Source organism: Phragmites australis, chromosome 5, assembly GCF_958298935.1.
Source record: "Phragmites australis chromosome 5, lpPhrAust1.1, whole genome shotgun sequence".
Taxonomy (NCBI): domain Eukaryota; kingdom Viridiplantae; phylum Streptophyta; class Magnoliopsida; order Poales; family Poaceae; genus Phragmites; species Phragmites australis.
Window position 1 is genome coordinate 9,988,481 of NC_084925.1, and position 72,089 is coordinate 10,060,569.

At 41.9% G+C, this 72,089-nt stretch overlaps 1 protein-coding gene and 1 pseudogene across 2 annotated transcripts; both read right to left on the reverse strand.

The window, feature by feature from the left end:
• Nucleotides 1-15,184: 15,184 nt before the first annotated feature.
• Nucleotides 15,185-23,697, reverse strand: LOC133917808 (uncharacterized; annotated as a pseudogene).
• Nucleotides 23,698-35,932: 12,235 nt separating this feature from the next.
• LOC133918727 (potassium channel KAT1-like) lies at nt 35,933-40,299 on the reverse strand. Of its 2 annotated transcripts, XM_062362749.1 has the most exons (13): nt 40,059-40,299; nt 39,737-39,978; nt 39,421-39,636; nt 39,158-39,313; nt 39,021-39,078; nt 38,537-38,854; nt 37,619-37,858; nt 37,437-37,535; nt 37,311-37,343; nt 37,036-37,221; nt 36,362-36,938; nt 36,224-36,258; nt 35,933-36,151 (listed from the first exon to the last, which is right to left on the reverse strand). In XM_062362749.1, exons 1-13 carry the CDS (start codon nt 40,080-40,082, stop codon nt 36,146-36,148), a joined length of 2,190 nt encoding a protein of 729 aa, XP_062218733.1. In that variant the 5' UTR covers nt 40,083-40,299; the 3' UTR covers nt 35,933-36,145. The 2 variants fall into 2 exon arrangements, with proteins under 2 accessions (XP_062218733.1, XP_062218732.1); XM_062362748.1 differs by having other exon boundaries at nt 35,933-36,258; nt 40,059-40,298.
• Nucleotides 40,300-72,089: the final 31,790 nt, after the last annotated feature.

Below are 72,089 nucleotides of genomic sequence, written 5' to 3' on the forward strand. Positions count from 1 at the left end.
TTGCAAATACTAACTTTAAGCAGTTTGAGTAAAGCACAGTTGAGTTGAGATAGTGGGGTTGTTGGTCTTGGGGGAGATAAATCTATACCTCCAGTTCCTAAGTTTTAATAGCTGGTAGACATCTAGTCCATGCCAACTCAAGGCATACAACCTGCTGTTCCAAAACACATGCACACAACCCACCCACACACTAAGGAGATACTCACACTGCTGAGCTAATCATTGTGACCGAACCATAGTATTTTCCTGACCGTTGACACAGTTTTCCGGATAGGTTTACACTTTTCAGAGGTTGTACACGTTTACCCATAAGATATGCATAGATTCTAACCTTAGCAACTAGTAGAACTGGTGTAAAAAGGCGCAACACTCTCCCGACTTCGCCATGATATTTGCCCATGTGACACACAATTACCAGGGGCCTAAAGATTCAATGGGAAGATCACTTAGCAATCCCTAAGGCTCCTCAGAGCATCACAAGCCATATCATGGGACTCCACATAGATTAATCGAGTCTTCTTCTGGCTTCCACTGCTACTACTAGCTTACGAGCGGGTATCGAGCTAAATTTAAGGGGTTTGGTCAAGTCCTACCACATACGGAACTAGGTAGTGTCATAATGAACCGGTCCTTATATGACTAAGGCAAGTGTCTCGTAGCTAGAACATCACAAAGGCGAACATGCTCTAAGGCCATCCCACCATTGTGGTGTACCTTACTCACCCTTATCAAATCAATCTTTTGAGGCTTCATTAACACTTTTTTACAAGACATGATTAGCAAGTAATTGTCATGATTCTTTCATTTGAGCAGAGCAATCATACGAATGCTACTAGGCAAGCAAACAATCATCCAATCAATCATTATAGTTGATGTTGGGGACCTTCTAGGGTTTCAACAGAATTTAGATAAGCAATATCAAGGAATGGCATACACAAGCTAGGTTATAACTATCTCAGCATTTTAAATTAGGGTTTATAACCTAAGCATACATATTACTATAGTTTAAACTCAACCCTACTGGATGTGTTTGAAATCATAGGTGCACCATGGTCAAGGTGGAGGACTTGCCTTTGTAGTAGTCTTCGTTCGCTTCCTGTTCGTATTCTAGGTCCTCCGAAATTTTTTCGAACGTTCCTTCCTCTAACATATGCAAACGAACATCGATAAGCACTCAAACAATAATCAAACTACTCTAATAAGGAACTAACACTAAGGAAGGTGGACCTTGTAAACTAGAGGAATAGATTCTACTGCTAACTATTACTAACTACTGCTATGTGAATATAACATATGAGATCTCACTAGTAATTGTACTAGGTGCAGTTATGTGGTGAAAACCAGATCAAGTAATTATTGTAATCTATTTCTTAAGTTGAAGAGAAAGCCTAATCAAATATAACTGTACTAATAAACTAGTTATGAGGTGATTGTTAGATTTTCTTAATGAGTCTAATTGTGAGTGTGCATCATCTCCCTAAATCATCATTATCTGAAATTTTTACCTAATTAACAAGTATTAATTATTAATTATTATAATTAAGTCACTATTAATACTCATGAAAGTTACCTTTAATTATTATCTACAAACTTTAAACTAGTATAATCTAGTCACAAAGATTTCTTCGATAGCCCAAAACTTGGCTATAAAAATTGTCTAACTTAAACTACCCTTAAACTAGCTAAAAGGAGCTAAATCTAAATTGACAGTAAAGCATAAAGAATATAAATTAATTACACTAAGAACTAATTAAATTGGAAAAATATATAATTTACATGGTTGGATAGATTTTGAATTTAGATTAATGTCGGTGGAAGAATCATTGAAAAAGGAGTTAGAATGGAGGAGAAACATGCTTCGAAAGATTTATCAGGAGGTTAATTTGAGAAAATGAAAAGGGGAGAATATTCCTACAATATGCTCTGAAAAGGATTTTTGGATAATTATTTTTAGAATTTCAGAAATGGCACTGTGACCGGGTCTACGGGAATAGTGGTGGCTCGACTTGTCTTTGACATTGTTGGGGGGAAAATAAACTAGCCTGAGGATAATAGTTGAAGATTACTATCCAGGTCCCTCCGGAGCCTTAATCTCTGGACCCTCAGTTAAAGGCTCAACCTCCGAAGTCATCAGATCTCTTTACGGTACCTCTTCGTACCTGCGAAGCCTTTCCTTGGCTTAGCCGGCTCGGCCTCCCGAAGGCTCAGCCTACTGAAAACCCAACCTCCCGAAGGCTCGGTCCCCCGAAGCTTTGGCCTCCTGAAGCCCTGGGCCGCCTTCCTGAAGGCTACAAGGTGAGTCAGCAGGCCTCAGGAAAGATCTGCCGGAAGGGGAGCATCGGTCATGCTTTACCTGCAAGGAAGTGACCGGCATTAAAAGCCTGGGCTGATGAAAGCCGCTCTGACACTCCGGCGTAATGGAGGCTATCCTGACACCCCTAATAGTGCAGCGCCGAGCCACAATTGACTAACGGCTCATCGCACTCCAGAGGGCAGGCACCACGATAGTTACCAGGGGGCAGACACCACTCCAGGGGGTAGAAAGTAGTCATCCAGGATAAGACCCAGTAATTCGGTCAGATCCCAAATATTCGTACATTATGATAACTTGTATGCTAAGCTACATACGGCCCTATAAATAGGGGGCCATGGTCATCTGGGCAGAAAAGATGAGCAAGACAGCAAAAAGACACAGAGGTGAAAATACACCCAGTCACGCTGTGGTACTCCTCCCAGAGCGATCTATTTTTTCTACCATCAATACATTCGTGGTGTTCCTTCCTCTTAAACTTCATCTCCAAGCTTGAGTCTCTTCCTTAGAAGAAACTCTCGCCGTACTTGCTGGGGCAAGATGAACTCTTGCTCTAATAGCGTGTTGTTCGTGGGGATCGAACACAGAAATGCATGGCTGTCTCAGCCATATGCACTGTATGCATGCTCCAGCCCCACTGCCATGTGGGACGGCGTTCCTCTGACCTTGGCCAACTCAGAACCCTGGGTTGGTACAGGAACTCCAGACGCCACGGAGGCCTCCCAGCCTTTGCACAATGAAGACCTCACCGTCTCAGGAGAGGATGCGGCCAAAGCCACAGCCAAGCAGGCTGCCTTCCAATGGTTCTAGGTGGTCCAACCCAAGAGTGCTCCCACCTGGGCTTGGTCCCCAGGTATCCCCTTCGACCACACCTGGGATACCCAGCGCCCTCCTTGGGCCCCTCAGGCGAAAGAGGGTTCCAGGGAGACGGAGGGCTCCGGGGTGCGCGAACCCTGCCAGCGCCTCGGACACCGCCCTCGCAACACCAACCGCGTGTAGGGAACCCCAAGCCCGCCTCGTTCGGGGAGGCATAGTCAGAACCACTTCGGCCCCAAAAGCCGGTTCACCGGGCAGCCTTGATGGTCTCCCAAAGGGGAAGGAGACTCGGGGAAAACCACAGGCTTCGGGATCCGTCGCCTTTGGCAGCGACCCCAACGACAACTCCAAGCTCCGGTGCCCCCGGAGGCACACTGGTGCATCCTGTATGGACCAGGGCGTGGCCACAACACCAACGACTGCCGCATCCTCATGACCTTCTGGGAGGAATACATCGGAAGGCAAGCAGAATACCTGGCTGCAGAAGGAGCGGGCGAAGGACGACGGAGGGTTCAGAGGCCTGGGGAAAACTCCCGGGCAAACCCCCGGCCCCTCAACCTTGCACCATCACTATCGACCCTACTACCAACGGTACCACACCCAGCAAAGAGAATTGAGTTGGGGACACGCCATCGCCAGGCTCCGGACGGGGTACCTCCGGAGCCGGGCAGCAGCTAAGGGCCGAGGCGGTCAAGGACCGCCTCTCCCGACCAGTTTTTGACTACGCCTCGAACATGCCATCGCAAGGCTCCGGACGGATTACCTTCGAGGCTGGGCAACGGCTAAAGGCTGAGGGGGTCAAGCACCGCCTCTCCCAGCCTAGCCACAGGCTTCGAGGCCACAAAGCCTCGCAATAGAGGCCTTATTCCTACAAAGGTACACCCACTATTAACTACCAAGTAGTTTACCTAGTGATCCGTCTTTCATACGACAAGGTTAGAGTCTGTTGGAGGCCTCCAACCTTACTGCTAGAAGTCTTTTTGCAATAGATAGCCACTAGGTAGAAGCAGTAGAACTCAAGTTACATTCTCATTTAGCATGCATAGTTATATAACCTAGATATGTTTTACACTACAACTAGCTTCTTATTGCCAATAGTAGATTGCAAAACTTAGCTAGTATAACCATGCAAAATCCCTACACTCCCGCAGACGCATCGTGCCTAGGTCGCCTGGGGGGCAGGTCTGCCCAGGTTTCCTGGAAGGCATTGTGCGGCTTCGGAAGTGTAGTTACCACGTATCAAGGGATTTTCTTGATAGACTGTGTTGCGGCGCCACCCATAGGACATCTTCGGGTGGTGTGACAAGCCCATGTACCGCGGACGTAGCATGCCTAGGTCACCTGGAAGGCAGGACTGCCTAGATTTCCTAGAAGGCATTGCGTAGTCTCGGTAGACAGTGAGGCCCACACCCCACGGGCGCCACTTATGCCTAGGTCACTTGCAAGGCAGATTATGCCCAGGGTGCCTGGAAGGCATTTGCATAGCCCCAGGGGATGTCCTCGGTGGCGGAGTTACGGTGCTTCGAGGAATGTTATCGCAAGGAATCATTGTTGCACGACATGCCTACACACCGCGGGCGTAGCATGCCTAGGTCACCTGGAAGGCAAGACTGCCTAGGTTTCCTGGAGGTATTGTGTAGCCTCGATAGTGTGTAGATGCCGGTTATCAAGGGACTTCCTTGGTAATGTAGTTGCGGCACCCTCGGGGGATTTCTCCGGAAGTGTGACAAGCCCACGCACTAGTAAGCATTGCTTGCCTAAACCCAAGGTCACCTGAAAAGGTTTCACGGAGGGTAGGCTTTGCTCTGGTAGGAAGTGGAGCCCACACACCGCGGGCGTAGCATACCTAGGTTACCTGAAAGGCAAGACTGCCTAGGTTTCCTGGAAGGTATTGCATAGCTCCGATAGTATATAGGGCCTTTAGCATTAATACATGCCAAGGAGTCTTACCAAACCTCCGGTAAAAATGGAAAACTTTACAAAACCTCTGACAAAAATGGAGAGTCTTACAAAACCTTCGGCAAAAGCAGAGAACCTTACAAAACCTCTGACAAAAATGGAGAGTCTTACAAACCTCCGGCTAAAATGGAGAACTTTACAAAACCTTTGACAAAAACAGAGAGTCTTACAAAACCTCTGGCAAAAATGAAGAACTTTACAAAACCTCCGACAAAAACGGAGAGTCTTACAAACCTCTGGCAAAAATGGAGAACTTTACAAAACCTCCGACAAAAACGGAGAGTCTTACAACACAATGGAGAGCTTCACCAAACCTCCAGTTAAAACAAAGAGTTTTACCAAACCTCCAGCAAAAATGGAGAGCTTTTACCAAACCTCCGCACAACAGAGAGCTTTACAAAACCTCAGGCAAAACAGAAAGCCTTACCAAACCTTCGCCAAAATGGAGAGACTTCCAAAACCCCCGCAATGGGGATGTTTTCCGAAAACTCCGCCGGGCATAAAGGTTTTGAAAGGACCTAACGAGAAGAGTACCCCAACATCTTGAAGGCAAATGCCTCCGTGCCAAAGGGATACAAAACCCGCTGGCCTCCAAAGAGCACAGCACACAGATCAAAGGGGTATAAAAATCCCCCTCCCTACAGGGAAAGGTATGACCCGCGTGACTCAAACACATATGGTAAAAGGTAAAATCATTACCCTACCATCTCTCTTAAAGACACATTTTTATACATCATTTTATGAGTGTTATACTAACATTTATTAAAAGCCCACGCTTAGTGGCACGAGAAACATAGTGGAACCCTCGACTGTCCATTGCAGAGACCGTAATTCACGACAGCGGCTAAGGGTCGAGGGGGTCGCGGACCACCTCTCCCGCCTAGCCTTCAGCAGTGCCTCCGACGCACCGTCGTCAGGCTCCGGATGGAGTACCTCCGGAGCCAGGTAGCAGCTAAGGGCCGAGGGGGTTGCGGACCACCTCTCCTGCCTAGCCTTCAGCTTCACCTCTGACACGCCATCGCTAGGCTCCGGACGTAGTACCTTCGGAGCCGGGTAGTGGCTAAGGGCCGAGGGGTTTGCGGACCACTTCTCCCGCCTAGCCTTCAGCTTCGCCTCCGACATGCCTTCGCCAGGCTCCGGACGGAGCACCTGTGGAGCCGGGCAGCGCCTAAGGGCTGAGGGGGTCGCGGACCACCTCTCCTGCCTAGCCTTCAGCTTCGCCTCCAACACGCTGTCGCCAGGCTCTAGATGGAGCACCTCTGGAGCTGAGCAACGGCTAAGGGCTGAGGGGGTCGCAGACCACCCCTCCCGCCTAGCCTTCGGCTTCGCCTCTAACACGTAGTCGCCAAGATCCGGATGGAACACCTCTGGAGCCGGGCAACAGCTAAGTGCTGAGGGGGTCACGGACCACCTTTCCCGCCTAGCCTTCGACGTCACCTCTGACATGCCGTTGATAGGCTCCGAATGGAGTACCTCCGGAGCCGGGCAGCGGCTAAGGGCCGAGGGGATTGTGGATCACCTTTCCAGCCTAGCCTTCGGCTTCGCCTCCGACACGCCGTCGCCAGGCTCCGAACGGAGTACCTCCAGAGCCATGCGGCGGCTAAGGGCCGAGGGGGTCGCGGACCACCTCCCCTGCCCAACCTTTAGCTTCACCTCTAACACGCCATCGTCAGGCTCCGAACGGAGTACCTCTGGAAGCGGGCAGCAGCTAAGGGCCAAGGGCGTTGCGGACCACCTCCCCCACCTAGCCTTCGTCTTCACCTCCAACACGCCATCGCCAGGCTCCAGACGGAGTACCTCCAGAGCCGGGCAGTGGCTAAGGGCTGAGGGGGTCGCGGACCACCTCCCCCGCCTAGCCTTCGGCTTCACCTCTGACGCGCCATCACCAAGCTCTGGACAGAGTACCTCCGGAGCCGGGCAGCGGCTAAGGGCTAAGGGGGTCGCGAACCACCTTTCCTGCCTAGCCTTCGGCTTCGCCTCCGATACATTATCGCCTTCAACCTGGGCAGTCGCTAAGGAACCCGAAGGGTCAAGGACCACCTCTGGAGCTTGTCTCCAAAGGTTCCAAATGGACTTCACTGAGTCAGAAACCTGGAACAAATTGAGAAGAAGGCCCTACCAATGCGAAGCCCGAGGAGTATGCAATAATCAGGAACGACGAGGTCACCACTGCTCCACTCGGTTCTTCTTAGTTACTCTACGTATCTACCACCACCAGATTCCCAAAGCCATCTCTCCCCAGAAGGAGCAAAATTAGCGATGATCTATGCGAAGGCTCGGTACCTTGGTCGTCAAAAAAACTAGCCATCGCTTTTGAAGGGGACGAAGAAGCATGGTTTGAAGGCAAGAAAGCATGCACGCATGCGGTCACCCATTCGAAAGATCCCCTTGCACTCCGAAATGGTTTGGCACCAGAAGAAGCCATCGAGATCATCGACATCTCCAAAGAGGATAAAGAGGAAGACGATGCCATACTAAAGTCAAGGTTAACTGCTCACTCGTGGGGCTGTGGAGACTCCAGCAGGGTAACCCCAGCTTTTATACCTGGGCCAAGCAGCCACGTAGGTCCAGAAGATGAAGTGGAATCAACACCGCAGTGTCCCCCATTGAATACTTAGGGGGAGTGGCCATACCCCGGTTGTTCCTCCAACACGTGGTAGCGCTCCACGATGAATGCCTTGTTTTCTCACATGGACGTCCCATCACATTAATAACCCAAGCTCCTTTCGGTTCATGATAGGGGCATGGGCACAAGACCCTAAACGACCCCCCGCATTGTCCAGTAAGAACACGGCAGTGGTACATCTTATCCTACCAGGCAAACATGTGGGATCCTCCAATCCTACACGTAACCTCTACTCTAGCGACCTCAAAGGGCAGGAAGAACCATGCCAAAGGAATCTGGATAACCTGTATCGGTCTCAACACGGACCCTGGAAGTACACCATATCCATCGACGACCCTCTGACCTGGGGTCCCAACACCACACATGATAGCTCCAACAAACTCCATGGCCGATCGCCACCACCAGTATGCCATTAGCCTTGGGCTCGCCATCGACGTCCATAGTTTCTAAACAAAAAATTTTCTTAAAGGACAGGGAATTGTCATCAGGCATCCTTGATACTATACCAGGCTAGGGTTGGTTTTTTCTCTACATCCTCCCCCCCCCTCCGAAACATCAGGGCACGAGAATGAGGGGTACTGTTGGGGGGAAATAAACCAGCCTAAGGATAATGGTTGAAGATTACCGTCCAGTTCCCTCTGAAGCCTTGATCTCCAAACCCTCAGTTAAAGGCTCGACCTCTGAAGTCATCTGATCTCTTCATGATACCTCTTCATACCTGCGAATCCTTCCCTTAGCTTAGCTGGCTTGGCCTCCTGAAGGCTTAGCCTCCCGAAAACCCGACCTCCCGAAGCCTCGGTCCTCCGAAGCTTTGGCCTCCTAAAGCCCTGGCCTTCCAGAGTCCTGCTTCCCGAAGCTTTCACCTCCTAGTTCCATGCCTCCCGAGGCCTCCGCCTCGGGCTACTCGGGCCACCTTCAAGAAGGCTACAAGGTGAGTCAGCAGGCCTTAGGAAAGATCTTTCGGAAGGGGAGCACCGGTCGTGCTTTGCCTACAAGGAAGTGACCGGCATTAAAAGCCTGGGCTGATGGACGCCTCTCTGACACTCTGGTGTAATGGAGGCTATCCTGACACCCCTGACAATGCGGCGTTGGGCTGCATTTGACTACTGGATCGCCGTACTCCAGGGGGCAGGCACCAGGATAGTTACCATGGTGGATATTTATCTCCACCAATAGGGTAGAAAGTAGTTATCCGGGGTAAGGCCCAGTTATTCGATCAGATCCCAGATATTCGTACATTATGATAACTTGTACGCTAAGCTACGTACAGCCCTATAAATAGGGGGCCATGGTCATCTGGGCAGAAAAAGACAGGCAAGACAGCGAAAAAGACACAGAGGTGAAAATACACCAAGTCACGCTGTGGCACTCCTCCCAGAGCGATCTATTTTTTCTACCATCAATACATTCGTGGTGTTCCTTCCTCTTAAACTTCGTCTCCAAGCTTGAGTCTCCTCCTTAGAAGAAACTCTCATCGTACTTGCTGGGGCAAGATGAACTCTTGCTCCAAAAGACATCAACTCAGCTTTGGCAGCGGCTTGGCTTAGCTAGGTCTACAGCTCGACTCGGTTCAATGGGCCCACGTGTCATGTCACCTAGGGGATAAGGGAGAGGGGTGACTTAGGCAGTGGCGGCAGCTGATTCAAAGTGAGGACTCTATATAGAAAGAGAGAAGGGAGAGGGATGCGACGTGATCTGGAGTTGGGGCAGCTGTCCGGATCTGCAGCAGCGGCTAGAGGTAATGGGGGGACATGGCGATAAGATAGGAGCTCGGGGACAGTGAGGCTCAGGTACATGGGTTAATCGGTCTAGGGTTAAGTTTTGGTGCCAATCTCACCAATGACTTGACGGCGGTGGTACTTGGGTGCGGTGGCGCAATGGGGTATGAGGAGGAGGGAGCAGTGAGGTGGAGTGTGTGGAGGAGGAGGGGTGCTCGATCTTCTTTTATAGGCAGTCGAGGAGAGGAGGGAGGCGATGGAGCATTGTGGCACACATAGTGAGGGGTACAATGAATCAATTATGCGAGCATATGCGTGAAAACAAGAAAATAAGGTGAATATGTTCCTAAAGTTTTTAAATTATATTCTTTATGAGAATAGTATATTATCTAATGTCTTTACTTTGCTTATACTCAGATTCTAAAGAATAGCACAATTGGAGGACGAAGAACTTTTGGATAACCTAAATCTTGCTTTGAGGTTGTGCATAACAAGAATAATTGAAGATGAGCTATCATTCTCTAGAGAATGACTTCAATTCAAGAAGAGGAGGATGGCAAGTTCATCACTCATTCAGATACAACCACAACAAGTGATCATCTAGTTGTTACACTTACGCAATGTTCCATTATAAGAGGGCGTGTATTTCGATTAAATCATGAGGTGAGCTCATTCCTCTCTATTCGTATCCGTAGTTACGAGGATGGGGTACTACTAAATAGATCTTGTGATATTTTGTTACTTAGAAATATGAGAGAAGACATCTTAGCATGTTAGCACATTTCAAATGGATACCAAAATTCAATCGACCACCTCTACATCAACTCGTGCATATTCCAAAAGGACACGATCATCTTTTTCCAAGGCAACAACACCACCTGGACGCCACATTTCCACATCCAAGACAAGTTGGACTCCAATTCAGATACAACTCGATCTCCAAATTTGATTCATATTCCGTAGATAGTTCTGTAAGAAAAGGATCATATCTCTCACATACGAAATCCAATGGAAGTGTTTAGCCACAACTTTGAAACATTACGTCATGATCTTTCCAACCTATATCGCCCTATCAATAGATTCCTCGTGAGCGACTCAGAAACCTCAAAACAAGTTTATTGTAATAGATAGAGTTAGAGTCAGATTTTATTTCCTTAGTGTGTTTTGTAGCATTTAGGGGCTAGCATGCCCCTAAAAAGAGTCAATGTGCAACTATAATACTAGAATGTTGTTGAGGCATAGTTTCGCCTAGGACCAAATAGCAATGTCTCAAGTTGTGCCTTGTGACCACCTAGTTGACCGCATTGTAGAACTCCACCATATCAATACATCATTCTTCATCTAGATTCGCAATTTCAGATTGCATTCAATTATTATTGCTTATTATTTGGTTGCTTGCAGGGATAAGAACTTCCTATTTAGGTTGATCGTGCTCCTAACAAGATCAGTTACCTCCAGGAGTTGGTTTAGCGATTGCCCATGCACTCTATCATCGTACGAGTGTAGCCGGATTGTCAAAATTGTCTCCACCAAACTAACTAGTGTTTCTCATTGAAAGATCGAGACACCCATACCAATATCACCCAAGCAACAATCCTTCATATTCTGTCATGTTATTCATAGTAGAAAAATCAATCTGAAGTGCATACCTTATGGGTGATGTTTTATCGAAACCCAAAATCAAAATGGCATTTCTTTGAAACCAGTGCTTACAAGTGGCACATCATCAATTCCACCTCCTTTCTTTCCACGATGGTCACACAGTTCAACCAGGTGCGGTGGAGCGACAGGTGGTGGCTTTGAAGGCAAGTGGCGGTGATTACTTCATCCATGGGTGATCATGAGACCAACTTGGATGGATTGATCAAGGACCTGAAATTGTCTGAGGCATGGATGTCATGCATCAAGAGGAAGGAGAAGACGACAGGGTACTCGAATGGAATCGTATGGCACACTGTGGGTAAGGTGCTAGTAGACAAACATATCCACCTTGATGCGATCACATAGCATTTAGGGCGTGTCTGGTGTCCGGACAAAGGATTGATTTGTAATGATATGGGTCACAGCATATTTCTTCTTCATTTCATAAAGCCATAAGGAAAGAAATGTGCACTGGAAGAAGGTCCTTGGTCAGTTGGCCACAAACATTATCTAATGGTTTTGATAGAGTTTGATGGGAGTATGGTGGTTGAGGATATAGAATTTCACTTCATCCCTATCTGGATTCGTGTTACCACGCTACCCATGGACTTCATGGATAGGGAGATGGGTGAGGAGATTGGGAACAAGGTTGGTAAATTCCTGGATGTGGAAGTAGATGAAAACGGATCAGCGGTAGGAAGCTATCTCAGTATCAAGGTTCACTTAGATATTCATGTGTTAATTCTCAGAGGTGTCATGGTGGAGATTGGTTATGATGGAGAAGTCGATGGTGCCCAATTGAGTACATATTTCTCCCTGAATTTTGTCATATATGTGGCATCATTGGGCGTATTGATAAAAATTGCAAAGTTGTTGATCTGAGAACAGTGGAGAGATTGTATAGGGCTGATCTTCCTATTGTCCTAGCTAAGAAAAAGCCTATGGTGGAAAATAAATCATGTACAAGGGACAGGTCGGGGACTGAAAGCTTCCGTTCTAGTGGACGAAGTGATGAGAAGGATTGAAGGAGGAACAAATATACTAGTAACACGTTGCTGATCCAGGGGAATATGACAGAGAAAGTTGAAGGGGATGTGAATACTAGCCTGTAGCATGTGCATGAGAAGGAGAAATCTCATATAGCGAGTGTGGTGGCAGAGCCTCAGTTTGCTGCTGTAAATGATATACAAAATATGGAGAAAGTACAGGATGCGATGGGTATAGGAAAACATGGTGATGCAAGAGATGGTCTTCCATTAAATGAAAAAGGAGCTTGATCCTAATGCCATGCAAGTCGAGAAAACTGAGAACAAAGAGAAAGAAGAGCATGATATAGGCAAGAAGAGAGCTAGTACATACAAGAAGAGGGGTAGTAGAGAGGTGAGTTTTGTTGCTTCACATACAGGCCTCAGTGCAAAGAAGAGAGGATTAGATGAGATAGACAGTGGAGATGAGGATCAGTGCTTGAAGAAACAATGTGTGTTTGGAGCTGAGGGGAGTGGACATGAAGATGCGCATGAACACAACCAACATATGGTGGGGCTGCCGGGACAGCCTTGACCGACCCAATGAAGTTTATTGCTTGGGACTGCTGGGGATTGAGGAATTGGCCGACAGTTCGAGGTCTTTTGGATATCCAAAAGGAGGACCCTGATATCCTTTTCTTGTCTGAGACAAAAATGGATAAGAGAAGGGTAGAGAGATTTAGGTGGATTCTTGGACTGACAAATATGGTGGTAAAGGAGTGTGAAGGGTATAGTGGAGGGCTTGTGTTCTTTTCTAGGTGTGCCCTGCAATTATATTGATGTGGAGGTCAAGGATGGTGGAGGTGCATTGTGGAGGATGACTGGGATATATGGTGAACCACTGGAGGGAAATAAAGAGTTAACGTGGGAAGCTTTACAAACTCTACATAAATGAGTTCAATGTCTGTGGATTTTCCTTGGGGATTTCAATGAAATCCTAGTGAGTCATGAAAAAGAGGGGGGAGTGCCTAGACCACATATATGTATGGATCGTTTTCTTGTGGCTTTGGAGAACTGTGCATTGAGTGATCTTGGTGATGAAGGGGATATCTTTACATGGAGAAACCGCAATCATAGGGGAGAGAGGTATATTAGAGAACGACTGGATAGAGCGGTTGCAAATCTACAATGGTGTATGAAGTTCCTAGCTTATAGAGTTATTCATGGAGATCCACACCACTTTGATCACTGACCTATCATTGTGTGCTGAGAGGAAGCGGTGGATATAAACAAGTCAGGTTCAGGTGGGAATTCTTTTCGGTTTGAAGCTAAATGGTTACAGGAGGATGCATGTGTTGGTTTAGTGCAAGAGGCCTAGAATCGAGCTTTTCTTTCAGGTGCTTCCTTTGTTGTTGTGGGGTTACATGAAGTTGCAGTTTCTCTTTCTGATTAGAATAGAAATGTGTTGGGCAATCTTGAGAAACGAATAAAGAGAGTTAAGCAAGAACTGAATATGTGTATGAGGCAACCAATCTCAGATGCGTAGATACACAATGAATAAGAGCTTAGGTACCAGTTAGAAAAATTGGAGGATCAACTTGATATGTACTGGAGACAACTATCACATATCACTATTGGAACACAATGGTTTCCCTATGGTGTAAATTCCTAGGGAAAGATAGAAAAACACTAGGGACCATCTTCTCCTACGAATTTTCCTAGGGAAATATCACTAGGGGACATTTTGACGGGAAAGTCCCAGTGCCCTGCGGTTTTGCGGGAGGTTCAAAGGGAAAGACTTTGGTTTCCCTAGGAATTAGAGCTGTATGGAACTCTACGACATGGTGAGGCTAGCTGATGTGGACGCATTTTCCCTTGGGTTCATGTTCCGTAGGGAACATAACTCAACTTCCCTAGCATCTCATTTCGTAGGGAATATTTAAATTGTATTTTTAATCCCACCTCGAAAATTAGTTTCCCTACGGATCCAAATGAATTCCTAGGGATATTTTAATTCTTTTGCATATAATTATAGATAGAATTAGACCGACCTACATGAACAGAACTACAAGCAATAATAAACTTGCAAATATTTATATTCAAACTTAGATTCCAAATTGCATTATTAAAGGACTACAGAATATCTCATACAATTTGTAGTCATTGTCACAAAAGAACATGCAGCTCCAAATCTAAGTCCATGCTAATCTTGTCATGTCCCAGCACTCAAACCATGACATCAACAATAGCTCCAAAAGTTTTGCTAAATATATGCCAAAAAGAAGCCAACAACTGCTCCAACTCTAAGGGCATGCAAATATTATGAGGTCCCAGGACATACCAACAAACAGATCCAAAAGGTTGGCTAAATGCATGCCAATGTTACAGCCAAAAGCTCCAAGAGACAAGATGGTCATGCAAGAGTTTACAACATCGGAAAATCGCCATCTTGAGGGGATTAGTTGGCACCACCACTAGTAGTTGTATTCATAGAGCCACCAAATACTCCATGAGCAATCATGTGTATTGTGTCTTCTGGAGTTTCTACCCCGACAGCTGAGCTAGATGTATTAACCTATACAAAAAGTAAAGTAAGGGTTTAGCAAAACAAACTCATACGGTAAGAAATTAATCCTTAGTAAGCGCCATATATAACCAGTAATTTTATACTTCCAGAAACTAGATGCATCTAGTTTGGAAAAGAAATGGGAGTTGGACAAATTAGGTACTAGCAACTCAAAGCATTGACTATTGGTGTACATACAACTTCTAATCATCTATAACATGGGCACAAAAGTTTGCAACAATTATACTCACAGCACATACTCCACAGTCACAAAATACTAGTCTTAATGAGAATAGTCTATAAAGTGCTAGGCTTGCTCAACAAAGAAACAAATGAAACTTGATGCACATTGTTGGTAACAGGTGGGCTACGCTAGCATAAAACAAACTTTCTCTACCACGTTCAACCAAGGAACCATGCGAGTAGGGGATCATAGATCATTACCACTAGACGTGCAGCGCAACGGAACAAGAGTTGGAGTAGTCTGGTCCAACGTCGTGCACGTCCTCGACCAGCTCCGACCATGTGCACCACATCCTTGACCAACTTCAAGGAGTACATCACGTCCTCGACCAGCTCCGATCATGTGGACCGCATCCTCGACCAGCTCTGAGCAGGTACGTCATGTCCTCGACCAGCTCTGAGCAGCGTTGTCAGGACTAGCGACCACGAAGAGGAAGCCTCGACCATGTCCTCGATCAGGAAGAGGAAGTAGTCGACCACCTCGTCGACCATGTACTCGCACTCCTCAAACACCTCCAAGCAGGCGTATCGTGCTCCTTGACCACAGAGCATGGCCACCACTACAATCTTCACGCCAAGGAGATCAACACCACAATAGTAGCAACACCTCAACGATATCCACACGTACAGAGATGGAATGTCGTGCACCAATGTGTTAGCACCGCACGCCCAACTAGGTTTTCATAGGGAGTTCAGGAAGAGGTGGCAGCCAGGATTTTTGGTGGAGAAAACTTGTGCGCCCACAGCTTTTCCCTCCTCTTATATAGAGTACGCTAATAGGCCTTTAATCACATTAAAGCCCATCATTACTCTAAACCCTAATGAACATTCAATCATATTAAATCCCATTAGCACAACCAATCTACCTACGAGATTGCCTCTAGGGCATATCACCAACAATTTCCCACTTGCACTAGAGTCAATTCATGCAAGTTTTAAATTCCATCCCTTTAAGTGTGTGACCCGTTAAGTTCATGTGTAAACGGCCGCGACCCGGAAACCCTTTCCATATTGCAAGTCAATAGCAGTACCTAGCAGCACATATTGAATCCCAAGCACACATAAAGATCACATCGGTTTAACCTTGATATACACATGCACCAATCCCATTGCCACACAATACTAGTCAAGCTCAAGGTGAGATACGTGCCACCCTTGTGATAGCTCAACCATTCACTCGATCAAGTAGTGGATTCATCATGATTAACTCCTTAATCATATTGGCATGGTCCTATACTTTCTTAATCCAACTACTTTGAGAGGCCTAAAGATATCTCTCCCATTTAGTAGGATGGGCAAATTCCATCTTGACCACTCACACCCCACGACATGCTTCATAACATACAAAAAAGCAACATTTATAACTACCCAGGTACGGAATAGTGTTTGGAAGCCCTTAAGTGTGTTACTACACATTATGGGAATCAATGACGATCTCATGTCAAAGTATTCTGCAGGTACACCATTCGAGACTACAACTGATGGCACTCCGCTTAACTATCCTAGTAGTGTCTTAAGGTGGGTATGTCCAATACTATATTCACTAACATGTGCTCACATTATTGATTTGATATCCCCATATCTATGATCCATGAAACATGATCATCAATCAATACATGTGCTACTTTGTGAATCATCATTATTCCACTTGATGATATGAAATCAGGAACCATTTTAGAATGACATCAAACAATGAGTCTTATGAGCAAGTCACGTACTTGCTGATCAATGTCTATAATGATCATTTAAGGAACAGAGTAATAAAATTACTCGAGACAACACAAACATAGAAGTGATACAATCATCTCCATGATTGCCTTTACGGCATATCACCAAAACTTTCCTATTTACACTGAGCCAGCCACATAGGTATCCAATACCTATTGCTCGATAGTGCACCTTCTTTCAGGTTGTAGGATAAGACAGGCTAACGAATTCAGTCTGATAGGTATCCAATATCATTTGCATATATTTACATCACTTCTCCATTTAATTCAAATGATGTATTCGTGCCAAAGTACATACTCAAAATTATGGTGGTATCAATGCACCCAGTGCTCGAGCAATAGGTCAACTATCGACAATAGAGATTCATTGGACCGAACACATTACAAACCACACATAACTCAAAAACTAATTTTCTGATCCAAGCAATTTCCAATGTGACTTCAAAAGCGGTGGTGTACTTCTAGCTCACCGTTCCATCATTTACATAAAACCAGATTCCACCATGATTCCTTTGTTGGTTTGAAATCTAGCATCGATGTAACCATTTCCAATGACATTTTCTTCCCTCCAAAAACCATGATCACATCATCGTTCTTATCCAGTACTAGACTATCAACATGATGATTTTTCTTGATGACTTGTGATTGATATCAAGATTTCCCTGCTCATCAGGTGTCACAACATGCTGAGTCTTGCAAAGATTGACGCTACATGGCATTGGCAAGAAACCTTATTTGGAATCCTGCATATTGAACTATTTCAATACCTTGTCAATGTGCGTTCTTCGGCTTAATATCATTGGCTTTTTTCTAGGTATTTTATTCAGGATATCATGCTCATCATGTGTCATCACACACTGATTCTCACAAGTTCCAACACTTTGGCCTCCTTTTATCTATCTCTATAGGTCTTTATGCCCTATATTTTCTTTCCCACAACTTCATCTTGCAACCATTTCTCAATGTAGATTTGATAAACTTAATGCATTGGATTGTCACCCCAATCAATAATATGTCATACATATTTATGAGATCATAAACACAGATGTGCTCCCACCTGCCTTGTTTTAAACACAAGGTTCTTACTCACTCTTGATGGAGTCAAACTCCTTTGACCACCTCATCAAAGTGAAAATTATAATTCTGATATACTTGACTCAATCCATAGATGGACTATCAAAGCTTGCATAGCTTCCTAGAATATTTTAGGATCATCAAAACTATTAGGCTCTATCACATACATGCCTTAACTTAGGTTTCCATAAAGAAAAGTTGTTTTGACATCCATTTTCCATATCACAATATGCAACAATCACTAGGATAATCCCACTAGACTTTTAGCATAGCGATGGACAATATGTTTCATCATGATCAACACTTTGAATTACCATGAAACTTGTCACCACCAATCATGCTATACATACGCGAACATTTTCATCATTGTCTACCCCTTTTCCTTCAAACCCATTTACACTTAATATTTTTTACACCATTGGGTGGATTGATCAAATTCCAAACTTGATTTTCTCGCATGGATTGTAATTCGGATTTCAAGCCATCCCTCATAGTCTAGTCCCATCATTGCTTCTATATAGTACTTGGGCTCATTATTATCCAACAATAATATATCGCGTTGCTCCGTGGTTACGAACATAAACCTCTTAGATACACGACTGACCCTTTCTGACCGACGTGGGGCTAGTGTCTCCACAACATATTCTGCAACATCTAGTTGTGATTCAGTAGGAGCTGAAACATTTTCTGATGATTCCTGAATCTCTTCGAGTTGCACCGTGCTCCCACTAACTTTCTTTGAGAGAAACTCTTTCTCCAGAAAAACACCATTCCAGGCGATAAACACTTTGCCTTCTTCCCATTTATAGAAATAGTATCCTTTTGTTTCCCTAGGATACTCCACAAAGAAGCACTTATCTGATTTGGGAGTGAGTTTATCATACGTCAAATATTTTACATAGGCTTCACAACTCCAGATATTAACGAAAGATAACACGGGACACTTCTGGCCTATATCTCATATGGTGTCTCCTCCGTATAGACATCCAATTCGTGGAGGCATATCGTGCGGAGTCAACTATGAAACAATTCCACATTGCTTTAGATGACCATCAAATCATGGCTCAAATATTCATCTCCATGATCCAATTGCTGGAATGTAATTATCTTGCCTGTATATTTTGTACATTCTAAAACTCCTTGAACTTTTCGAAAGATTCAGATTTGTACTGAGAACCACTTTTAGCTATAAAGCTCCTCAACCTGCATACATCTATATGTGTAAGAGCTAATAACTCACTCGCCCTTCCTCCTAGATCAGTTAAAAACAACTTAGTCATCTTGCCAAGTAAACAAGATTCACACATATCAAATGATTCAAAATCAAATGAATCTTGAAGAACATCTCTATGGAGCTTCTCCATACGTCTCTTATTCAGAAGACATAAGTAACAATGCCAAATACAAGTGGGGCCAAATAATGTTATAGACTCACATATCCTTAAAATCTATTCATCAATGGATCATGACTGGACCAAGTTGCTAGAAAGCTAAACAACATTTTCCACAATCCTCGACTTCTAAAGCAGATTTTATGGTCATAGTCAAGTTAAGATCAGAATTAAAATTATTCCATTCAAAACTCTAAGGGTAATAATGAAGCTATAGTGCCAATCGGCCAACACAACAATCATTTTCTATATTGCTGATGCATATATCAACTTCACATTTTGCCAAAAACTCTAGTTTGATTCTAGTATCAACTACCCAAGAGTTACAAGAGAAAATGGCAAGATCCAAGTCTATATCATTGGTATCTTGGTCTAGAAGTCATACTTCCTTTTCTTTTCTCAAGAACTTCCAAGTATTCCCGGTTTCCCATTGAACTATCATCGTATGACTACAACTCTTTAAGTGTTATGCCCCACTTTCTAAACATGTACACAAGCGAGGCTTTCATGATCAAGTATCGTTTAACCAAGCTTGGTTATCCACGAAGCAAATATACCCTTCAATCATATTGAAGTCATATTAAATGTGAGGCAATGGACATAAAGTAAGTAATCATGGCGTTTTTCGTAAACTTCATGAGTTACAAGATAGCATCTTTGAGCTAGTTCATCAGGACAAGAACCTCTAGAACACATCCTTTGCATCATTGAATGAGAACAATTTCCAATTCAATTTCATGTCAATTGTTACAATTTAATCCAGAATTGTAAGGGGGACTACTTCCAAAATCTACAACAAAAATATATGCAACGCTTCAACACCATGTTTGTGTGTATCTTCGAATAAAGAATTTATTAGAAGATACTTCCACTATATGTTTTGAAATTGTTTCCCTCTAACGCCATACAATGGGACAAGATCCATATTCAACTGGGTTCTAATGAGCTTTGGCATCACTGCTAGAAACCTAGGTGATATAGGTAAGCAACACATTGCTAATCACATCTCTATGTGACTCATATTTGTTGGGTGGCATCCAATGCCACGGCACCCAACACCACACCCCAAGCCAAAAACTGTTTTGATAGCTTGTTAAGTAAACTAACACTATGCGTGTAGATGTCCAACATCCACCTAACTGGTAAGATAAATAATAGCATCCTGCTTTGGCAGACCTACCAAACAATGATCAAAACCTATATAGGTGCAGCTATTGGAAGGGCATCAATTACTCTTAATTTTTCTAAGGGAAGCTATTGTACCGTGGTAATCATATCAATCGCATATAAAACATGAAGGAATAGTATGGCAGGAACATAGATAAACATCACAGGCGATCATATTAACTGTGACATAGTATGAGCCCTTCACATGGTGATCTCCATTGCCACGATCCATGTCCTCTAGGTCATCATACTTCAAGTCTCTATGATCATGTACTAGACTACTACACTTAATAGCTAGCAACAAATCACTTGAGAATATGAAGCATCACAAGTCGGCACATAGGCCGTTATATAATAACATGACAACCTTTGGCTACAATTAATCATGACACATAGGCCACAAAAATCACGATAACAGTCACAACATTCTCTGCAAAAATGAGTTAAGCATAGAATTAAATTCTAATGTTGCGATGTGAACATGTTATTATAACAATCTATGTGTGTACTCTACGCAACGGTGGTCCCCCCGTGGGTTTCAGGGCAGTGCCCTGAAAACCTCTCGGAAATACATAGATCGTATCTATGAAATCAATATGGAAATCTCATCGAATTGATCATATCAAGCCGATTTTGAGTCATTCTCAATGTCTCAATTCCCATTGGATCAATCACATTGATCATCACATGAGGTTTTCTAGAAACAACGACAATACACAGAACCTCGATCTGCTATTCTACCAACCATGCAGTAGCGTGCCTGTTAGCCCCGATGGTGATTCTAACCGGTAGGGGCAAATCGCACACGCGGCCAGTGGAAGATCAAGTTAATCTTTTTGGTCATGTGGTTCCATTGACTTGCACCTCATCCAATCCCAATTACACCAAACTGTGCATCGACCAATCCATCACATGAACCAATCATAAGAACAAAAATAGATCCTATCTATTACTACAACATATCATCTATATGTGACTAATCTAGATCAAAAACTATGCATGTAGCCTCTGATAACACTATTGGGTAACGGTTAGGCCATGCTAGCATAAAACAATTTTTCTCTACCGTGTTCAACCAAGGAACCATGCGAGTAGGGGTTCATAGATCGTTACTACTAGACGCGCAGTGTAACAAAAGAAGATTTGGAGTAGTCTGATCCAACATCGTTTGCGTCCTCGACCAGCTTTGACCACATGCGCTGCATCCTCGACCAGCTTCAAGCAGGTATGTCATGTCCTTAACCAGCTCCAACCATGTGCACCATATCCTTGATCAGCTCTAAGCAGGTACATCACATCCTCAACTAGCTCTGAGCAGCGTTGTCATGATCTGTGACCATGAAGAGGAAGCCTCAACCACGTCCTCGATTAGGAAGAGGAAGTAGTCTATCTCATCGACCATCTCGTCGACTAGGTACTCGCACTCCTCAACCACCCCCAAGCAGGTGCATCATGCTCCTTGACCACAGAGCATGACCAACACCGCAATCTCCACGCTAAGGAGATCAGCACCTCAATAGCAGCAGCACCTCTACGGTATCCACATGTACAGGGATGGAACACTGTGCACCGATATGCTAGCACCGCACACCGACTAGGGTTTGACAGGGAGTTCAGGAAGAGGTGGCGGCCAGGATTTTTGGAGGTGAAAACTTGTGCGCCCATGAATCCCGTCTCCTCTTATATAGAGTACACTAATGGGTCTTTAATCATATTAAAGTCTATCATGACTCTAAACCCTAATGAGCTTTCAACATATTAAATCCTATTCACAGATTCAATCTGCATACACGATCACCTCTAGGGCATATCACCAACACATATAATTAGAAATGAATTCCTTGTTCTAATTTGAGAGAAGCACTGATATCACTACGCTCAATTGATCAAAGGTCTGCTAATAAATTCTAGCTGTAACCACCCATTTTAGCACAATATAGAAGGTTGTGCAATAGGAAACCATACACGGCAACATATACACAGAAAGCCACCTCCATCCATGCAATCGAGTTGATCAAACAAAGCAAATTTAAGCCTAAAAAAAAACACTTCTAGCAAACAGGCTGAAACTTTCTATGGTTAACTTTGGCCAAAATTGATATATCTATAGCTAAAGTATATGTTATGGTCATTTGAGCCAACCAATCATGTCATTTTGGCTCCTTTAGTTGGGAGAATAGCAAATTGATGCTGCAAAATAGAGAAAAGAGCACCTCAACTTTGGCCAGCAGCCAACATGACTTGCATAAAAATAGTCCCAGTAGGCAGCAATAGATGAAGCAGTATACATACATTTTCTAGAGAGGGATAGAGAGGGATTTGGAAGCACTAAAACATCATGTGCCGGAGGCGGAGCTGGGGGAGGCATGGAAGGTGGAACTAAATTTGAAGGCATTCCAGTATGTGCAGCCACATTCTACAAATGGAAGAGTATGATGCAAAATAAGTAGACAGTTTAATTGATTCTAAGAAAAATACAAAATGAGAGCAGTATGTTAGATCTGACCTCCATGAACCTTTGTACATTATCACTATAGCTCTATACCAATTGACCCCACTGGAATATGCTATTGGCATATTCCTTCACCAACCGACTATCATGAGCTTCATTTTCTCTTGCACGTACCTTATCTTGACATTTACGCTTGGCAACCACTAAAGAGGCACGGATACTCTTCAACTCAGCAAAGGCCTCTCCATCATCAACTATGCCATTAAACGTAGCCCATTTGCCATGTGGTCACCCACAAGAGCATTCGTCAAGAGCTTTCATATCCACTGGTGAGTGCAGCAATTCAAAATTAGCTCCATTTAACTCATGTGCCTTAGTTACATATCTCTCTTATCGCACAAAGAAATAAATGTGTGAAGAGTTGAAAAAATGCGACAATAGGAGGGAAGTAGAAAATGAAGAAAAATGTGCTCCATGCATATAGGAGAAAACAAGCCTGTCTTTTAGAGCAATGATCATGATTTTAGTGGTAAAAATGGTAGTAGTCACAAAAAGAAAGGATCTACACCCTTTTGGGGGAACAAAGAAACTTGTCAGGCATGCAATGGCTTCATCTATGTTTAGTGAAGTAGGATCTTGAGGATTTGCCCCTCTATGTGTATAAACCCATGCCACAACATGTGATACTTCTCTTCCTTCTTTCTTAGACTACATTCAAAAGACAGTAAAATGAAAAGCATGCCCAATGCGAACTATGCAACATGAATTTAGTAAGTCCACACTCACCAACTTTTGGCGTATTGTTGCTATAGAGTTCGACCCTCCTTTGTGAGGTTTAAATTTACTACTGTAGTGGTTGGCGTGATTTATCTCAGATTTTGTCTTAAAATTGGGATGGCTTCATTCTTCAGCCAAAGCACACCAATAGTCTTCTTTGCACCCGATAGGATGTTGGGCAATATACTCCTCTTGTGACAAATAAAACTTCCTAGCAATCTTGTCACAAATCTTTCTTTTTTCTACTATGCGATAATGATCCATTGTAGCATAGATTCTTGCATAGTACATTATGCTTCCAATGAGCTGTTTGCAGCACTCAGCAACATGTTGTCTCGGATCATCTTCTTTGTCAGGATCATATCTATACCTAAGCTGCAAAAGTATTAATTTGCCTAAGTAAATTGAAAAGGATAGAACTGGAAGAAGAGAGCACATCCTTGAAACTGTATGCAGGAATTACGCTAAATTCTTCCTCAACAATATTAGCTTTGGATTTCTTAGCTGTATCCTTTGATGCTTGGAAATGTTTCCATGTTGATGTCGGCACACATTGCCTCTATATTTAACCAACCCAGGATAATTGATTTTCAGTAAACATGTTAACACACTTGCAGGAGTCCTTCCCTTTCCCAGAGTAGGTACTTCAAGCCATTGCCTTGAAATTCAAAAGAAAATTGCAATTAATTGTTAACACACATCATATGACTGAATATTCACATGAAAATCACAACATGAATTTTTCAAACTCACGTTTTCCCTTCCAGCATAAACAATGGGCGATCTCTCTCATTGGGGATTATGGGGGAGAGTTATGAACTACCACGCAAGTAGGAATCTACGGTTTCCTCATCCACTCCAAGTGAATTAGCATGTCCACTCGAACTTGAAGTTGAGCATTGCCTAGCACTAGAACCACTGCTAGTCTGACAAATTGTCCCTCGGTGTGAAAGTGTCATCCCTTCAAAAATGAGATTGTTGTGCATAAGTAATTGTATTGGAAAGGCTTCTAAAACTTAAGTGCAAACCAAAAAAAGAACTGCTATAAACAAAATAGTAATTGTATCATGAAATAAAACGTAATTTCTATAAGCAGTAGTGCTGAACTAAAAAATAGCAATGCTGAAAAACAGTATTGATGAACTGAAAAATAGAACTGCTAATAAAACAGAACTGAAATCAAAGAACAGCAGTGCTGAAAACACTGAAATAAAAACATGAACACATAGTAGTTGTAAAAGTTATTACTTTGTCAATAAACTTTACACTAAAAAATCATCAGGGTCTTCTTAGTATTGTTCTTCAGTACATTTATGGCATGGTTCTATATCAGATCCTCTTTCTTCTTCTTCTTCAACTTGTAATTCATTCTCTCCACTCACATTATTTCGTTGTTTGATCAGCTCAGATATTTCATGTGGATCGACAACCTCACCTAAGCCATTACTTGTGATAACATCTAAACCAAGTCTAATGCCTACCAAGAATTCTTTAGCTATACCATCTTCTTGGAAGGTTTTTGTACATGGTGGGTCTTCATTGTTGTAGTCATCCATCGAAGGAATGGATAAGCTTCCAAGGGGGCTGACCTTCTATGCAACCCACCACACATTAAGGCTTGACTTGGACATACATGCGTATGGAAGATAATACACATGCGTCACTTGGCTTGCAAGCACAAAAGGCTCGTTTGCTGGATTACATGATGCATGAGAACTTCTACTAATCCAAACCTTTCCAAGTGTCTCACCCCATTAGTCGGGTGGAACCAATGACACTCAAACAAAACAAGGGTAAATTCCTTATCCCCATCAAACCTCAACTCAATTAAGTCTTTGATAATACCGTAATACTCAAGTGCCTTGTTGGTGCCAACATCAACACCAACAACGAGCACCCTTGTATTGATGGTAGTTAAGTTTCCTCTAGATTTTTTGTACTTTTCAGATCGAAATTTGTATCCATTAACTTCATAAATATCATATGACTTGACCTTGAGGCCACTTCCATGTGATAAGTGACACGGTTCATTGTTTACGCTTGCATCCTTTGTCACACTAAAGTGTTGCAAACTACAATTAAAGCCTATTTTATAATTGGGAAGAAGTTTTGAAAGTGTAGAAACAGAAATTAGCCAAGGAAATGGTACCAAGTCTTTAAACCAATCCAACAAGTCTAGTTTGTCGTTGCCAGCTCCATTTATTATTAAGTTGTCTAGCTGTTTTTGATTTGGTGATCTTGGACACCTCCATTGCTCTCGTTCAAATTTTCTACAAATTTCAATACAAGATTATTGATTACAGTCATGTTAAATATTAGTGTACTGATTTAAATAATGTAGTGTACTTACTCCACATATTCATCCACTTCGCTCAAGTTTGTGAAGATATAGATGATTGTTGTCTTGTACTCTTTAACTGTTAGAGTCCTAGGTACCTCTACCAGTCTTCCATCCCTACACTTGAAACAAGCTTAGGGTAGATTCAGATGAGGGGCCATATTGAGCATAACGATGTGAGTGATTGCTGGAGCTAGATATTTGATCTGGCAAGTACAACGATGTTGAATGTGTTATCTCCTCAACAAGGCATCCTTCTACTATTAAGGCTTCAACACAAGCCTTGGTATGAACTTTTTGCTTAAGTTTTTTTAATAACCTACAAGAATTGAGTTATTAGGTCATTGCCTATGATAGGTAATAAAGAAAAATGCAAGCAATTTAAAATGTATACCTCTCAACTCCATACATTCAAGTGTACTTTGAAGGGTCTCCTACCCTCACTTGATATGGGGGGTGTACCATAGATGCTCCATTGAATTGAAGAAACACAGTGGGAAGATTTTCTCCAATTTGCAAAGTATAATAGGTATATTTGCTTCCAACTGAAGCATCTGGGCATCAACCTCTTTTGCACAAAGCACTCTGAAAAAATAAGTTAGAAGCATATCCATCTGGAAATTTGACCTCTCTTATAAATACACAAAATACCTAATGTTGGTTTTTACTTATTGTATACCAAACTTTTGGCACACTATCTCCATCAGACTTCAAACGTTACTTTGGTCTTATGCTCATTTCTTCCAAATCAAGCCTAGCATTAAGCGTGTCCTTTGTCTTCCCAACAATGTTGAGAAATGTTCCAAGAAGTTTTTCACATATATTTTTTCAATGTGCATGACATCAAGATTATGCCATAACTTCAAACTTGTCGAATACGGCAAGTCAAAGAAACAAACTTTTTGGTTCCAACATTGGTAACCGACTCCCCGCTTCCTTTTCTTCCCTCCAGGATGCTTTCCTGGTCTAACGTCTTTGACCTTCTCCAGTTCCTCCAGCAGCTCCTCTGTACTAAATTCCCCTAGCTTCTCACATGTTTCAATCGGACCATTAAAAACTTTCCTTCTTCCCCATGGATGTTCCCATGGAAGGAAATGATGGTGCCCAATATAACATATCTTGTGCCTTATTTTCTTTGAGCAAGGAACTTTGTCACAATGAACACAAGCATAATAACATTTTGTGACTCGCCCCGACAATGTGCACAATGCTGGATAATCATGAATGCACCATATAATTGCAGCACATGTAGATAAAACATTCTACCACTAAATGCATCATAAGTATGGACAACCTTCCAAAGCTCAAGCAACTCTTCCGTGAGAATCTCCAAGAACACATCAAAATCCTTTCCTGGAGAACTCGGACTAGGGATGAGTAAGGCCATCATTAAGTTGGATTGTTCCATATATTCCCATGGTGGTAGATTGTAAGGCACAAAACATACTAGCCACATGTTGTATCAAGAGGTCATGTTGCCAAATGGATTGAAACCATCAGTTGCAAGGCCAAGTCTCAAGTTCCTAGCATCTTCTGTAAACCACCCAAATTTTTTATTGAAGTCTTTCCATGCCTCACCATCACCGGGATGGCTAAGTTCATTCTCCACCGGTTGTCGCTTCAACTTGTGCCATTATGCCTCCTCTGTTGTTTTCTTATAAGCAAACATCCTCTTCAACCTTGGAATCAATGGAAAATGTCTCAATACCTTCTTAGGAATGTGCTTGCTTCCATCTGCTTCTTTCCATCTTGATGCACTACATACCAGGCACTCATCATTTTTTGCATACTCCTTTCGAAACAAGACACAATTATTCTAGCACATATGGATTGAATCATATCCAAGTCCAACGGAATGAAGAAAGTTCCTTGCTTCATTGTAAGATGCTGGAAGAGAGCAAGCAGGAAATGCTAAGGATAACAACTTCAATGGTGCAGTAAATGCAACATTGTTGATCCGATAGAATGACTTGATATGAAGTAACTTCACAACAAATGAAAATCTAGTAAAACCAGCACATCCAGGGTAAAGTTCATGCTTTAACTCTTCTATTACACTTGCAAATATTGTTCACCCACCACCATCACCTTCAGTTGTGTACATCTCCTCTATCATATCAGGAATTCTATCATCGGTGTCTTCATCCTCATTTAAACCAACATCCACTTGACCACTAATATGTTCATCCTGATGGTGTGCATTTTCATGAACTCCAGCATCAAATGGTTCTCCATGATGGATCAACCTATTGTATGTGCTTGCCATCCCATAAATATATAAGTGATCCTCCACATGTCGATGAATCCGATTCAGACATTTACGATATGGGCAAAGTATTTCTTCATTCTCACCAAATCTTTCCCTAACAAACTTCATGAAATCGCTGACCCCATAAATATGTACCTTTCTAAATTGTCTACCATTTATCCAACTTCTGTGCATCTATCAAGCATTCAAATAAGGAAAAATTAACAGCTCATTATAGTGCCCAAAATAAATAAACATTATTGTGCATGTTTTATAAATCTTTGTACCGTGCAACATAAATCAACAAAAAAATGGTTCCATGACAGAAGAAATCATAAAATCCACAAACACATTCTCAATTTAGTTATTTACTAGAATATACTCAAATTAAATAATGTACTATCTAAAATGGCATATACATGTGTAAAAATCTACAATATTACCATTATTCAAGAAAAATCTAGGCATATAGAAGCAAGAGATATTATTGAAACCAATACTGACTAGAGGGAATCTGTACCTTCGTTGGAAGACTCACCATTCAATTGCTCGCAAGCAAGCACGAAAAAAGCTTCTATTTCTAAACGAAAATTGTGGACCAATTACTGCAGCCAGATGGCAGGTCGCGTGGGCAAACGTTGCTGCTGAGGAAGATAAGCCCTTCCAGGGCTAATGCGTTGCCTCGGAGGCGTGGCTGCTGTGCCAGCTTGCACCGCAAGGCAGTGCCATCGGGGTACGTCGCTGTCTCCACGGGATGCGTTGCTGCAGGGTGCCGCAAATCTATGCTGCGAGGTGCGGACCGTTGCCTCTAGTTTGTGCCACTGGTGTGTGCCGTTGTAGCTGTTATCTCTTTTTTGAGGGGGTGCACCGCCGTCTTAGCGCAGAGGCGTGATCTGTTTTCTCGTCAAGTCCCAAAATAGACTTGTTGCACTGGCCTGCAACTGACAGGTATGCCACTGATTTATGTATATATAAAATTTTAGATACCAAGGATTTGAACTACCTCCATAGCTTAGTGGTAGTGCTAACCCTCCTCATCTGATTGGTCTCAAGTTCAAACCTTGAGGTGGGTTGTTTTCTTTCTATTATGCCTCCCTACTTTTCACCTCATACTTATATGTGAGACCCTAGCTGACTGGTGGGCCATGCTTGCTTTATCCACGCAAGAATTTTATGACAATAAAACTTTATCACAGGTGCTAACCGAACTCTTATGACAAAATTGTTTCATAACAACATTCTGTGACACTTTTTGTTTGTCCTTAGTGACGGTTGTACCATTATTGGCCACTAAAATGCAGAGTTACAGCTCCAAATTAATTCTTATGACACTTTCTAGAAAAAAAAAATCATAAATCAATGACAGTTTACAGTATTGCCATATAGTTTTTGTTATAGATTAGTAGATTTATTGTAGTGGAAGGTAATAGTTGGCGTGCGGTGGATGGGAGACCGAAGGGACGGTGGTGTAGGGGTGATGTGCACGGTGGCGCTTGGATTAGTGGGATTTTTGTGGAGCTGCCTGGATGAGAGCAGTGGAGGGGAGTGGATTTGGTGGTGGTGCCTGGATGAAAGCAGTGGAGGGGAGTGGAGACCGATTTAGCGGTGGCACGCGATTTCTACATTGGCGCACAATTTTGGTGGCAGTGGCACGGAGATGAGCAAAGACATGGAAAATATCGGTGTTCTGGCGGTGACGGGCGGTGGCTATGCAATTTCAGGATTCTAGCAGTGCGAAAAAAAATTTGGGCTTATTTTCATACGAAACCTAATATACCTAGGGATAACATGCCATGTTGGCGGCACTGTGGCGTGCTCCTCCGATCTTTCCTAGGAACAAAACTAATTCATAGGGAATATTCCTGTTTCCCTACGGTTTTAGATTCACGTTCTAGGGAACATTTCTTTCCCTACTACAGGTAAAAATTTCCTAGGGACAAATAAAAAATGGTAAGGAAACCATTGAGTTCTAGTAGTGTATGGATTGGCTGAAAAAAAGGAGATAAAATACATATTATTTTCAGGCTTGTGCATACGAAAGAAAACAGGTTAACAAAATTAAAAAGCTGCAAAAATAAGATGGTTCTATAGTTGATAAGGATTCTCAGTTGCTGTCCTATGTCACTGCCTACTACCGATCACTTTTCACCAGCAGCAGTACGGTTGGTAATATGCTAGCACTTGATCATGTTCTTCCAAAATTCACAGTTGACGAGGTGAAGGAAGCTTTGCATTGCCGAATTGGCCTATTTCTTGCGCGTACCAATTGAAGTATTTTGATTTGAGTACCAATTGAGATCACGGTTGTCTCATATGCATGCTTAGTCACATCAAGACAGAGAAGAGAATTTCTCAATACAGAACTTTTTCCTCTGTATGAATCGATATTATTCTAATTTCTTCCCGAAACTTCCCAAGAAAAATCCCGAATTGGATCCAAAATTGACGGGTTAATGTGAGCTTATCCATGTGGTTAGGATATAGGTAGGGGTAGGTGTTAGGCATGCGGAGACTTAAGACCTTCGTAGGCAATCAGGTATGGCTTTGGTTAAGTCAATTTACAACTCCCCGGACAGGATGGAATGCCCGCCATTTTTTATAAGAGATTTCGGGAGATAATTGGGGATAGGGTCCAACAGGAAGTTCTAGCAGTGCTCAATGGAGGTACTTTTCCTGAAGGGTGAAATGCTACAAATGTTGTGCTGATTCCTAAAGTGAAAAATCCAGAAAGAATTAATGATTTGCGAGCTATTAAATTGTGCAATGTACTATATAAAATTATGCCCAAAATATTAGCTAATCACCTCAAAATTTTCTTGATGATGTGATCACTCCAAACCAAAGCGCTTTTGTCATGGTCGATTAATCACATATAATATTCTTTTGGCCTCTGAGATGTCACATTTCATGCAGAACAAGAGATCTGACAAGGATGGATATGCGGCGCTGAAACTTGATATGAGTAAAGCCTATGATCATGTGGAGTGGAATTTTTTAGAAGCCATGCTTGCAAAATTGGGGTTGAATGAGGATTAGGTTAATCTTTTGATGAATTGTGTTCGGTCAATCTCATACATGATAAAAGTCAATGGATTTTTTCAGAAACAATCATTCCACAACGAGGGCTTAAGCAGGGTGATCCACTCTCTCCATATTTGTTCTTAATTTGTGCTGAAGGCTTCTCTTCTTTGTTGCAAAATGCATAGCAGCTTGGTATGATTAAAGGGGTTTCTATTTGCCAAAATGCACCAAGTGTTTCCCATTTGCTCTTTGCAGATGATTCTTTAATTCTGCTGAAAGTTGACAATGCTAGCGCTACACACCTTCAAGGTATTCTTGACCTTTATGAAGTGTGCACCGGCCAAGCTATCAATATGGATAAATCTAATGTCATGTTCAACAAGAACACAAGGTCATCTGTGAAGAACAATGTCGTGCAAATCTTATAGTTAAACTCAAAAGCATATACTGCTAAGTATCTTGGGTTGCCAGTTTACATAGGCCAATCAAGAAAGAAAGCTTTTGAATATATCAAGGCTAAAATTTGGAAAGGAATTCAGGGATGGAAAGAAAAGATGATATCCAAAGCAGGGAAGGAGATCCTAATTAAGGCTATAGCGCAGGCCATTCCAACTTATGCTATGTCATGTTTTGATTTGACTAAAAGTCGATGCGAAGAGATTAGTACAATGATACACATGTATTGGTGGAGCCAAATGGATGAGGAAAATAAAATGCATTGGGTTTCTTGGACAAATATGATAAAACCAAAAAAGGAAGGATGACTTGGGTTCAGAGATTTGTATGCTTTTAACAGGGCAATGTTGTCAAAGCAAGGTTGGAGATTGCTTCAGAATCCAGAGACCTTGTGTGCAGGAGTGTTGAGAGCAAGATACTACCCAAATGGTAATGTACTTCAAGCTGTTCCTGAACAAGGCATTTCTTATGCTTGGCGGAGTGTACTGAAAGGAGTTGAACTCCTGAAGGAGGGCATCAAATGGAGGGTGGGAAACGGCCAGTGCATAAAAATATGGCATGATCCGTGGATTCACCAGAAGACTCAGCACTTATAGAGGGTAAACTTTTGGATCAACATGCAACAGGATGACAATAGTAGTGGCACTGTACACAGCCCAACAACTGAACAACAAATGAGTTGGGAAGCATTTGGAAAATCAGTTGTCCTCACAAAGTTAAGATGTTTCTTTGGCTTTTTGCTAGACATAGTCTACCTCTCAGGATGAACTTAAATCATCATGGGATTGATCTTAACACCAGATATCCGTTGTGTCAGAGATTTGACGAGGATGGGGGTCATTTGTTCCTGAAGTGGAAGTTTGCAAAGAACTGCTGGCAGATCCTACAGTAGGAAGAAATTAGACTGCAACTTATCTCTTTTGCTTCAGCTGAACAGGTGGTGAGCCGCATTTTTAACCTTTAGGAGAACATGTATATCAAGATAGTTACTTTTCTATGGGTCTTATGGATAGAACATAATGCAGTGAATGCACATGAAAGACTGAAACTATTTGATTGGGTCTGTGCAATTGCTCATAATCAGGCCCATGAATTCATTCAGTTTCTTAGCAAGCAACCAAAGGAACATAATGCTATTAACTTAAAATGGCATTCCCCTCAACGGGAGTTTCTGAAGATTAATTTTTATGGTTCCTTCCTCAATGATCAGAGAACTGGTGGATGGGGGTTCATTATTAGAAATCATGAGGGCCAATGTTGTGCTGCGGGGGCTGGTAATATTGTGCATGCTGCTGATGCCATGTATACGGAAGTAGAAGCCTTTATCCAAGCTATAAATTTTGCAATGGACATAGGAATGGGAATAATAATTTTGGAAACAGATATGCTAAATGTGAAGATGACATTAGAATCGGATGCTTTTGATTTATCTCCTTCCGGTGTCCTGTTTAGGGAAGCAAAGTTTCAGTTGCTTAGTGTAGAGTGTGTAATAAAGTGGCAAATGAACTGGCTCAAATTGGCTAGATGATGGAACCGAGTGCTCACATGTTATGGCACGATTCAGTCCCAACTGATGTAATGACGATGGTGCTAAACGATTTGGCTAATGCATCGGTTTGATATAATATATCCTTGTTCCTTTTTTAAAAAAAACCAGGCCGCTCCGGTTCAAAAATTTGTCAAAAACCGGTCGATATTCACAAAAATAGGTAAATTCAATTCACACCGAATTTTGAATTTGACTGGTTTTTGAATTTGAAGTCAAAAAATTTTAAAAAACTAAAAATCATAAAAAATACTAAAGACAATTCTAAGACCTTCTGTGAATTTTTTTTTCAAAAATAATGTCCTTTGCATCATATTCATGGAGAGGAAGTTTGAAAAAAAAAAAAGCATGCTTTAAAAGGTGTGCAACTCATTTAGTAGGATTCATGTTAAGGAAAATATTAACATGCAAACACATATTTTTTTGTGTAGGATGTACTTTAAGAGGATCTATAAAATTAGTTTCACTTCATTTAGAATTTTATTAATTTCTCCATGATTTTTACAAAGTTCATAAGAATAAAGTGAGCATGTGCTAGTTATTTAAAGCATTGAAACAACACTGTAATAAACTTTTCATCTCTACCATTATTTTTTCTACTTAAAGCATAGTATAATTAAACTAATAAAAGTGGTTTCACTAATTTTGGAGGTGTCATGTGTTAGTTATGAATTAATCTATTTGTAATATATTTACACAATCCTGCATATTACAATTTTCATGAGTTCATATATTTTTAAAAGACAAAATATCATGTAAGAAGACAAAAAAAATTTGGTTCATGATTTTTGGATTAACAAAGAATTAACTATGTATTTAACTATGTTTAGGAAATATATTTTAAAAAAAAAAATTCAAAATTTATAATTATAAATATTTTTATCATGTAGATCAGGTTATATGGACACTAATAAAATTTATTTCACTTGGTCCACAAACGAAATGTGAAAAATACAGTCGAATACCGATAAAATCGAGCAATTAATCGGTGAAATTGTTCGGTTGCTAAATATCCAATTTAATCGGTTTTCACCATAGTCTAACCAGTTTAACGAAGTGAATTTGGTTGAATTCTCGTTAAATTTTAACCGAATTTTTTGAATATCAGAAATTCGGCGACCTCGCATTTCGAGGTTCAAACGAATTTTTGAACACTCTCCTAGTCGTTGTTGTGGTGTGGCGCGGCGATCAAAACCTTCCCGCACTTACCGCATTTTTTCGAGGGGTGGCGCGGCCGACCGATCGACCTAGCCTACCACCACCGTCGATTCCCTGGCTGTCGGCTTCCCCGTCTCCCCGCGAGGAATCCAGAATCCCACGCGCGGCTGCTCCGATTCCATTCAGGTGACCTACCACCACGCTCGGCTCTTCCCATCCAGCGGGTACGAGCTTGCTCTTGGGCCCTCACCAACTTCTGGAATTTTGGGCGGGCGCCGCTTCTGAGTGGAACATTCGCGTCTGTTCGTTGTTATAATCTGTTTGGTAAATTTTGAGAATTGTTCTCCTACATGAATACCTGATTCGTGTTCTATTCCGGGCGAAGCAGGGTCAAGGGGATAGGGAACGTACGTTCGTTTGGGTGGTATTGGTTCGTCAGGAAGTTTGGTTTGGCCAACGTTTATGGCCGGCTAGCCTTGGCATTTTAGGCCTGGCAAGTTTTTGGTTTGTTGTTGTGCTAGGGCTGGCTTAATTTGGTCTATCTTTTTGGTCCCGTTTGTAGAAATCGAAGGAAATTTCCGTATTATAAACGGGGCCTTGATGATCGAAATTCAATGGATTGGGCTGATGAACATCCTAGTGTACCTATGCGCTTGTGAAGACCTAGGACTAAGTCTCTGGGAAATGCTTGGGCTTCCTTTTGTACAGTGAGAGGTCGTTGGTAATATCGAAAATTGTAAACGTGTGATTTCTCTTTGTGTAATCCAATTTACGTGGTTGAGTAGCTAAATCTAGCGTGTATGCTTCATCCTCCTCCTTTCATCCGGGGAAAGGTAACCGGCTGATTGTTCATGGTTTTTCATTAAACATACAGAAATACTGAGAAAAGGAAATTGGAAGTTGAAATGATGCCCGTAGTGTTGGCTGTGTCAATGCTGCCGGTGGTCGCTTACTGACTTTCCAGCTTAACTGTCACTTCATGTGTTCATCTCTAAAAATGTGGTATTATTTTTGGATACTTCATACTGATCTAAATTGACCCGATAAAAGGATCTGCAGTGGTGTTTACATAATGAGTAATTCTCTTGTCATCTGTGCCTAAGACGGATCATGTTGTTTTTTTATTTGTGGTTTAGGTAGAAATATTGCTATTTTCTTTCATAATAAGAACAGGGACAAATCTGAGACCAGGTTCCACTAGAAGCACCTGCTCTGTATTGCTCCATATCACTTAAATTCTTTGTGCTACTTAGCTTGAATAGCTCCATGATCCACTTAGCTTGAATAGCTCCATGATCCACTTAGCTTGAATAGCTCCATGATCCAAAAAAGGAACGAGATTAGAGCGAGGGACGTCCTTCCTAACATTCCATCAATAGATTTTGGTGAGAAATCAAACCCTGGCAGGCTGAGCGAAGACAACCCATGCTAGCAAGTTCATCACTGGGAGATTCTCATAGTTGCATGACCCAAGCTTTCAGACTTTTAGAAAATTTCCCCACTCTGTAATGCATTAGTGATGAAATCTCATTACTGATATTCTTCAGTCTCACCTTTATAATGTGCCATTTGAGGAAATTCCATTATTCAATACCAATACACTCTCTTTCCTTGGAATGGATGCACGGATGCATATTTTCAAATTCAAATCCCTTTTGGCCACATGCTGTCATGACTTTTGCCACAGGGGCGAGGCTACAGTAGCGCAGTCGAGTGTACTGGGACCAGGGAATGCATGCACCGAGGCTGCCTGCTTGTTGTACAATAACAGATATTTACACCATGTCATAAATGATCAAAAGTTCAAAACAATTTATAAAAAAGGTTAAAATGTCGTCCTCTTCATATCTCCAGTTCCACATCCCGATTTGCATCTGTTGCTGTTGCCAGATTGGAGAACTTGAAGCTTTCTTTGTTGTTAGGTTAGGTTAGTGCTATTCTGGTTCTACATCTGAATAAGGAATAGATGGTCACCATCTCGAATAACACTGATGTCATCTATTTCAGCATAGTCTCTACTGACCAATTTTGTTGGATCGAAACCTGAAAACTTCTGACCTGCAATATTAAGAAATATACTGTAAATTTTTGTGTACGTCTGCTATTTGCATAGTATCGACATACTCCATAACCAAATCAAAATTAAAAGCTTGAGACTTACTGCCAATTTCAAAAAGCTCCTCCAATGAACCAGGCAGATTGATAAGCTTTCCATTCTGTACTAAAGAATTTGTTGCGTTATGAGGATATGCATGAATTGTAACTCTTTTGTTTGCCGCTTTTATGGAACTAGAATCTCGATTTCTGCTCCTTGTTATACCTTCTGATGTACTGTGAGAAGAGCCCAGCTGCACCGATTCATGGCTTGTTTGCCAACTGCTTGCTGTACCACAGTCTTCAGATTTTATCTGAATGCAGAAATCTTCAGTACTTATTTTGGTCCCACAGTTAATCTCCATCCCATCTGTTGCCCCATAATTGCAATTTGATTCGTCATGACTTCTTTCTTGCTGTGGCATCCTCAGTTGGATTGTTTCCACACCTAATTTTGTCGAACCATTATCGCCTCCAAAGGTTGGGGCGTTCTTACTAAGATCCTCACTTTTCTGCTCTGGGTATTGTAGGAATGGCTGTGGTAACAGCCATGCTTCTTGAGGAACACGGAATAGCTCATACTTGCCCATGAATCTTCGATCGGGTTGATTCAATTCAGGTAAACATTCCTGCAACTTCAGCTTCTGTACATACATAAAGAGTTATGAACTTCAGTTTAGCTGAAATTAGCTGTTAAATATTTAAATTGCTCAAAAGTGTACCTAAAAATCGAATCTGTACCTGGAATAGATTGTTCATTACAATATGACCGTCTTCGCTGTGTTCATGAATGATCTCTGTTAGTCTTGTCTTGCTTATTCTCAAGAGCTGTGACAGTTCAGCTGTGCGGTAAGTAAATGGCTGGGGTATGTCACATAGAGCACCAATCTCTCCAAACATATCTCCATCTGCAACTTTTCTGTATACCTGCTTTCAAACAACTCATTTTATTAGTAATATTTGGAAACCTTAGTGACATCTGGAATCACTGCAATGTAAGTGGAAGAAACCTTTACCTGTTCATTCCCATTTACTGTCGTTATCATATTCTACATAAAAATCAACGAGAAAAGTGTAATTAGCCTGCTGATAAAACTTGTGAAAACTTTCTTTGCTGACATAATCAGAGATAACAAACTAACCACTGCTCCTGAAGCTATGACGTAAATATCTGCTCCTCCTTCGTTCTGCAACATTATGTCTTCATTTGGCGGGAAATACTCAACCTGCACTTCCATTACCTAATGCCCAAGAAATTTAATCAGTTATGACTGTGGAGTGTATAATTATTTTAAGATAGTAGCAAAAATATTGATCATATTACCAATTCTGCTATGAAATTGTTGGAGACTCCATGAAAGAGGTAGATTTGACGTATGATCGGAAAGAATAAGTTGTATGCTATGCTTGCCCGAATTCCTTTTGGGAGACCATTTAACATGGCTTGCTGGTTGAGCCCCTCTGTCTTGAACTGTAGGCAGAAGTGAGATAACATTTGCTGCTTTATCTTCTCGGGCAGCTGATGTCGTGCTGCGAATTCTGAAGCCGCTTGGATTGAGTCCCTCTGCATCATTCACAAAGTTATTAATATAGAAGTATATATATGAACAACAAGTAAGGCAAATGTTTTAGTAAAAGTATTTAGCTGTCCTGTTTGCAGTTGATTTGATCCTTTTCTTTGTTTGAAGTTCATGCTGTCCTATTGTAGTAGTTGTTTTACTAAGAATGGTTGAACAACTAAAGGATACAGCAATATGGCACTTACAACACATACTAATGAATAATGATTATCGAGAATAGGTTTCCATTGGTTGATTCCCCTGCCTGATTATTTGAGTGGTCCTACCGCTGGGGGTTTGTGTAGGATCTTATTACGACGGCCCAACTGGAACAATTTTATCTTTGCAGCATAGGACCAGTTAAGCTAAACAATGGTTCTGATTTCCACTCAATTTATTGGATGCTATGGTGCTTAGAGTTTTGATCCACTGGATTCTTAATTTTAATGAGTGCCCGCATGGTTGAATAAGCATGATTTGTGTAGAACCACACATCTCATTTTTGCCGCCAAGTCACCTATAACTAAAAATGCTAGGTTATTCATGTAATGACATAGTATATCCTTTTTCTTTCTTGACTCGCACCATTCACGTTAAAAATCTACGTTCCTGAATGATTATTATTGAGGCAGAAGAACCAAGTTTGGTATTGATGCGTTTTGCCAATAAGTTGAGAAACATACAAATTGCTGGGTGCGGCTGGTCCCATGAACAACCAGGTTGGTCATATTGCCAATGAGATAAGCTGTCAGACCCAGATTAAACAGCATATAGCAGATATCAAACAGCATCTCTCTTGGGTTCTCAGCATGTAGGTCCCCGTAACCCGTTGTTGTCAGTGTTGTAATGGACCAGTAAAGTGCAGTAACATATCTAGTCCATAAGCTCTCCGATCTGAAAGTAGGCATAACAGCACCTATCCATGTTTTCTCTGGATTGGGATATCTGTCGGCAATCATGTAGTTGAAACATCCCGCACAATGCACCGCAAATAGGGTAACCTGCATTTTGTCACAGCAAAATTTTCACCTAATTATCAACAGGTTTCTTTCAATGAGTAAAGGTAAGTACTTTGCATGCTTGAAAATTTTTACGGAGAACACGGAAGAAAGTTCCATTTTTCTGTTCCTGTAAAAAAAGAAACTTTCAAATTTCTGAAAGACTTACAGAAATAAGTTTTGAGCACCTAGTCCAGAAATAGTTGAATCTTATATCCTTCTCCAGCCTGGTAAAAGAAAGGTGATTGAATTGGTGCCACTTGTCATTCATCATCAAATAATGGAAAAGCTGGACTGGATATGAACCTGGCAAACAGCGAACTGACTCGGTGAAGACGCCACAGCCTGAGCATATTGAGTATCTTAAAAGCCAGGTCATTTCCCTTGCGTGTAAAGAGAAGGCTTATTGGTTGAAATGGAGCTGTTGAACATACATCAAAGATGAACCAAGTCGATAGGTACCTGTGGAGGATCATATCTTGTTAGTGTCAGAACAGAATTGCTTGGTCCAATCAAATTTTAAATGTGGAGTTTTTGGAGAGGACATCGATTATGAACAAGGTACGAACCTTACTGCAATTCTCTTTCGATCATCCACAAGAAGATGTGTTTTGCTGTCGACATAAGCTACAAAGAATGTCAAAACAATATCAATCGCAAAGAAGCTATTGACAATGTTCTCAGCTAGCAAAAGCTTAGAGGGTAAGTCCCTCAAGAATGCTAGTTCAAACGGGCAAATCCAGGCGGAGTAAATAACTAGGACTATAAGGAACAGCTCCCAGTATCTGAGAGACACAGACAAAGCAGAGGAGATCATGTCAGCAGCTGCTGTTTTGTTATATATCAACTTGATAAGGTACATACAGAGTGCAGTGTGAACCTGACCTATAACGTGGATCATATGGAGATACAGTAAACTTCTGCAGCTTGTTCGAGTGATTTATTGTTGCACCAAGAGATGGCAGAAGCTCGATGCTGAAGCTGTCACTGCTCCTCTTAACTTGAACTCCATCCCAGAATTGTTGGAAGCATGACTTCGAATGAGCTTGAGTCATTCTTTGCTTTTCTGTTCTTTGCCACTCAAGTCTGTGTGCAGAAGGTGTGGAGGCTTGCTCTCTATATATATGCTGCAGGGGATGAACATGCAGGGTTGTGGGTCAAAGTGAACGGATCTTGGAAGCAAACAAGAAGGTGCTCGTGTTTGTACCTTACGAGGAAAACAACAGGGCATGCATGGTTTCTATGGCTTTGTGGGACGCCATTGGCTAAAGCCCACTTGGCAAAGTATATCACACAAAGTTCTGGAAGTGCTTTTGGCTTGTTTTGGTGATCAGACACTGTTAAAACGATGTGAGGAAAGTCCCCAGCTAATCTGTAAGGTTGAAACTATTGGAATGGAGCAAGAACCCCCAGGCTCTTCTCAACCATGTGCTCTGTTGCAGTGCAAGCCTCTCCTATGGACTGGTATTATCCACTTCGACCAAGAACAATCTGTGGTGTGCGTTATTTTGCTGGTGTGTCGTACATCCTGTTCTTATTTTGAAGTGGTTGTGATTCGTACCGAATTTCTGAAAAACTATGCTCATTTTTTTTTCTAAAACAGGTAACAATCATAGGTTTCTGACTCAAAACTTGGAAAAAAGAAGGTATTAATGTCTCCAGTAGGTAATAGTCTTATACCTAGTTTACTTGTACAGTAGGTGTATTCTTGCACTGCCTTCCACATGTTTGTGCAAATGTGAACAGCATTGGCGTAACCATAGATGTCATTTTTGGAAGTAATTTGTGATGTACTTATCATCTTTAGGTATATTCTTTTGGTAGTTGAGTTCAAGTAAGATTTGTTGTAGTGGCATGTGGATGATCTAGTCCCTTGGTCATCTCAGCTCATTAATGAACACGAATGGTTATAAGCTCCTTCAACGTATCTTGTCAAGTCTAATCCATGCCTCCGTGTTCTGATGCCTACCATTTACTGCCATCAGGCTTTAGCAGGTGCGCTGATTGGCCTGCCCGTTTTGTTGGGACCATTGAGGACTGGACAGACTTTGTCTCCATTATTGTGATTTCTGGCAGCTGTATACAATCTTATTTGAAGTTTCTGTCTAGTTTCTCGTCCTTGCTGAATCAGCGAGCCTCTTGTTCAGAGGGTACCCACTGAGATCTCGTGAAGATGGGACCCATTAGATTCTAGACAAAGGTAAATCTTTTTATTGGTACACTAATTGATGTTCTTTCCATGTGCTAACTAAATTATTTAACGCATGATTTACTTTTGTAATGATTTTGCTGCTTAGGTAGTGCTTACTATCTCGAAAGATGCACATGTCATGCAGGTTACTATAACTGCTGCACACGGGACACTTAGTGTCTGACATGAGTAAGTGATGGCTATGGTGATTAGATATGCTGCTAATCTGTATCTGACAATACTGCATCTTGTTTTGTACATCTTATGTAAGATTGATCATTTCTGACCTTCTGTTTACTCAGAATTTGTTTACTGTTTTATGCGTTCTTTGGTATGGACTTCATTGTTATTGTCTTGTACTTTTCTCATAAGGCTTTAGTTTTGACAGATAAGGTATATGTTTGTCCAGATCATATTCTGTTCAAATCTTTTCTCTGAAGTCTGAAGCTTTAGTATCTATGCGAAAATCTCCTTAACTTCTTTTCCAGAAAATAATTTTTTTCCATACTTATCTAGACTAGGAAACATTAGCATCTAAAATTATAGATTTAATCTTGTTAGTTATCCAATTTTGCCACTTGTAAATTATTAGGAAACTGTATGTGTTAATTCTGAAAGAGATAGGCAGTAGATGTTCGTTAGCTATTTGCTTACTACGTTTTGTGGGCCTGGTGATAGGCTAACCATACAAGTCTTTGTCTGGTTAGTTCTCCATACATTGAAATGGTAGGATTCCATCTAGGTGGCTACTGGTCCATCCTCTACCTGGGATGTCAACATTCCACTTACTCCCCTTTCTTTCTAGTTGTGAACTATTTCTAGATCGAACCTTCATGTTGATTCCTTTGCACCTTCCCTGATCTCTTTGCTCGCTGACTTATCTGAGTCTATCCTACGAATCCATAGTGATGAAATGATAATTTTGATATTAAGAAAGCTCTACTGCATTTGCATGGACTTGTTCAACACTGCTTCTAGAAAATAATTGGTTAAATAACCAACAGACTGCAATCAAACTATGGACAAACTTGCGTAGGCTGTTTTGTACACACTGGTGTTAATAAATTTTGCACAGATGGTACTTCACTTTTCCAGTGCTTGTGGTATCCCAAACTGGTTGCTTTACTGGATAATCGAAATTATCGCAGGACCGACTTTTAGTCCTTTCTTTATGCTTTCTCGTGTTTTCAAGGTAGTGTTTGGTTAGAGAGTGAGGTGGAATAGAATGATTCTATTTATATATTTGAGGATGGGATAATTTTATTTATATATAGATGTTATTTGGTGAGTGAGATGTAATAAGTTCATTTTAGTACTTTGGTTCCACCGTCAGTGTCACGTTCGAAATGAGATGGCTGTGTTCTACCGTTTTCTAGAATGGCTTTATCTCAAATCTTTGAAGAATATTTTCTGATTTCGAACCATTTTATCCTGGTACTCTTCATCTAAACAGCTCAAAAACGAAATGTATCCATCTGATTCTATTTCATCCCACAAAACAAATACTATCTGAGATGTTTTCGGTTGGAATGCACTCTGCATTATCACAGGTGACCATGTGAGAGTGGGGAGCGATAAAGTGGCCGTCCTTGCACGCATGTGCGTGCATGTGTCTGCTGCCTCTTTCTCGTTCGGTCTTTCAAATAGGTATGATGTATCTTTGCTTCTTTCTTCTTGTTGGAGACTTGGAGAGGGTGCTCACCCTCATAATGAGCTGGTGGCAACGTTATTGCAATTATGCGCAAATATCACTGGGAGCAGTCTCACATGGGTCGTATCATTAATGCATAGAACTTGCTGATTCGATGTCAAAGAAAGTTGATTATAGTTCAGATCAAAACTGTTAGTTGGTACATTACATATTTAGCGTTCAACCGTTGCTAAATCCTAATAAAGTGATAGTTACTTCGGAAATGTAAAATGTTGAGGGTAAATTCGTGTGGACTGGTTGGTTTTCATCTGTTAAATCATCAGTGCATCAGTTCCATTCTGACTAGTCATTTTCAGTGAGCTCTTCTTTCTCTTTAGATTCTGTGCTTTTGCTTGGTCTTATCTAATTATGTTCCTTGTTTGTTATGTAGCTTATATGATCTGCTCTTTGAGCAGTTCTGTTCCGTTATCAGTATTTTCAAATCATTTATTTGCCTATAAGAGCATACACTACTACAAAACAGATCAACAGTACTGATTCCAAAATCTCAGTACCGGTTTTAGAACCGACACTACGTAAGTGAAACTGATGAGAACAGACTAGCAGTGTTGGGCTTACAACCGACACTGATGAGGTTTTTCAGAAAACAAAAAAAGAAAAAGAAAAAAGGCTAGGCAAACGAGCCGGCTCGATGCATTGAGCCAAGCCCGCTGTTGGCCCCACATGACGAAGTTCATTGTCGCCGATGTGTATCTGGCCTCGCGCTCGCTGCTGTCGTTGTGTGCTCGAGGCCATGCGCACTCCATCGTCGCCTCCATGCACCGTCGCCTTAGTCTCTTGCGCCACCGACGAGTCACCATCAAGTGCCGCTCACCTTCTGCACCACCGTCTTAGCCTGCTGTGAGGAACGGTGACGTTCTAAGAGGGAGGGTGAATAAGGACACTTAGAAACTTAAATCCAATTGGCTCAAAAAATTCACAAGATAAATTTATCTTAATTTCTATCTAAATATGCTCTAAATTTATCTAGTATATCTACTCTATTGTTCAAGAGGATTACAACCTACTCTAGTAAGGTAAATTGTAAGTATGTAAATACGAAAACGTAAATAAGATAGGGAGACAAAATCGGCATAAGATATTTTTATCCCGTGGTATTGATGGCATGGATGTCACTCCTAATTCATGTTAGAGATCCACAAAGAATATGCTCCTAGTCGCTAAGTCTCTTTCAGTCACGGCTCTTGAGCTACCTAGTCACCAAGACAAGATCTCAAGCACGATGAATCACTAAGCCACTAAGGTAAGATCTCACCGCTAGTCTCTCTTTTAGTCACTTGTCACCGTGATCACTTCGGAACTTAAGCCACCAAGACAACGGTTTTTGCGTCCCCATACATGTGTCTTGCCTTCGCTCTACACCAAGTCGGAGGGCCAACAAGCTTGATCCATTCAGGCCTAAAATGCTGGCGAGGCACCAAGACTTCAAGGCGTCGATGTACCACTCAATACAAGCTAGGATCACTCTTTGATCCTTTCTTCAAGCTGTAGTACCTAGCTACAACTCACTCTATGCCTATAAGTATTAAACACTCTAATCTTATGGTTAATTATCTTGAATGATCACTTTAAGTACTTTTGGTGGCTTGGATGTCTTCTTAAATGTATATGAGCTTCTTCTAGACTCCAGAAGCATGTCACACTTTCAAATGACTGAGTGAAGGTGTATTTATACCCTCAAACCCACCAACTAGCTATTTTCCCAACAGCTCAGAAAAGCTGTTAACACTGGATGATCCGGTGAGGACAGTAGTACTAACATCGAATCATCCGGTGAGTACAACCTCAGAAAGTAGACATTGGACCTCCATTCACTGCCTATGTGAACAACAGACACTCTGGTGTGCCTTAAAATCCATCATCGTACCTTTTGGTTAGTTATCTTGAGCCATCAGAGTGTTTACAGCCTCTCTGTGTAAAATGCTCTGGTGAATTCATCCGGTGTTCATTCTATTCACACCGAACCCTGGTGGCTTAAATTTTCTCTTCTTTTCCCTAAAAATGTTCCGATGCAATATCTCTGTGATCACTAGATTATTCGATGAGTTGATCTTCATTCTTCAATACTTGCAGTCACCTTTGCAAGAAATGCTCTGGTGCTATAATCTGATAAGCATAAACCAAGCACCGGACCTTCCAGTGAATTATCTTCAGTCTTCTGCACTTGCATTCTTCTCTGCAAGAAATGCTCTGGTGTTACTCAATGCAGATCACCAGACTATCTGGTGAGGTTCTCAATCTTCTCCCCCTTTGTCAGAAATACTCTGGTGAGTTCAATATACAGAACACCAGACCTTCCGGTGAAGTCATCAATCTTTACTTTGTCTCTGAATACAATGCTCCAGTGAGTGCAAACTTCTCTACACCAGACCTTTTGGTGGGGCAAATCTTACTAGGACTTTTTCAATTCAATTAAATTATCCCGGCTATATTGGCTTCTTGATGTATTACATTCATAAGATCTACTAACATATATCCTTAGCAAACATATTAGTTTTAATGACTATGTTATCGTTAATCACAAAAATCACAATCATGGTCTAATAGGGCTATTTTCGCTACAATCTCCCTCTTTTTTGGTGATGGATGACAATACAATCAAAGAAAGTGGCAAATAATAAATGATACCAATCGTAAAGAGCACAAAGTCTTACCATATTGTTTGGATGCATATTCTTACTATTTAGTCATCCTTTGTTGTTGCTTCCCCTTTCTCTATTGCCACTATCTCTCTTAATCGATCCATGCAACAACTTCTCCCCTTTTGTTAACATAGGTGCCTCATGTTGCTTCTTATATCTTCTTCTTCTCTTCCTTCATCAACTTTGGCATTCCTAGACATCTTGTATTGTGCTTCTTGCTTTGATTATCAAACTTTTTCACTTTTGTCAATAATCTCAAAAAGGGTTACAAACATATGTTGAACTCGAGAAAGAATGTTAAAGCGTATAAGAGAGAGCTTCATAAATCATGATCCAATGAAATGATACCAATTGAAAACATATACCAATTATAAGGATAGAAGATATTGATATCAATTTGAAAAAGACAAACAATGATCATAATTCATGAAACTCACATGATATAATCTAAACTTCCTCTTTATATGTGCATACATATAATAAAACCACTTATTATTACCACTTGTAGGAATGTAGTAATATATGCATATTTAGATAATAAGTAGATGTAGGAAGTTTAAGTCATATCATGTATGGACGTAGCTTAAATGTAGAAATGAATTGACAATGATATCAATTAAAGCATTTAAGCATTGCATACCGCTGGTGGCGTGTTGATTTCTCTACGAGACTACCAAAGATACATCTAGCAACATATGTTAGTCTCAAAATCACATGTGCATACAACTTTTGAATACTTGCGAGACATATGCACTTGTTATTAATAGCAATGAGAATGGTACCTTATAGATTGGTTTATGGCACATAAAAGATAACAATTGTGAAATTAATACCATAAAAAAAACTTACAACTAATAAACTATGTAGGTTGCTCATAAAAAAGAGAGAAACACAAGCAACCTACCATATAAAAACCTATACTAGACATTGTAATAAATTGTAATATGCACATGCAATCCTAGACAATGAAAATGAGCTACAACAATTAAAAGATTTTTCATCTAGCTCCATTACCTTTGACTTATTTACATTTGGATGGGGATTTGAGTATATGATGATCATGATCTTTATCAATATGCCAAATCTTATGTACTTGACTTTTTCGATTGAACCTTCACTTTATCTTACGAGCTAAGTCTTCAAATACTCACAGCCACCTTGGGTTTCAAGTCTTCTTTGGAACCCAAACTGATTCGGCCCCCTTCATATTGGTAATAATTTCTTTGGGCACCCAAATGGATTGGTTCTACCTCTAATTCTTCTCCCATCCATGTGTGCAACCACATTGTCATTTTCTTTTTTCTTGAGCTTGTAGTGATTGCTCTTGATCTTGTTCTTATAGTTGGGTTTAGTGTATAAGTTGGATGTTTTGTTGGAGAGGTTCATGTCCTTTTTGAATTACTTGCATTAGAAGGACTTATGTCCTTTTTGATGACATTTAAGCATATCACGGTGGACTTTCTCCGTAAGCTTTTTCACCTTGGTTGCACGGTTATCTTGAGGAGGTTTGACATAGTTCTTTTCCTTTAATCTTGTTAAGTCCTTCTTTAGCTTTTTCATTTCTTGCTTGAGCTCATCATTTTCTTGTACAATAAGTTCATTAGATGGTTTGTAAGAATATTTTAAACATATCTCATTGTAAAGGGGTGAGCTAGATAAATCAATTAACTTATCACAAGAAGTGCAATCATCTACCTTAAGACTAAAATTAAATAGAGAGGTAGATTGCTTCAAATGAGCTTTAGATTGAGATTCAATGCACTCAATTTTGTCTTAAGCTCATCATGCTCCTTGTTTAGTAAATTGAATTTTCTCAACAATTGTTCATAATTAGAAACAAAGGTAGCATGAATGTCATTGAGAGCATTGAATTTCTTAAGCTCTTTTGATAGTTTCTTAAGTACACTTTGTTGCTTATTGATCAAATGAAGGAGATCATCATAGGAAGGAGAATTCTCATTGGATTCATCATCATTTACATCGCTATCCATATCTCTGGCCATAAAGCACTTGTGAGATGGCTTGCGTGTTAACTTGCGTAATGATGACCTTGAGGAAGACATTCTCTTGGAGGCGTGGGTGCGAAGCTCTCATCACTTGAGTTTGAATCTTTATCTTCACTAATCTATCTTCCTATGCTTGCAAATACTTTAGCTCTTTCTCTTATCTCCCTCTTGCTCTTGGTCTTATTCTCCTTAATGTGATCAATAGTTTTGGTCAAGTCTTTCACAGAGATTCGTTGATCAATCTTAGCATTGATCTTTTTTATATTCTTCCCCACTTGAGATATGAGTTTGGCGACTTCGGGGTCCATTTTTTCATCATTTGATGTGCTTTGCTCATCATCTTCATTGCTATCTTCATCTTCATCTTCATCTCCATCATCTGCTTGAGCTTGACTCTTGCTCTTGCCTCTCATCTTCTTCTTCATGTGTGGGCATGGTGTTTGCTTGCTTGTGAGAGCAAGGTTCTTAGCGTTAGATGAGGAAGAGACTTCCACTCCTATGTTTATGGTCATCTCATGGGTGGTGATCTTGCCGAGCACTTGACTTAGAGTTATTTTCTTGATGTCGTTGTTGTCGTAGATGATGGAGACTATCAACTTATAATTTAGAAGAAGAGCTTGAAGTATTCTTCTCGCCACTTGATCATGGACAAATTGTTTGATGCTATTGAGCTTAGTAATAAGCACATGATATTTTTCATTGCACATCATCCTTTGCGCCTTCATGTATTCAATGAGTCTATTCTAAATATCATGTGCATTGGTGAGAGAATAAACACGATTAAATGCATCAATATTTAAAGATGACAAAATAATACTCTTCGTCAAAGCATCTAATTGCCTCTCCTCGTTGGTGATACGAGGTCTCATCCCTTCTTCGGTGACTCTCCAAACATCTGGATCCTTAGCTTGCAAATAACAAGACATTAGAATTTTTTAACGGGAAAAGTGTCATAAAAAAGTAGAGCACTATAAATATCCATCCTAACTCTAGACGTCGCAACTCTAGGATGTTAAGCCTATCAAGAGCACAAGGCTTTGGTACCAATTGTGAGGAATGGTGATGTCCTAAGAGGAAGGTGAATTAGGACACTTAGAAATCTAAGCCAAATTGGCTTCAAAAACTTCACAAGATAAACCAATCTCAATTTCTATTTATATGCTCTAGAATTATCTAGTGTATCTACTCTACCGCTCAAGAGGATTGAACCTACTCTAGCAAGGTAAATTACAAGTATGTAAATACGGAAACGTAAATAAGGTAGAGAGACAAACTCGGTACAAGGGATTTTTATCTTGTGGTATTGATGGCATGAATATCACCCCTAATTCACATTAGAGCTTCACAAAGGATATGCTCCCGATCGCCAAGTCTCTTCTATTCACGGCTCTTGAGCTACCTAGTCACCAAAACAAGGTCTCAAGCACGATGAGCCACCAAGCCACCAACGCAAGGTCTCACCACTAGCCTATCTTCCGGTCACTTGCCATCGTAATCACTTTGGAGCTTGAGCCATCAAGGCAAGGGTCTCCGCGTCCCTGTACACGTGTCTTGATGCCGCTACACATTAAGTTAAAGGGTCAACAAGCTTGAGCCACCAAGGCCAAAGATACCGGTACCAAGACTCTAAGGCGCTGATGTATCACTCAGTACAAGCTAGGATCACTCCTTGATCCCTTCTTCGAGTTGCAACACCTAGCTACAACTTACTCTATGCCTATAAGCACTAAAAACTCTCTAATATTGTGTTTAATTACCTTCGATGATCACTTTAAGCACTTTGGTGGCTTGGATATTTTCTCAAATGTATATGAGTTTCCTCTAGACTCCAGTAGTATGCCACACCTTCGGACGACTAAGTGGAGGGGTATTTATAGCCTCAAACTTGCCAACTAGCCGTTTTTCCAGTGACTCAGAAAAGTTGTTAACACCGGATGATCCGGTGAGGACAGTAGTACTAACACCAGATTATCCGGTGAGTACAACCTTAGAAACTAGCTGTTGGACCTCCACTCACTGCTTTTATGAACACTGGACATTCCGGTGTGCCTTCAAATCTATCACTGGACCTTCCGATGAGTTATCTTAAGCCATCTGAGCCTTTGCAGCATTTTTGTGTAAAATACTCCGGTGCATTCATCCGGTGTTCATTCCATTCATATCGGACCATCTGATGAGTTAAACCTTGTCTTCTTTTATCTAGAAATACTCTGGTGCAACTATCTTTATGATTATCGGACTATTCGGTGAGTTGATCTTTATTCTTCAATACTTGCAGTTGCCTCTGTAAGAAATGCTCCTGTGCTATAATCCGGTAAGCATAAACCAAGCACCGGACCTTTCGGTGAGACAAATCTTCTGGGACTTTTCCAATTCAATCAAACTTGGTCTCGGTTGTGGTGGCTTCTTGATGTATTGCATCTATGAGACCTTCTAACATATATTCTTGGCAAACATGTTAGTATCAATGACTATGTTGTTATTAATCATCAAAATCATAATTATGGCTTAATCGGGCTATTTTCGCTACACCTGCACCACTGACGAGCTGCCACCGAGCTTGTCACTCTCATAGGCGTCCATGACGTGGTCACTGTTCAGGGATGCGCCTAGCTGCAGCAGCTGCCTGGAACTTAGAGATCACCTGGTGCTCCTCCACCTCTGTCGACCGCAAACGTATTGGCTCCAGCAGTTTTTTCTGCAATCCATGGAGGGAGCTTGGGGAGGATGAGAAGGGTGGCCGGTGCTCGGAGCCTGAGGAGGGAGGGATGGTGGCCGGGGCTGGGTGCCTAGGGAGGGAGAGGCAGCGGTACTGTGGGAGCAGAAGAGATAAGGGAGAGAGAGGCTTGTGGTGGAAGAAAGAGATAATGGAGAGATAGAGTGAGAAGAGATAAGTCGAGCACCTGAGCCAAGCGTGAGGACTGAGGACGTGAGTCAAAATTGCATTGGAGGTAAATTCCGGGTCCGGACACTTATTAGTATCGATTTCAGTCACGAACCGGCACTAATAGTCTGTTTCAGTGCTAGTTCTTCGTGGCTTAATCATTTTTTGCGTGCAAGAGATTAAGAACCGACACTGATACATTTTCAGTTCGGTTCTTGTACAACCGATACTGATGAGCCACTAATTTTGATCGCTTCTGTGGTAGTGATAATTTTGTGTTCCCTTTTTGGTATCATGATTCTGTTTGAAAACCAATATAGCTGATGTATTTTTTTAATTTGAATATTTGCGGTGGTTTCTAGTAATTCTACCTTCTGCTATTTTATCAATTGGTCCCTAATTTGCTCATTTTCATGGTTTGGCAGATATAACAAAATTTGGAGAGGCAGATATTTGCAACAAGGATGTGATCTCCCATGATGAAAAAATTCTGGTTAATATTTGTGACTGGTATAAGATATGTATCTTTCGGCTTTATCAACATACATATTTTCACATTCGATTCATGAAAATAACATGATGAATATGCCCAGCATGGTTGGTTATTAAGTTACTGTTGTTCCATGCTAGACATGTCTCATTCGAAGTATAAGTTCTTCAAGCAGATGAAGCGGAATTCACAAAAGGTGATAGTGCTGCAGAAAACGAAATGATATGGATGAATATGTGGGAGCATGATATGAGGTGAAAATGAGGGCTTAATTTCGGCGATAAGTTCCTCGGGTACGTGGATTCTTTCACTCCTTTTTTTGTGGCCAGGAACACAAGGGGGTTACTGTTTTTTCTGGGTTTAGAAATGAACACATTGTACATGCATTTCAAACATGTTACTGTCGGTCTTCTCAGTGATTATGTATCAGCACTCGGAGGGCCCAACATTTGAAGGCTAGAGTTAGACCCCATAGCGGACTTCACTACCAGTCCGCTACCTCAAGTCATAACTTTCAAATCGGAGTTCTTGCGTCTTTGTCGCCGTTGACACAGGTTTCACAAATCTCCTAAAACCTGTCCACTTGGTGACTGAGAATTAAGTTTGAATTTATTTCTTAACCAAGAATCTGAATTTATCTTTCAAGATACGAAGTTCTGAATAGATGCTACATGCAACTCTAAAAAATGATCTGCGGGCGGTAGGTTGAACCGAGGGATGTATCACCGGTTTATTATTGTCTAATACCTGACAGTTCATCTGAAAAATAACGGTAAACATTGGTTACCAGTTACCACCAGTTTTTGGAAACCTTGGTTGGCAACCCGGTTAGACTGGGAGTCCACCCGATGAATGGGTGATGGGGCGGCGGGCGAAGAAAGAGAGGTGGAGCAGGGTAACACGGTGGTTGGAGAGCAGATTCAGGGTCGATCTGGCCACCGTGAGCTTGGGCGGTGCTATGCCTGTGGAGTGTGGAGGGCCGCCAACAGCAGGAGCAAGAGGGGCAGCGATGTGGGCGAACGATAAGGGAGTTAGAGAGAAGAGAGGGATGGTAAGACTCCTGAGGGATATTATACTACCAATTGAACTAGTTATTGTAAGGAGTATACACTCCTTATTCCTACATAGGCCTACCAAGAGAATTATCTCTCCTCTATGTTGTTTACAAAATCTAGTTCTATTGGGGTTATAGTCGATGGCTCTTTCATAGTTTCATATCTACTTCAAAATTGGGCATGAGAGTTTCTTCTCATCCAGCCCCTCGCTCGACCGGTAGGAAACTAGTTATAATCCCAAAGCGCTTAAAACCCCACTTCAAAGCCTTCGAAAATATCATGATTCATCATCCTATTATCAAAAGGTGGAGAAATGGGAGGGTCTCTTAACCCTTCCTTTTTTTCTGCCCGTCGAAGTTATTTCCTAAGGACTTGTTAGGGTAAAGAGGAAGAAGCACACTTGAAGAGCGCATTACAATGAGGAGTTGTATGCTGCATATGAAATGCATATTACAGGAAAAAAAATATTCGTTGCAACCTCAATTTAAAAAATCACAATAATAATGATGCTGACATGTAAATATCGAATCCAACTCATCTGCAAACAAGTCTTTGATGGACGGAAAAGTCTCCTATGTGTGCGTTTTCTTGCTGGTTGAGCAGTCTCAATTTGATGACCGAAAAGTCTCCTATATTTACGAATGAATACTGGGTTGAGCCACCTCAAATGGCGCGAGGCGCATGCAGGAAGACCCGGCCGTGCTTGTGATGGTTCCCAGGATCTAATAAATCCACTTAGGCCTATGTTGCGGGCTAGGCTAGGCAATCTCAGCCGCTGACTTTGATTGTATTGAAGTAGACTTTCGTCACCTTTTCTTTTATAACCCTTATGTTCTTTCATTCATCAGGTAGGCAAACTGTGAGTTCTTTAGAGCAACTCCAATCTATCCCCTATTTCTAGTTCCCTATTTCTCTGAATAGAGAATTCCATATTTAGATTTTCTTCCTTACTTTCTACTGTGCTTCAATCAATTTTCTAAATTTGACTTCTTATAATTCACTTACCTCTATTTTATTAATATCTTGTAACTAACAAATAATTGTTTCATATTTAAACGGTGTTATTTTTTATGGCTATATTTTCAATGGCAATATTTTTAACGGCTACATTTTCTACGGATATATTTCTAATGACTACATTTCCAACAACTATATTTCAACGGATACATTTTCACCTCTATATATGCATGCCCATTCACCTAGTTCCTACACTAAGTCATTGGCCTTATTGTTCATTCTCTGTCTGAAATGAGTCGCCGGTGTTCTCTTCTTGCTTGGTTTCACGACTGGTGTACCTTTCATAACTTCCACTTCCTCAATCGCTTGTTCCTCTGGCGAACTTGCAAATTGGTTGTCATCGCAAAATTGTCTTTTACCAATATTTTGGCCACTCAACAATTGCATATAGCTATCCATTAATTCAACAAGTTACCTATATTATTAATCAAAGTAACACTCATCAACATTTAGCAGACGTACAAGCAACAACATAAGCACAAGTTCTAAGTACAAAATCAGAGAACATCATGTTCTATTTAAAGCTAAGTACATGCTCATTATTCTAAACCAGAGAACGAAGCAAAAATAAGTTTCATGCTAGGTGACTGAAATTTCACAGCACAGACAATAATATTCAATTCTAGATATGTATAATTCTAGTCTGTTCGACTCGATCGCTCAACAAAAATAGCTGGTCTGTTTGACTCGTCATCCGCTATGTGAACGTTCGGGCTGGTATGTAAAATCACACTGATTGGAATGAAAAGTTAGCTAGCTATGTGTCGTGTACATAAGTTTATATTTTTCATTTAACTTTCGATTTTTTTTATATAAGAGTGCTCCAAAAATTATAAACGTTTTTTATGAGAAAACTAGAGTTTACTAGCAACCCATTTTAATTGATTTGATTCAAAAATCATGAGCTAATATTTAATTAAAATTCTTAAAAAAATCCTACTTTTATAACTTCTAGCCATCAGGTTCGTGTACGTGCTTTCGGACCGAGCCGGACGGAGGAAGCTAGCTGGTGCGTGCGTTCGGACCTAGCTGGACGGAGAAAGCTAGCAATCGGTCGAGCGTGGGGAGGACTGTGGCGTGAGCGCAGAGGCGACAGTGGGCGAGCACGGGGCCAAATGTGGCGCAAGCGCAACGGTTGGCGAACTCCCCCTTTGGTACGACTCTTCCCCTCATATCCAACAAGTCTGGACGGATCCGACGAGCCTACCTTAAATCGACTACCACAAATCGGAAACAAGAAAGAAGATGAGATGGAAACGAATCTATCGGATGGCTTGATAGCGAGGATGCGTCCTTCGCCAGATGTGGCGACCGAAGCTGCGGGGATGAGGAGGCCTAAAAAATAGTGACCTCAGTAGCGAACCAGTTGAAGGCCTAAAAAATAGTGACCTTAATTGGATGTAACATACGAAAATAACTATAGCAATAAATTTTTATAATGTCTGAAACATTAAATTTGAACATCTGAAACATTAGATATACGAAAATATAGGAATTAACTCAAATGGGTAATATTTTCGAGTCTAAGTCTGTACGCAAGTTATTCTATGATGCAACATACGAAAATAACCATGGCCACAAATTTTCATAACATGGAGATACGAAAATATTGAAATTAACTCGAATGGATAATTTTTTCGGATCCAGATCTATACGCTAGAGATTTCAGGATACAACATACGAAAATAATTATGACAAAATTTTTTTATAACATCTGAAATATTAGAGATGTGAATATATAGAAATTAATTCAAATAGATAATTTTTTCAAATCCAACTACACAGGCTGGCCTAATCAAAATGCTCTATACGTCCGGATGGCCCGACCACAGCATTATCATTTTTTAATTAAAACATGGGCTGTAGCTTAATGCCTACTTCTACCTTTACACCGTGGGAATTGCAACAACAAAATCCAACTTATACAGGGCCCACCTGTATAGAACTTGATCTATATACATTACTGTTGCTCTAATGTCTATATACATTACTGTTGCTCTAATGTCATGTCCCACGTTACATTACTGGGGCCGGGCTACCGGCCATATCTCGTTGCAGGTGGAGGTGCTGTTCGGCTCCTCTTGATTTGGATTAGGCAGGCAACAATAAACAAAGAGTAAATTTCAAAACTAACAACTATTTTCACATATATTATAAAAAATTATAATTTTTAATATTTATTTAAAAATCTACAATTATTTTGATACATATTGTAAAAAACTATAATTTTTTTTAACTGTAGACTCATCTGTGATCCTCTGATAACATGTGGACTCACGTTTAATCCTCCTATAACATATCATAGAGGATGACATGTGAATCTATGATGAAAAGTTATAATTTTTAATATATGTTAAAATAATTATAAATTTAAAATAGACATTAAAAATTATAATTTTCTGCAACATCCCTCCACGGTGTCTGGTTGCTGAACTCGAGAGGATCACAAGTGCGAGTTCGGCACGAAACAATGGCGCCAGCTCAGGATACCGCCAGCGGCCTTGGGGTCCATAAACCCAATGATCAATTGACTAGTCGATTACCAATGTCTCATATTGTTTATTTTAATTTTTTGAAATTTATCTTTCTTGGTTTCTCCTTGTAGAAGTTTTGTGGAATGCTTGGTGATAACATACTTTACTTAATCAATTTTTTCTTGACTTCTTCATAACTATTTACATGGTGTTTCAACGCTCAGGGCACGGACCTCGGGAAAAAAAAGGGCTCAGGAGCACGGTCCTTGAAAAAAAAAAGGCTCAGGAGCACGGGAGCATCGTATATTTATAGATCCACAACCACCTTAATCTCTTGTATTTTGTGAAAAAAAACTCATTATCCCTTGCAATCGCATATCTATAGAAAATGTGGAATGAGATCTTCCCGCCAAAATCACGTGATAACACAACAATGTATCATCCATTCTAGGATGAGTTCGTTGCGGAGAGCTTAAATCTTCCATAGACTGATTATTATAAGGATGCGTTGACAGTTTTACTTCTTCTTAAAGAACATGTGAGAGCAATCAAAATTAGAAATTTAAGCAGGTCTCTTGTGGAGATATCGATCACATGTTGTCTCTTGTATTATCTAGGTATGCGACTGGGCGACTGAGTAGGGATGATAACGGGTATATTTTACTTATGTGCCTGTGGGTAAAAAACCTTACGGATGCAAGTTTGAGTACAGATTTGAAATTAAATTCAACGAGTATAGAGAGAGACAGATATAAAATAGGTTTACCTGTGCTTGCTTCATATATATATACCAGTTCTACACATATGGACTCACTTTGTTTTTAATAAACAGATAGGTATGGAACAATATATTGTATATGTATGTGGTGATGTACTAATGTGTTATTCAGGTTATATATAAGTGAGATGCTTTTCATTATCTTAGTTGAAATGCATATTTAAATTGATGATATTTTTGTTATGATCTTATTTTCAATTCATGTTTACTATATTGGTGAGTATAAAGATGTACTCGCGGGTGGCGGGCACGGGTGTTACCCGTGGTGGGTAATAGGTATAGGCATGTGTTAGGAAATTAGGTCAAAGATATGAGTTTGTATAACTTCCACCTATGTGTATTGTACCTGTTGTTATCCCTACTATAGAGCTCAAGAAGCAACCGGCTGGCTAAGGCCTTAGTTGATTCAGCTTTTGCTAGTTTTTACTACTCAGAAGCAGAAAGCTGAATCAAATAGTGTGCTTCTAGAAATAACTTTTGAGAAGCAAAAGTTGATAAAAACTGTCATTATTACTGGAAGCCAAAAACTAATCTAGAGTACCTTTTGTAGCTTCTTAAAGATGGTGTTATGAGGTATATTACATGTACTATACATTTCATTTGCATCAAAAACCAATTTAAAAGCAGTTTTTCTATAAGTAGCTTTTTAATATTAGCTTTTAAAAGTAGTTTTTAGAAAAATCTAGTCCAACCAAAAATAAAAATAAAATGAGAGAGCGTAGCATAATCCTGATTCTCAATAGCCTTTTTCTAAGAACTATCGCGAAAAAGGGGTTTGTTGTTGTGTGTGCCGTTTGAGCTTTTGAGGATAGGCCACAGCAGGTACGTTCGGCTGAGAAAGCTTCAACGCCATGGCCAGCCGCATTTTGAGACAAAAACAACAAAAAGATATGCTGCTACTTTTGGTTAGGCTTAGATTCTTAAAATTAGCGGTTCTCATGCAAACAATATCATCACCATGCCGCGATCAAGGTCGATGGAGGCTTGGAATCCGGACGTTGGGGAAGCGTGTACACATATGGCTGCATGGGCTTCTAAAGGTTCCATTTCCATCAATGTGCCAACATATTTCATCTATCTTGTGAGATTATTATTCTTTTCATTTCTCAGGGGTGAATAAGTAATTGGATTTTTGTGAGGGAAATGAACGCGAAGAGATTCTTGAAAGGCACGGGGTGGGTTTGTGCGGAGGAAAGAAGGTGACTTTCTGTTTGCATCTTCATGGCAAATCAAACTATTTGCTTCTCCACTCATCTTGATCTCTGCATATCGTGGGCGGAGGATAAGGAACCCTGCAAGTTGCAAGTTGCGGCTTTTTCTAGTTTCACGCAGTCTGTTTCTGCTACAGCCAGGGGGAATGACGATTTTTTTATTTTTAAAATCCGAAAATTGCAAATATATGTGTTTGTTTCTAAAATTTGCAACGCCGGTTGAACAGACATGGGTCTACCTAGCCTGTCAGGGTGGATAGGCCTTGGTACCTATCACTTGTTCAATCGGCGACGTGTACTTGTCATTCAAAGAAAGGGTGCCAGGTATCTGTCTCTCATAAAAAAAACCGACATATAGCTGCACTTAAGTAACGAACACGAATATTTTAGGATATGTATGTGATTTTGATGATTAATAAAAATATAGTTAATATGACTAATATGTTTGTCAAGTATATGTCTTAGTAGATCTCATAGATACAATACATCAAGAAGTCCTCGAAACAGGATAAAGATTGGATTGAATTGGATAAATCATAGAAAAATTGTACATGCCGAATAGTCCAACGCAGATGAGTTGGTACATGCTGGAGCATTCTTCCCAGCTGCTTTATACACCCCAGATGGTCCGGCGATGAAGAGTTGGCTACAACGGAGTATTTTTCAGGAGTTGGTTTCAAGTGATGAAGAGCTGGCTGTACATGTATGGATGGTCCGGCGATCAGAGGCTTGCACACATCAAAGAAATGCACAAGAGAAGTGGCTCGGTTGGCTCAAGTCTATACACCAGATAGTTCAGTGATGGAGTTAAAGTTAACATAGGAACATCTGGTGTTCTTAATGAGTTTGAGTGGAGTTCCAACGGCTAGTTCTGGGTGGATGATGCACATCGGAAGCTCGGGTGTTAGGAGATGGTCCACGCCGGATCATCTGGCATTCAGAAAAAATGTGATCATTAGAGCAACAGCTAGTATGCGAGTTTGAGGTTATAAATACTTTCTCACTCAATCATTTGAGTGTGTTGGAGTCCAGAGAAGCTCACATACACTTGAGAAGACATCTAAGCCACTAAAGTGCTAAAAGTGATCATCTAAGACAATTAGCACAAGATTAGAGAGTGATTAGTGCTCCTAGGTCTAGAGATAGTTGTTGCTAGGTGTTGCTATCTAAAGAGGGGATCAAGAAGTGATTCTACCTTATACCAAGTGGTACACTAGTGCCTTGGAGTCATCGTGACTCACCCGCACCGTGAGTCTTGGTGGCTTAAGCTTGTTGGCCCTCTGACTTGGTATGAAGTGGCGGCAAGACGCTTGTACGGGGATACGGTGACCCTTGGCTTGGTGGCTTAAGCTCCAAAGTGAAGACAGCGACAACTGATCGGAAGAGAGGCTTGTGGTGAGCCTTGCCTTAGTGGCTTAGTGGCTCAACCTACTTAAGGATTAGGTGGCTCAAGGGTCATGACCAGGTGCCATTCAGGAGCAATAGCCTAGGTGGCTGCTCTAACATGGACTAGGGTTGTCGTTTATGCCATCGATACCTGTAGCATCCCAAATTTCAGCAAAACTCAAAATAAAAATCATTCTAAAAGAAATCAAATCCAAACAATTCAAAACCTTTTTCTCTTCCCCTCCCTCTCCTTGGGCTCAATCTGATCTCTCGGACCATTTTTCACTAGCCCACTTTCTCCTTCTCTCTTTCTTTTTCTTTCCCAGAGCTCAGCTCTCCCCTTCAGCCCACTCACGCTAGTCGTCCTATCCCTTCTCTCCTTCTTCCTCATGCTCTCACCGCTCGCACGCTCGCACCAAGCTCTCTAGCCGCTAGACCCCGCCACCTAGCTATGACACCGTCGCCCGTCTAACTCCGCCACCGCCGCACTGTACTACCAGCAAAGTTGTCATCCACACTGCCCCTGCTTCGCTGCTCCTCTCTCACGGTCACCGCGCACCGCGTCCCACACCCGGGAACCTCACCTGCATGAGCACGAGAGAAGAAAAGGCATAGCTGCCTCGACTACCGAGCTCGACCTTTCCCGCCCCGCACCATCTGAGGTTGACCTCAAGAGTTTTCTTTTAGCCCAACCTAAAAAAAATTGTTGAGGTCAACCTCAAATAGGGTGTCTAGATCATCTTGAGAAAAAACTACTCTCTAAACTAGTAGGACTGGCACATAAATACTGACTTAAAAAGAATATTTTCTCTCTGGACAGGTAATCAGTACTGAAGTCCAAATAAGGCTATTTGCTAGAGCCACTGTGCCTAATAGCTTTTTGCAAGAACATTCTTTGGGGTTAGTGTGGTTTTTAGTATATCATTTTTGCATATTCTCTGAAATTTAGGATTGTTATGACATAGTATATTATTCATTGTGATTGGAAAAGTGGAGTGTTCTCCTGTTGGGAGAAATGCCATGCACAAGTTGATGGATTCAAAGGAGCATGTTACAAAGGATACAAGTCCAAACATGAAGCTGTTGCAGCATACAACAGTCAAGTCATCCAAGCCGAGCTAAAATTGGCTAACTTCAAAAATAAAAAGTGTGATTTCACATGTAAAGATGTCATAATCCTAGTTCTGGTTGTAATCATCATTATTTTGCTATGTAAGATGATGTGACTTATATGATCAATGTGTCAACTGTCAATACCTTTATGCCTATTTGCTATGTAAGATGTGACTTTTTTGGTTAAATATGGTCATAAAGTACTCATTTAATATTATATGTGTATGCATTCTATCTATCGACTCCTTCATGGTTATCTCACTCTTTCGACAACCTCCCTCCCTCCCTCGTCAACTTTATCTCTATCTCCCTCCTTCCTCAGCTATTTATATGTAGAATACTCAATCGTTCATCGTCATCGTATGCAGAACTCCCAGGAAGGGATGGCATCACCAACCACCGATCCAGCCCAGGTGCTAGAAGGAGATGTAGTGCCACCGTTAAGAATTGAAGAAGGTAGCCCAAGCCACTACCTCAACCTGGACCAAATAGACGCCTGTGGAGGCGATGAGGTAAATCATAAGTAGATGAATGCATCTGTTTTACATATTATTATATAGGTTCCCAATAGTTTTTTCACTTATGTGTAGATGTTGATACTCCGGAGGGTCATGACAATGAGCAATCCCATGAGCGACATCATGTCTGAGGCCCCTCGAAGATACCTACGTGACAATTTGTGATCACGAAGGTCTCACTAGCAGGGGAGCCAACTGAACCAGAGAGAGTTCTAGAGCCATACAAGTCAATATGTGGGATTGCTATTAAGGATCACATGTCCATTAACTACAGATTATCGACTGGTGAATGAGGTGATCCGCACGTGGCTCCTAATTTGATCAAGAATGGCATCTTGTTGCCCAAGATATTAGAGAACTTTGACTTCCTTGATGAGACAGATATGGAAGTATTTAAGCGTAAGATGTTAATGATCATGGACCTTTCATTTAAGAACTGGAAGGGGACACTAAACAGAATGTAAGTGTAGAAATGTACAACACTAGATTTCCGCAAATGGTCGCAACTGGAAGATCATTGGCAAACCTTTACGGAGTACAAGTTGTTAGAAGAAGCACATAGGTTGAGTAAGCTGAACAAAGCAAACTCGAAGAAGAACCTGTACCCCCACAAAATCGACAGTTGTGAGTACGTGAGGAAAGAAAGGCAGTGACAACAACAACTAGATGAACTGCAAGAGAGAGGTGTCATACCTAAGATGGAGGGCTGGAGTGAATGATCGACGCACATCCTTCTTGGAAGGGGTGCTTCTTACTTGTCTAATAGAAGCTTATCCTTTATGACCTCCAAAGACCCGGAAGTGATGCAAGATCCTGTAAAAAAGCTTGCGGAAGCCCACGAGCAGTCTGTACAAGACTCTTTCAAGCTAGACAGGGATAGGGACAAGCTCACTTTGGCCTTGGGAAACAAGGAGCACGATGGTCGCACACGAGGCATTGGGGTGATGGGTTGGAAATATAGATTCGTAGGTGACATCGACAGTTACAAGAGTCGAAAGAGATCCCAAATAGAGCAAGATGCAGAACGAGAGGCAGAACAAGCTAGGACGATGGAAATTCTTGAATAAGCGCTAAAAAAGGAGAGTGAACATATAAAAGAAAAAATAGCACAAGCAATACAAGCCCTCATGCGTGAACGTGAGTGGACAGGAACGACAAGCAATGTCTCCTAATGTTGCGCGCTCTAGCCCCAGTGGTCATTGAAATAGCTGTGCGTTCACAGGAGTTCCGGGAGATAACTCCATCACTCATGATGTGGACCTCATCATAGCACAGATATCGGGTGAATTACACATTGGTGCTAGGAACATTACCATCAAAGTGGCTTTCGGCGTGGCTTATCCCCGTGGCTCCCATGAACATTTGTGTGGATGTCCGATACCAAAGGGCTACGCCGTGGTCAAAGTAGATGAGGCAGTTGACCAATACCGTCATGTTGAGGTGGACTACCCCGCAGAGGAGAGGGCAAACACTATAGGAGAGAACGAGCACACATTCATCGCGTGAGAGAAGGTCTATATAGTGTTTCCACCAGGGAAAGCTCCCGAGAATCTCTACTCTCCATTACACCCCGGGCTACCGTTGCCTCAAAGATCTCCCTCTCCTTAGCCATCTCCCAAAAGAAGTCCACCTTCTCAGCCACAACCTCAAAGAAGTCCATCGCTCAAGAAGCCAGCACCATCAAGAAGCCAGCCATCAGCTCGAAAAATAAGATCAGGTTCTGCAACATCCAAGCAGACGATATCATCTAAGAAGTCAATAGCATCTAAGAAGTTGGCGGAACCCAAAGATATCTATTCACTCACTACTAAGGAAACTAAAAAGATTATGGATGCCAGTGTCACATCTCATTTCCATCCTCCACCACCTCCATCGAAGCCTGTTGTGTCTGAAGATGCCTTGAAATTTTTCATGAAAATGGCAAAAACTAAACAGACGGGGCCAGCTTCAAGTAAGCCGCCAACTGACTATGAACGCATCAGCAAGAAGCATACCAAGAGAAACCAGACCCAATCATTAAGGATGCTCCAAGCATTACGGACTTCCTGGCATATTCAAGAATAATAGCAGAGGAAATAGCATGGCTTACTGTGGGAGTGGATATATCAAAGTTAGATGTTACATGGCCGTTTGAGTTGAGCAAACCTTTGGTCAAACTAGATATAGAAAGAAACCTTACAACTCAAATGCATCCATTACATCAGTGGTACTTAGAGCAGTCCAGGTAGGGTTTCCAGGTGTTCCCCGTAAGATACAGAGATGAATATTTCCTCAACGGGGATAGCTTCTTCTAGTTAGAATTCTTGCACTTGTATGAACTGTATAAGGAAGATGCCCTCGATGTGGCTATAGTCAAAGTGTGGACTCTGTAAGTGACTTATGTATATAATTCACGTTATATGATCTTCCCTTGAAATTGTATAGCTAACTTCTCTCTTTCATAGAATGGAGATCCAAGCATGCGAATAAGACTTAGATAAGAAAGTAGGATTCATCGATCCTAGCTTGTGAACCAGAAACTTGTAACGGAGAATCCAGACTTCATCGATGACTACTTATTGAAGTGTCTGCCTCACCACACAAGAAATTCATACTCTTACCCTATAACTATGAGTACGTGTTTGCACGCCAGGGTATCTTTATTTTATGGGCAACTCGATTATAGTAATAATTTGCTATGGTGATATATTCTACAGTTTTCATTGAATCCTCTTTGTCATCCACCCAGACTTGAGCAAGATCATTGTCTTGGACTCACAAAGAGAGATAAGACAACTTACCAACACCTCATCGACATGCTAAACAGGTTAACTCGATCATTTAATCTTCTCGATGATTACATCTAAGTTTAATTGGTATTCATATTCACGTATAAGGCGTGCACAAGATACCGCAAAAAGAGTGTTTTCCACTTTCTATTCAGGAAGCAGTATGCTGTAAAAACTGACATTCCGGTACACAATCCATATTCATATCTTGCATTTCCTACTGAATAAAAATGTTCAATTCATTCCACTGACGAATCATTTCCTCTTGAAGTGTATTCACCCGGTAACAATCTCTGTACGTTTTATGTTCTTACTTTCATGCACACATTAAGCCCAGACAGAGATACTGTTAGGTTCAATGATCTTGAGGTATGAAATAACATATCGATGCCTTCTTTTCAATTTCTATGCGTGTTCAAGGACTAATTGTTTCGATTCTTCAAACGCAGCGCTCCAAACTATACACAAGTGTGTTACAACATATAGAAATACATGCCTTTTAAGATAGATTGCCAGGTTCTTCTTGGAATATGTTATCAACTCAAACGGTGAGTTTCATAAATCGATTGTGCCATCCACGAGTGAGAGACCTTCAGATGACACCGTACCTTCTAGTAGAGAGTATGTGACGAGGAGGAAGGCTATCGAGGGGCTTGACAACGTATTATATTTTACCCATGGACACAACATTAATGAATGACATTAATTACTATTTATTAATGAATTACTATGTATGATGCGAAGTTGGTGTCGTCGGATGACTCTTTGACAGAATGGCCTTCCAACGACGATGTGAAGGAGAAGCAAGAAGCAACGACCAGTAAGCATTCCCAGGTGGAGGATGAGAGGCTTGCCCATCAGTTGTGCACTGCAGAGGAGCAAGAAGCAGCGTCCCGTAAGTGTGCCTATGAGGAGGAGGACGAGAGGGTGGCCCGTCAGTGTGCTGCGGAGGAGGCCGAAGGCTCAAACTGAAGAGGCGTTCAAGCGTCAAACTTCGATGTTTTTGAGACGCCGACGAGCCTGGAGCATAGGCGACGCTGCGGTCGATCAGGCATGGTCGGGTCCTCCGCTCCACCACCATTGGCCCCCGGTGTCCCCGGACATACACATGCCATTAGTCGTCAGTGCGAGACACGATCCTCATCGTGGGAGAGGTAGATGGATACTGGATTGACTCAACTAGACCAACTTTTCAGGGGGTGACCTATGAGAACTATTATGTATATATATGTGTATGTCTATGCCTAACTTGTAATATGTGTTCATTGCTATGTATTAATGAAGGTGCTTTTATTATTGATTTACAATAAATATATGTATCATTTTATGCATATATTGAGATAGAGACAGAGAGATCGAGGAGAGAGAGGGAGTACAAAGAGGACAGAGAGAGGGAGGACTGAGGAGGGAGGAGGGAAAACACTACTGGCTGAAACCTTCAGCCAGTAGTGATTCCAGCAAATCACAGTCGGCTGAACAGCGTGATGCCTTGGGTATTACTATCGGCCAAATCCTTCAGCCAGCAATGATAACCCCCTTCACTGCCGGTCCACCGAGCCGAAAGTGATAGTCCTCGACTATCACTGCCCATTGCCCACCGTCGGCTCCAAAATTGGCAGTGAAAGGGGTTTTCAAGCCGGTAGTAAATGGGGTTTCTGCAGTAGTGTCTATGATTTTTTGTAATTTTCTAGGATTTTACTAAAATTTTCTAGCATTTATTTGAATTATGAAACGATATTAAACTATTAAATAAACCTATGAAGCTTTATTAAACATTATTATAAATTAATCTCCTAATTATTATTATTTTCAAAATTATTTTTAAGCTAGAAATCTATTTATTGCGCAATATATACCCATTATGATGTCAACAAAACAATAAAACAAATAAAAGAAAAGGAATGTTGATTGGGCTAGCTGACTCAGCAACTTGCGCTGACATGGTATGACAAATTGGACACATACGTCTTGTGGCTGCCACATCATCATGCTGACTGGATTAAAACGAAGGGGTACGAGTGATCTAATCCTAGCCGTTTAATCTAGATTGGACAGCTAAGAGAGCTCGGCTCTCTCCCAACAGAGCGGCATGGCGGCGGAGACAACAGCTGTTGCGGTGCCCCACCGGCGATGGCCGGAACAGCACTACGGTGGCCTAAGCTTGACAATGAGTGGCGGAACAGAAACACATGCTTGCGAGGAAATCACCTAAACTCTTATTGAAGCTTGGAGAGGTCTCTAAATAGGTCGATGATGGCACACGACTGTCGTACTCCTCAACCGATGTCGTGGACAACGCTCTGGTGCTTAACGATAGTTGAACTCGACTCTGGAAGCTTCATTGTGTTCTCGGGATGCCGATGAACCCTTCGGTGATGGGAATTGGGCTACGATGACCGAGATCAAGGCTGGCGACGTTCTTCACCAGCGCGGCGATGGCAAAGCTATGCGGTGGCTCTAGAAGTCTAAACTGGTGGCTGATTTTTGGGATGCTCCAGGGGAGGGGTCTCAGTTGCTTTATGTACCCGGAAGAGATAGAGATCGTGGGAGGCTCAAACTCGATATGAAATTGATCCCTTTGGAGATAAGGGGATCTTCGGTCGTGATCCTTGCATTTCTGTTGTCGGCGAGATTCAAGAAGATGTCCTCCTCTGTATGTGTGTCGGACTTGTCCCTTTTCCCATGGTCGGCTCGGATTTCCGCAATTGCGCAATTCAGCGACATGAGAGAGAGGAGAGGGAGCTGGAGGTAGGGGACGGTTGGGCAGGCTGACTAACGGGTTGGGTTGCGGCCCAGAGAAAGAAGAGAGGATATGAATGGGCCGACCAGGCTACTTGGCTAGGTTGGAGGGTTTCGGCCTAGAACATCCTTTCTATTTTCTTTTTTCCTTTTCTATTTCCCACATGTATATATATTCATACAACATATATACTATATATATTCTTATATTAGCTCACATAATCAACCAACCAGTTATACACACACACACACACACACACACACACACACACTCTTATAAGAGAATAGCCCTCAATATATACATATGTTTATGCATATAACACACATACACACTTATGGTTTCTTATTTAATTTTGCAAAACTATTTTTGTTCCCTTAAAAAAAGTTTTTAAATTTACTTGGTTTTGAGAATTTGGGATGTCAAACCGGCGTTAACTGGCCTGACTCACACGTAGCGCGTCAGACCCCCACAGCGCATGCGCCGCTCACATTAGCCCTCGCAGACGCATGGACCAGTTGACGCCGCGCTCGTCTCCTTCCTCCAAAGCACCCAACGCATTGTCTTGCCACATTGACTAGCTCATTGCGCCAGCGACTTTCTTGCTACTCACCCTCTCTCTCTGCTCTCTCCCCTCTCTCAGCTCTCTCACACGTAGCCCAAGCCACCCTCAGAAACCCACAACTTCGGCGACCACCGCACGTACTGGCCAATACAAAGCTACCACTACCATGCAAAATCTTGTAGGCACTGCAATCGAGAAGCCATGCCACGCCTTCTCACTGTCGCCACCTCTCTGTTCCGCCCCCTCTTGCTATAAAATGGGGAGCCCGATCCCTATTTCCCATGCCACCCTTCCTCGCCTTGGAGCCGGACGGGAGTATGCACACGCCTGAGGCTAAGCAGATGACACCATCATCAAAGCTTCGCACCGTTGGCTGCTTGCCCTTCGCCATTTTCAAGTGGTGAGCTTCCCTAGCCCTCCTACTCCCCTCCTAGCAAGCATATCGTCTCCAGTGTGTCCTTCCTTTGCACGACAAGGTTCAACCATGGGATTTTCTACCCGTAGCCTAGTAGAGCTAGACCCATTTTCTTGTGCAAGTGCGATGCCCTTAGTGTAGGGGAAGCTCTACCAAAATTTTGCACCCTCACTGTCTTCTCCGGCGCTAATCTCAGCTCGCTTCGGTGGCCAACTGCCATCGTCGATCCCTAAAACGGATTCACATGCCCACGTAGACCACTAGCCCCAAACTCTTGACCCAAGCCACAACCCTATCACAATGCCGACAAGCACTCATGCGTGGCTCCGCCACAATCCCAAGCACACATGCGAGGCAGGCCTCCAGCTTGTTGGTGTGGCCCGGCCGAGCAGGCCGCATTTTGGCCCAGGAACAGCCGACCTACTAGCCAAGCCCAGCAAGCCAAGGTCATGCCCCCATGGGTTGGCCCAACTTCTAAAGCCCATAAAGCTAGTTGGCTCGACCCTAGTGGGCCAGCCACTATGCAGCCTAGCCCAGGCTTATAACTAGGTCCAGATTGAGCCCAAAATTAGGTAATGTATGGTAGGCCCCACCAGTGCATTGTACAGTGGGCCCAATACTATTTAGTGGGTCGCACCTATGTTCCCACAAATGAAGAGTGTTATTTCATGATTTCTTGATTTAATTTTAGATTAAATCTTCTAGGAGTTGTAACTTCTCTGTTATGACTCTGATTCTGGTGATTCTTTCGCCTAAATTCATATAAATCCGAGATCTAACTTTCTATGGAAGTGTGATATCAATTATGGTTCATTTGGTATTCTATTTGGAGTTATTTGATTCTTCTCTAGTATAGGTTGTTATTGATCGTAATCGCATTTGCAGAATTCGAGGATTTCACAGAGAACCCAGAGGATCCTGACTTCGACCAAGGTTTAGAAGAAGACTTCAGAGAAGGCAAGTTCTATCTCCTTAATCATGTTGAACCCATGTTTTCAATAATCTAATTGATCAACTTAAAACTTGACTTATCATCGCAATTGTGCTATTCAACTGCTTGCAGTAGTTAAGTCCTATCAAACAACTGTCATGCCTTAAATGTCTTATACGGAATACATATCACTCTAAGATTACCTGTTGTTTTATATATTAATGTTGGACGATGCCTTGGTATCTATCATGCTTAGGATGGAATATATCTCTTCGGAGACGTCGCTATGGAATACACCTCTTTGGAGATATCACTTCATTGGTTCATCATTTCAACTCATAAGTCATGAATCTTTAGTGATTATGAAATCCTTGTTATAGTATGGGATATGGTGGGTGGTGTGTAAAATGGGTGAAAACTATTTTGGTGGGGGGCAAGTAGAGTAGTCCTCTTGTCGAGGATGCTCTTGGGAGCTTGAGTCACCTTCCTAGTATTCATTGCCAATTGAAGATGTCTGCCCCGGCCGTGTATGTACCGAATCATTGCATTGTTATGCTAAGCCACCCTAGTGCAACTATGCATCTTGTATGGGCAGGACTTGATCTCACACCCACTTAGCTGAGCTCATTGCCCACCCTAGAGGTGGGGGTACAACGAGAAGTCAGGAAAAGACTCATTACTATGCGTAATATGAGAGTTGGCTGGTGACATTGCAATGGACATCGAGTCGTGATTAATCCAATGCTCCAGATCCCTGTTGTTTTCTCGTGGGTGGTTCATGTCGCAACATGCTCGATTGGTATGGGATCTCGGTATGATTCGTTCCTCCGCTAGAAATAGTTGTAGGCTGAGCATATCACATGGGGTACAGTGTACAACCTCTGCAGTATATACATCTATTCGAATAGTCGTGCCCATGATCATAGACATGCGAAGCAAATGATCTCATGTCTTTCATGAGTGAGTGTGTGGACTAGATGTCCATATGATGATATTTCTGACTCAATCCTCCTAGAGCTGTGTAGTACTAGAGGTACATCAAACACAATGATAGGAATTGTCGAGTGAGGTGTAGCCCCTTTGAGGACTGAAAACCGCCCAGATAAACCTTGTTACCTTGCTTGATCAATTTTCAAAGTTAACAATAGAGAATACACTTGGATACCTGCATAAAACTAATTTATGGTTAAAACTAAACTGTAAAGCCTTGTCCTTTGAGATATCCTTTATGCATCTATCAACACCTTGAAGTAGTATAGGACTTGCTAAATACCTTCTATACTCATTCTTGTTATCATTCAGATGAGGAAGCAGATACAACTTCGCTGGAGATGAAGGCACGGATGAGGAGTAGATTAGTGGTCGCGTTTGGACCCTGGCTTCCTGTGGCTTTGGGTAGTTGTTCCCTTTGCTTTTGATGGCCGATAGGCTAGGTTTGTAATATACACTATGGTTTGAAGACCTTTTGTACTCTATAACCATAACACTTTTATGTACGATGTATAACTGTGATGCCATAATTATTGTACTATGCGTATCAGCTACTTGATCCAGGGACTAATACATGAGGCATAGGAGATCCCAGGAATGGGGTCTTACAAGAGTGGTATCAGAGCTATCCTTGGCTATAGAACGTGACCTTCAGATATACGTGTTTGTTGTCTCCTTAATTTTTAAAAACTATATGGCAAAAACTTCTTTTGTATTTACCTTCTATCTTATTATTTTTGAAAACTCTGTTATGCTGGTTCTAAGTTGTACCTTTTCCCCAACAGATGGAAGATGAAGTTTGAACTATGGTGCATTGTCTGTGAGTGACGGGCTTTCCCCTATTGCTGTGCCGTCTGGGGTACTCTCAACATCCAGAATACACAGGGTGTGAGTACGAAGAAGATGGCTCTCAGAAATGTCAGGTGCTTCTTTAGATCTTCAACAGCGAAAGGAACCCAAGCTGGTAGTCGTGGAGTGTCAACATCACCAGAGTATGGTACTAAGACATGTACCAGCTGATGGCCTACGAGGCTCTTCAGTACATGTGTGAGAGACATGCTAGTGAGGTGGCACACACTCCCATGAGGCACTTCTTGCCTACAGATGGCCAACGTGCAGCTTGGTGTGATAGCATGAACACCATGTGAGGTCCAAGACAGGAGGAGGATGACACCACCTTAGTCGTCACAGCACAGCACGTCCACTCCTTGGAGAACTTGCATGAGACATATTGCCAGCAGTGGATGGCTAGTTGCCAGAGGGCGAAAGACTTAGAGACACGAGAGAGAGCTCTCCATGTGATGCTGGACCAGACCAGAGTTCAGGTAGCAAATGCTAAGGACATCGCTGTGATGAATCACTGAGGATGGTAGAAGGTAGTACGGGTGCATTACAGGGATATTAATAGGCAGAATGTACTAGATGGCTCCCATGTTAGACGAACTACTCAGAAAAGCACCTTCAGGTTACCTGCGAGCCAGACCTAACACATCATCCTATTAGGTGTTCCACTTCTACCAGTGCGTATAGCAGTAGCCATAGCAGAAGGCAAGATCAGCCTCTCACCAGTTCCAGCTGCTAGAGGAGGTCTAGTGCCTGCAGAGCCGATCGAGGATGGAGACATGGTGTTGTTAGCCGATGGCTCGGAGGAGGACCCTAACGAGTGCAAGCTTGTTAGTGACCGTGATGACAACAACAATGGATTTACCAACCCCGCTTTTGTCCCAACACTAGTAGGAAGCCCCTCACCTGTTGAGTCAGCTGCAGATAATGCCACTGACGGATCCACAGCCGACGCTTGAGGATGACGCATCATGATAAGTTAGTAGGAGGAGTAGTCCTTTAGTAGGTTTTGTTATAAGTCATCTTGTAGTGTGATTGGCAAGGTTGTTCTTGCTTCTATCTTGCATGCTCCCTATCTTGAAGCTTCATACCTCAACTCTTGCTTTCTCTCTTATCCTCAGAGAACAGATGGAGCCAGTCAGGCAGTTGTCTCGCATTTAGCAGTGACACCATAGGATCCTTGCCAATGTGGCCCACGAGAGTGATTCTGGAGAGGAAGTCGCAAGAGGAGCAAGAGGGAGAGGTCAACAGGACTAGAGAGGTTGAGGTAAAGCCGTTGTAGGCGAAGGTAGAGCCACTGCCGGCCGAGGTAGAGGAGGAGGCAGAGCCGTTGTTGGCCAAGGTAGAGGAAGAGGTAGATCTGCCAACAACCAACTCAGCCATGAACCATATGAACAGGATGAGTATGTGGAGGGCAATGAGGCTGAGGAAGACCTAGCAGAAGACCAAGAGTCTAGTTAGGAAGAGGTATAGCAAAGCTACCACAGCAGCTAGAGGACCCAACTGCCCACACCACCAGCTAATGACCTAGTGGTAGTAATGGACAGGTAGACCCGTCTGGTGGAGGTCATAGCACAAGGAGCATACAATAACCAAGGTTATGGGTTCAGACCCTAAAACAGGATGGTAGAGTTCATGAGGATCAAACCTCTAACGTTCGATAACACCGAAGACCCATTGGAGGTCGATGACTGGATTAGGACCATCACCAGGAAGCTCAATGTCATCAATTATGAAGGTCAAAATATGGTGAACCTAGCAGCTCACCAGCTCACAGTAACATCGGCAGAATGGTTAGAGAATTAATGCGAAACATCAGTAGATGCTGAAGTCATCACCTTGGAGGAGTTCTGCGAAGAGTTCAAGAAATACCATGTGCTAGAAGGAACCATAGAAATGAAGGCTGACGAATTACATAGCCTGAAGAAAGGCCCAATGACAGTGAGCCAATATATCAAGAATGTCATCAGGCTTTCTAGCTTTGCACCAGAAGATGTGTCAACTGAAAAGAAGAAGGATCTCTTCAAGAAAGGACTGCATCACAGCTTGTATATCCAGCTATTTCAACACCATCATGAACAAGACAACCCTCTTATAAGAAGCTCATGAACCCATGGAAGTGGAGCAAAAAAAGGAAATTCCCTGACCGGAAGTAGAGGCAGCAAGACAACAAGTTCCAAGGGAACAGATCTAGCTCATGGCATAGAACTCAACACCAGTAATGACAAAATATGCAGTACCAGACTCCGGGATCCACATCCTGCACATCAGCACCAATCTACCGCAATCCCAATGCAGGGAAGTCCCAGTAGAGCAGCACCCCAACACTAGCAAATAACCCGAGAGCATGCTTCATATGCAATCAAACTGACCACTTCATGAGGAACTGGCCTAATGCTGACAGGAGCAATGCTCTAGCTCGTACCAATCTGCAAGCAACCCCCAGAGCCTCAGTAGCAAGAGCAGGACAAGGAGGGAGACAATCCATAGGACAACCACGGAGGACTTCGCAT

What these genes read in the sequence shown, in the direction of transcription:
- LOC133918727 (XM_062362748.1), bottom strand. Translation starts at nt 40,082, where the DNA reads ATGCCCTGTTGTTTTCCTCGTAAG. An exon ending in CCTGTTGTTTTCCTCGTAAG is followed by an intron (nt 39,979 to 40,058) that starts GTACAAACACGA and finishes CATCCCCTGCAG; the next exon opens with CATATATATAGAGAGCAAGC. An exon ending in TCATAGCTTCAGGAGCAGTG is followed by an intron (nt 37,344 to 37,436) that starts GTTAGTTTGTTA and finishes ATTTTTATGTAG; the next exon opens with AATATGATAACGACAGTAAA.